Below are 60,071 nucleotides of genomic sequence, written 5' to 3'. Positions count from 1 at the left end.
AATTACAATATGTCAAATGTGATAAAACATAAGAATTATATAATATGAATAATATAGACTTTGGCAATTCATATTTCAACCGGTTTAAAATTCCAGCAAAACGAGACACTTTTTGGCAAACAGAATTAATATGTTCCTTCCAACTTATTTAAGTGCTAGTCAATGTGACACCAAGAAAATTTACAGAATCATAAAACATTAAAGAATCTGAATCTATTTTGACAGACAGATTGCCAATTTCCTGTTGCACACCTTTCCTTTTAAAACGGATACACTGTCTTGCTAATATTCAAAAATAATTCATTTGTTTTAAACCATCAAGATATCTGAGCCAAACTTCTATTCAAATTACAAGTCAACACATTGATATCTTTATGAGATGCAAGGACTGTAGAATCATCAGCGTATAAAATAAAACGACAATCAAAACAAATATTTACAATATCATTAATATACAATAAAAACAATAATGGCCCAAGAATTGAGCCCTGGGGTACTCCTGTGCTAATTATTTTTTGTGTGTTACGTACAAGAATTAAATACAGTGTATTGTTTCCTATCTAACAGATATGATTTAAACCAGTCAAAACAAACACCTCGTATTCCATAATAATATCATTTTTGCAACAAAATATAATGTGAAAGAGAATCAAAAGCTTTTGATAAATCCATAAAGACTGCAATGACCTCATTCCCCGAATTTAACTCATCCAGGATTCGATCATGAACTTCAATAACGGCAAGGTCCGTAGAATGATTGTGACGAAAACCATACTGGCTGTCATACAACACATTATGCTTAATTAAAAATAGATTTAATCTATCAAACACCAATCTCTCTAAAATTTTAGAAAAACAGGGTAAAATTGATATTGGGCGATAATTATTGCACAAACTTGGATCACCTTTTTTAAAAACTGGAACGGTCTTGGCAATTTTCATTTCAGATGGTATAATACCAGTACTGAGTGAGGAATTAAAAATATGATGTAAAGGTTGAACTATACGGTAATACAAGTCATGTTTGACAACAGTTGGGCTGATGTCATCATATCCACTGCTCTTCCCGTTCTTCAACAGTTTACCAGTTCTGATTATTTCTTCCTCTGTCACTGGCTTAAAAAATAAAGAATGAGACAGTTGTTCGTGCAGATATCCATATAAATCACCAATTCTTCCACTGTCAATCTCACTAACTTTAGATCCAGTTTGAATAGAAAAATCATTAAAACGTTCACAAATTACATCAGAATCTCTACAATGTTTACCATCAATGTGATACCTTCACTTTGCACATTATTTTTCTTACCGAGTATAGAATTTACAGGCCCGTAGCCAGGATTTTTCAAGGGGGGGGGGGGTGCGGTCACTAAAAAAACGGACCTTCGGTACCAATACCAATGATGACACACACACACACACACACACACACACATACAATTATATATATATATATATATATATATATATATATATATATATATTCTTTGGACGACCGAACTACAAAAGTTGTATAAGAATTTGCGCGCGAAGCGCGCCGCAAATTGTGAATTTTGACTGTTTTAATGACGTTTTAAAGTCTCGAGGAAATTTGTATTTTTGTCTGTTGCATGCAATCGCGTTACGGTATTTCATCTAGGAAATAGTAAAAACTCATTTTGCCAGGAAGTTGCAAAGTTTAATTGTGTTCGAGACTCTGCGCGCGTAGCGCGCCGCAAAATTGAGAATAGTGATTTTCCTGGTGTTGTTTTAACTTTTATTTTTTCTATTGTATACCCGCGTTAGCAGGCCTGAAGCCAGGATTTTTAAAGGAAGGGGGGATTGCGTTAATTAACAAAACGGTCCTTTGATACTGTCCCGGGAGGGGTAGCGACAATTAAAAGGTGGACACCATGCTCATACATGGACTTTCAAAATGGCCCCTAAACAAGTAATGATCATATGATTTTTTCGGGCCTTAAAAACAAGTATTCCTTAAATGTTTCCTGCACCCTAAAGAAGTACTTCATCATGATTGAACAATATACAATTTTCCCAAATTTCGGCCTTTTTGATACCCTTTGATTATATACGCTCGTACATCACACTTTCCATCTAATCCGTGAGAAAAAACGACCCCTATTACGCGTTTTCTTTAGCGAGTATGGTCACGGTGTCCACCTTTCAGTCGGAGTTTTCCATCCCATTGGATGCTGTTTGGAAGATGAAACATTCACTTTACTATACAGTATATCAGCTGTTGGTATGCGAGTTTGTCAAAAACGAAAATAAATAAGAAAATTTTTAAAACAAAATGAATTGTAAATGTGAACCATTTATATTTTGCCTCCTTGTGGTAGGATATTTCCAGCATTTCCGAACTTTCAAATAATCATTTTAGATTTAATAGTATCAAAGGTAGTAGATCCGATTCGCAAACATCTCCAATATCAGTCAAATGTCATATTAACCATCATGCTAAGAAGGTTTTCTTTTTGAAATTTGGAGGTCAGTGAAATTCAAAAATTAAACATCCGTTAGCCATTGGAAGAAGCTGAGTGCAAATTTAGACCTCAGGCTTAGTGCTCAGATGTTTTCCTATTTGATTTGATCTGTCTTACTGTGCACACTAAGATACATACTGGAATGGTTATTTCTTATTTATTAAATTATAGTAGCATATTTGGTTACTAGCTGTCTCTAGGCATTTTCGAATTTGGGCTGCAAAGAGATCCACTACCTTTAAGTTAGAAGAGAGATAAGTAAATGAATAATGATAAAATAAACAAACAAAAAAGAATGAGTTTCTTTTGTAATACTATCTGACAAACTTTTTACTTTACCATTTTACTTCATAGCTCAGCACTTTCCATTCTCTCTCATACCCTCTTACCCATTACATTTAAATGAAATACAACTAAAATGAGTTTGCGTGCCTGCATAATACTCTTTGGAAATTATAAGTGAGAATGTTCTTAGGTTTTGGCTCACTTTAAAATGAGAACCAATAGAACTGTCACAACATGAGAAAATGTATAAGTAATAATCAACACTACATTTCCGAATTTGGCCTGCAAAGAAATCCGCTACCTGTAAGTTAGAAAAGAGATTAGTAAATAATGATAAAATAAACAACAAAAAAGAATGAGTTTCTACCGCCGTATCCAGAACAGAGCCTGAAACGGTGCAGGCTCAAGAAATCGTTTGTACTAATACGTCTTGAAGTACTGTGTGATACTGTTGACTCAGACTTCTGCAAAGCTGTAAGTGAGAATTTTAACCCAATCCGGCTCATTACCTGTGTTTTTTATGAAAAATATGAATAAAGAATGTAGATTAAATAACGACGCGTCACAATGCGGTTTAACGATCTCACAATGTTATCATACATAGGGTTTTTCCCTGACTGTTTTTACTCCGGAGCTCTTGCAATATTCAGGCTTTTGTAATACTATCTGACAAACTTTTTACTTTACCATTTTACTTCATAGCTCAGCATTCTCTCTCATACCCTCTTACCCATTACATTTAAATGAAATACAACTAAATTGAGTTTGCGTGCCTGCATATTACTCTTTGGAAATTATAAGTGAGAATGTTCTTAGGTTTTGGCTCACTTCAAAATGAGAACCAATCGAACTGTCACAACATGAGAAAATGTATACCTAACTAATAATCAACAATATATTGAGACAGGCAAGTAATCATCCAAAATAGAAAATGATGATTACATAACAGGAGTTAGAGGGGAGCATTTGCAGGTCCTTTGAATGTGCACTTGTGCAGTGTGATCTTCGCTTAGTCTTTTTCTAGTCTTTAAGCATTGTTTGAAGTTCCAGTCTTCTGGGATGCTTTCTGGCGAGCAATTTCACCACCCTCTCGTTATCAACGTCAAAGTTGTAATGGATATGCATGAGTGCAATCGGGTTAAATCTACAGTTGAAATGATATAGTCTATGACCTTATCATTCCTTTACAACATTATTTCAGTTGATTACCTGTTTACAACACGTGTATATAAGCGCCCGATTGCAGACAGCAGGTGGCAAGGTGACCGTTGCAACTACTTACATTATTACCATCTCCGAAGGAAATGCACCAGTCCGACTACAGCCATCATCGAAAAATGAGAATGGATGGAATGTGGAATGTATTTGGTCGTTTTTGCTCCCAAACTTAACAGTTATGTTGTCAATAAGGCTGCTACGTATCTAGATAATGTCTCACATACAACTGTATCTGGATATTGCGCTGAAAATGATATTTGGCGAGAAACAAAAGCTTGAAATCACAGGAATTCACACTGCTGACAACGGCAGACAGTGAAGGTCAACGGCTCAAATTTTCGTTGGTAGTCTCGCCACGTGATAGTTCTGTATGGATTGTACACGTTCCCTATGACAGCAATTGTGAATGGGTAGTCTAGCCAAGGAGGGTACCTCCTTGGTCTAGCTTTACTGCAAATTTGCGTCAGGACTGCTCAACCAATGGACAAGATTCTTATGTCACAAAAATGGGCAGAACCTCTTCTTTCTGAAACCGTGCGCCCCAAGTTTGTGCGATCTTCCGTTCTCGAGATATCCCGTCTGGAAGAATTGCAAGACGGCAAAATATGCTCAAATTCGTCAAATTTGGACTGTTCGCCATAGACAATTCTACTCATAAGGTACTTTTCTGATCTAATTTGCGTCACTGCTACAAATGTTACAATAAAGATATATACACATAAATAATCCCTAAAGTGTCCACTTTCAGAATCCGGGCGCCCCAAGTTTGCTTCTTAAACAGTTCAAAAGTTATGGCAGATTTTGTGGAAAAATGCGTCGATTTTTGACCCGTTTTACGTGTTGTAGCGTTCGCGCGGAAGCGCGGCTTCGCAGATGACCGAAAGTTTTCAATATGAGTAATAGCTCGCACAAATTGATACATAATATTTGTGTTTGTGTGCATGGGGGCGATCCGATGGTTCATACAACAAAAGGGTTTCGTACAATTATTTTTAACATTGTTAAACGTACTCTTCCACATTTACGTAGCATATAATGTGTCTTTATATTTATTTGGATTGTTATCTTGAGAATTGCTAAAAACCGTTATTATGAAAAAGTGGACCTTTCAGAATTTTGGGGGGTGCGTACGCACCCGACGCACCCCCCCTGGCTACGGGCCTGATTTATATGAAAGCACATCTTTTTTAAATTATTTTTTACCGAGTCAAATTTACTAAAATAATAACTCTTTTTTGCTCTTCGCAAACAAGCTGTAACATGATTACGTACAATTTCTTGTATTTTTCATATCTATATTCTGACGGGCATTGAAGATATTCTCTATAAACTTTGTTTTTCTTATTGATGATCTTTACAATACGAGAAGTTACCCATGGTTTCCTACTTTTCTTACATTTCTTCACATGCTTAATAATTTTCGGCAAGTGTGTGTTATATAAACCTGTAAATATTGCCCAAAATACATTATATGCTGCATCAGGATTCTTCCTTATACACATCTCACCAATCTGTTGTTTTCAATCCTTCTATTAGCTCACCGATACTTGCCCTCGTTACATTCCTGTAACAAAAAGATACCTGCTCAACATTATCATCACAGACAGCTTCATTAGATAAATAGAATATAGGAAAATGATCTGATATTTCAGTCAATAAAATACCACACAGATTACACAGTATCCCACATCATTTGTATAGATAGTGCATGGCCGATAATGAATTCACCCTTGTGGGTTTGTCTATAGTTGAGCAAAACCCGGATGAAACAACTGTATTAACAGAATCAAATACCTGTGCATTGTCTTGTTTTTTCATCAAATCAATATTAGTATCTCCCATAAGGTACACTTTTTTACTCTTCCAATCCTCAGTGTTCAACAAGTTATCAAAGAAAGATGTAAATGCAGACACTGGTGATTTGGGCTGTCGATACACAACTCCTACAATTATATTATTACGGGATTTACGTTCGATTTCTACAATCAGATAATCAACACCTTCACATTCCTCATAATTATTCTTTAACGTAAAATTTAAGCTTTCATGTATAAACAAACCAACTCCACCACCACGGCCACTGGGTCTATCCACATGGACAAATTTGTAGCCATCAATCACAAATGGTAAAGTCAAAGATGAGTTTATCCATGTCTCTGATATTCCTATCACTGAGAACGAAAATTGGATACTTGAGATATAACTGTGAATTTGATCAAAATTTCGGGACAGACTCCTTGCATTAAAATGTAACATACTAAAATTGTCTGTTAACATTTATTGCTGCACTGTTACATCAAACTCGTTAGCCGGATAATAGTTGACTACACTTGAGTGAGTTTCTTCATTTTCAACAACATTTTCATTTTGTTCACTACAGAAATTGGAAGATGTAGTTGATTCTTCCTGAAAAACAGATGTTAAGGGAGAAACCCTCACATCATCATGCACAATTAAAGCGATTATCTCAACGATATCTAGCTATGTGCACTGTATTATATTCTTTGCTCCTTTTACGTCTCTATCAGATGTTACTGATCCACTTTTAGGAATATGATTTGGATAGTTAATCTTTAGTATTGGTTTTTCTTTTAATGCGATGACGTCATCACGATTATTTTGAAGGGCAAATTTTAAGCATAAGCTTGCTCTATTGATTTTATCGAAAATATGAGGAAGTTTTTAGTCGATTTCATAGTTTTGTCACGATCCAATTCCGCTGATTCCTTCGTGCGTGCATTCACATTTCATTGTCTCTTTCATAGGCTTTTCTCTAAATCCAAAATGTTAGACTAAAAATGATAATGAACTATCACACGCATACACGTATAGGGCCTATCATTACGCAGCAACAATAATGAATTGACAAACGAGCGGTGTATATATAAATTTCTGTACGACCAAGATGATGGTGATGCACAAATTTCTGATTTGAATTGGTGAGCGTGCTGCGTGTCTGATTAGAATCTTTCCGTCTTTTTTGTGACTTCCGAAAGTGTATTTGAAGAGCTCATTTGCAAAAAGGGCTAGATCCATTTTTGATGAAAATTGAGTTATTAGCATCACTGCACAGAATTCCATTCGAGTTTAAGTTACAGTGAAAATTTCAAATCCAGACAAACATTTGAACAGAAATTATAGCAAAATTAGATTTTGATTTTCCATACACTTGTGTACAAATTCTCACAAACAAACCAGTTTTTCTGTAAAGTACTAAAAGTGGATCTAGCCCCTTTTGCAAATAAGCTCCTCATTTGTAAGCCTCCTAATAAAAACAAGAAACAAACAAACACGATAATGGTATTATTTGTACTTCCTCATCATGAGCCTACAGTATAATCCTCATAATATACCACCCCTTCCGGCTTGTTTTCGAGGTCTCATGTAGGCCCATAAACCAATTATTGTAGTCATCATATCTACAGGAAAGGTGCAGCAACCCCTCTCTGACTGGTCCACACAACAGTAAAACTGTTTTGCAAGTTATGCAATACTCAAAGAAATGTAACGTTATGATCCCTCTCAAGCTGCAGTGCCAATGATCAATGAGGATAAAAGTTACGCAATAGATGCCTGTATCATCCTTGAACGAAGCTGAGAAGTTGGTTTTGCCCGTCGTTGAATAAAAACGAATCTTCTTCTTCTTCTAATTAAGTATGCCTCCTTCAATAGACCGAAGATTCTTGCAGACTGGTGCTATTTACATTATAATACAATCTATTTACAGATATTTACAAGCACATAGAAAATTTGACTAAAATAACTATCCACTGTGATCAACCGTTAGACGGTTTCGAAATGATCCCACAGATGACGCTGAAACAATTTCTGACGACAGGGAATTCCAGTTCCTTACAGTATTAAACATCTTGGGGAGAACGAAAGGCGATGCGATTCAGTTCTCGAATATGGTACCTGATAGGAGTGTGGTTGCGAGGCTCTCGCAACGGCGTAGCCAGGATTTCATCTTAGGGGGGGCGGTTAGTCTGCGAGGGAGCGAAGCGACCGAGCCCGAGCGAGCGGAGCGAGCGAGGGGGGGGGGGGGGGGAGGGTGTGGGAGGGGGGTGTCCCCCCTCCCACGGTAAGAACTTTTTGCATTTTGATGTTGTAAATGGTGCAATTTGATGCATGTTTTTGCGCGTTATATCGACGTGAAACAGTCCCACTTGTTTAAGGTAGCAGTTTATTTTGATGTAGATTATTATTGAACAATTTGCCTATAGAATGCTATCAGTTAAATACACTTCTTGTATTAACTCTTTTCACTGAATATCATGAACGCGACTGAACCCGAGAGAGCGGAGCAAGTGAAGGGGGAGGGGAGGGTGTGGGAGGGGGGTGTCCCCCCTCCCACGGTGAGAACCTTTTGCATTTTGATGTTGCAAATGGTGCAATTTGATGCATGTTTTTGCGTGTTTTAACGAGTTGAAACAGTCCCACTTGTTTAAGGTTGCAGTATATTTTGATGTAGATTATCATTGAATAATTTGCCTATAATATGGTATAATTTAAATACACTTCTTGTATTACTTCTTTTCACTGAATATCATGAACGCGACTGAAGCCGAGCGAGCGGAGCGAGCGAGGGGGGAGGGGAAGGTGTGGGAGGGGGTGTCCCCCTCCCACGGTGAGAACTTTTTGCATTTTGATGTTGCAAATGGTGCAATTAGATGCATGTTTTTGCGCGTTTTATCGACGTGAAACAGTCCCACTTGTTTAAGGTAGCATTATATTTTAGTGTAGATTATTATTGAACAATTTGCCTATAAAATGGTATACGTTAAATACACTTCTTGTATTAATTCTTTTCACTGAATATCATGAACGCGACTGAACCCGAGCGAGCGGAGCGAGTGAAGGGGGAGGGGAGGGTGTGGGAGGGGGGTGTCCCCCCTCCCACGGTGAGAACCTTTTGCATTTTGATGTTGCAAATGGTGCAATTTGATGCATGTTTTTGCGTGTTTTAACGAGTTGAAACAGTCCCACTTGTTTAAGGTTGCAGTATATTTTGATGTAGATTATCATTGAACAATTTGCCTATAATATGGTATAATTTAAATACACTTCTTGTATTACTTCTTTTCACTGAATAATCATGAACGCGACTGAACCCGAGCGAGCGTAGCGAGCGAGGGGGGAGGGGAGGGTGTGGGAGGGGGTGTCCCCCTCCCACGGTAAGAACTTTTTGCATTTCGATGTTGCAAATGGTGCAATTAGATGCATGTTTTTGCGCGTTTTATCGACGTGAAACAGTCCCACTTGTTTAAGGTAGCATTATATTTTAGTGTAGATTATTATTGAACAATTTGCCTATAAAATGGTATACGTTAAATACACTTCTTGTATTAATTCTTTTCACTGAATATCATGAACGCGACTGAACCCGAGCGAGTGGAGCGAGTGAAGGGGGAGGGGAGGGTGTGGGAGGGGGTGTACCCCCTCCCACGGTGAGAACTTTTTGCATTTTGATGTTGCAAATGGTGCAATTTGATGCATGTTTTTGCGTGTTTTAACGAGTTGAAACAGTCCCACTTGTTTAAGGTTGCAGTACATTTTGATGTAGATTATCATTGAACAATTTGCCTATAATATGGTATAATTTAAATACACTTCTTGTATTACTTCTTTTCACTGAATATCATGAACGCGACTGAACCCGAGCGAGCGTAGCGAGCGAGGGGGGAGGGGAGGGTGTGGGAGGGGGTGTCCCCCTCCCACGGTAAGAACTTTTTGCATTTTGATGTTGCAAATGGTGCAATTAGATGCATGTTTTTGCGCGTTTTATCGACGTGAAACAGTCCCACTTGTTTAAGGTAGCATTATATTTTAGTGTAGATTATTATTGAACAATTTGCCTATAAAATGGTATACGTTAAATACACTTCTTGTATTAATTCTTTTCACTGAATATCATGAACGCGACTGAACCCGAGCGAGTGGAGCGAGTGAAGGGGGAGGGGAGGGTGTGGGAGGGGGTGTACCCCCTCCCACGGTGAGAACTTTTTGCATTTTGATGTTGCAAATGGTGCAATTTGATGCATGTTTTTGCGTGTTTTAACGTGATGAAACAGTCCCACTTGTTGAAAGTTGCAGTATAATTTAGTGTATATTATCATTGAACAATAATTGCCTATAGAATGGTATCATTTAGCTAATCTTTTTGTATTAATATTCTTACACTGAATATCATGAATACCGTCTGTTCAGCAGTCAAACAGAAAAAGCATGCACACGAGGGTGTAGATAGGGGCATATCCCCTCCCACACGAAGGTGATTTTGCGTTTTCAGACCTGAAATTCAGCGATCTGTTGCAAATTTTTGGTGCAATACTTTTTCATCGAAGTGATAAAATCACGGAATTTAGCTCTTATTCCGAATGTGCACCATCTGTGTGTATGTATAAAGTCTAGTGAGGTATATAGAGGAAGGGGGATTCCTCCTCCCGCTCGCGGAGCTTTTGCGTTTTTAGAATTGAAATAAAGCGATCTGGGTATAGCCACAGTCTATACTTCTATGCATGGTGGAAGGGGGGGGGGGGGCGGGGGAGCAGGGAGAAGGCGTGGGCGAGTGTTAAAACTGATTGGGGGAGGGGGCTGAGGGAGGAAAGGGTCGATTAAAAGGGGAAATTCCCCTTATACATGACAGGAACCTTGAGTTTTCGGAATGTAAGTGATAAGTCTTGTGCACTCAGAATTATTCATAATTTTTTGTAAATCTAAAAAGTGTACTAAGCTAGGGAAAGGGGCACAGAGGGGGAGGGTTTGGGAGGGGGTATCCCCCTCCCAAGCACGAGAGATTTTCCATATTTTGAATTGAAATTCAACGATCTGGTGCACACTTTGAGTGAAATATTCAAAAAATATCTTATTTGATGAAAGGTTGCAAAGGAGACCCGCTTCATGTGCATGCATATACAGTATACACGCATTTTTTTTTTCCGCCTCCCAAATCCCCGGTCCAAATCTTAGGGGGGGGGGGGGTGATCGCCCCCATCGCCCCCCCCCCTGGCTACGCCAGTGGGCTCTCGTTAACTGAGTAGCCTGTTTGATAATAAATATATAGTCCTGTGCTGAAAGATGAGTAAGAATATTGTGTATTTTGTACATCATAATTAGCCTGTCATTTTCTCTGCGCTGTTCCAGAGTGGTCCATTCAAGTTTTTGTAGCATTTTGGTGATACTCGAGGTGTTATGGTAGCGATTTAAAGTGAATCGCGCAGCTCTTCTCTGGACCATTCCACTTGGTGGATTAGGTTCTTGGTAGATGGGTCCCAAACAGTGGAAGCATACTCAACAATTGGTCGAACCAACGTTTTACTAAGTTGTGGCTTTAACATCAGAATCGGAAACCCTTGATGAATTTCTTCACGTGTGAACATGCAAACAAAGGTTACTATGTTACAAATCGCTATCGCGAAAACTTACATCTTGGGACTGTAAACTCTGTAAATTAGCTTAAATTGTGGGGAAATTAGTCGTGGTGCATTTTTGCGGTCGTTTTGACGGAAAGAACGCGTGCACTGTGCATCATGTGCGCGACTAATGATAATGCTGCCATCACCGTCAAAGAGTATCACATTCATGACGTCATGTCGAAAATAAGGACATGAACAACACACTACTCACAGTCACACTGTGCGGGCAGGCAGTGGCACATCATACGGCCTGTACGGTGTAGTGTACACGGACGGCGACTTCGACTAGAGTTTTGCACTCCTACCGTTGACGAGTACAAGCAGTGCAGTGCAGTGCACTAACTAGCACTCAGCGTATAACGTAACCTACAACTAGCTGCTGATCCGATCCGTGCACTATAAACGAGACGTCCCGTTGTACGCGGTGTCTCTGTGTGTTTACACCCAATCTACCCAGCGCCCGATCCGTGATAGTGAGCTGTGTTTTTTATGTTTTAGTCGAAACTACTCGACTAGCAGCTGATACACTCAATATTTCAGTAAATTTCAGATGTTTTACTCTTCTATGTTTCATTCAAGTTGTGTGTTTGAGTGACGTGACCACGACCAGGCTCTCGGCAGCGGCAAAGCCAAAGAGGCTAGTTGTAGTAGTAGAATCTATTTCACTCATTAGCGTTTGTACCATATCACTAACAACAAACATATACTGAGTATATCACTGATCAGTTTCAGCACACTGTCACTACTTCTCGTCCTGATCCTGATCTGTCGTCGAACCAATTTCTCTGTTATTGAAGATTTATTGGAGAGACTTAAGTCTGACAGGAAAGAAATCATGTCTTTCTTTGGGAAGAAGAAGAAAGCACCGGCGCCAACGTCAAATGAGGCTCTCCAAAAATTGAGGTCTGTAGAAGAAATGCTTATGAAAAAGCAAGACTTCCTTGAAGGAAAGATAGACAATGAACTGAAATTAGCTAAGAAAAATGGAACGAAGAATAAAAGAGGTGAGATATATTTCTTATTCTGTTTGTGTGTGTGTGTGTGGGGGGGGGGGGGGGTGTAAGTACGTACTTGGTACTTGGTTGAGGTCCTCCTGAATACTCCTACTGCCTATTTACTGGAGTTTTGACTGGAGGCCGGAGGGTGGACGTTTAAACAATTATTCCATTTAATAACATCTCCTTAAATTTAGCAGAGTTAGTTTGTGTGATTACGGAAGAAGGAAGTTCATTCCATACTTTTAATTGTGCGGGGAAAAAATGAGTTTCTGTGGACTTCCAGTCTGGAGGATGGTACTTCAAACTGATGAGAATGTCCGCGTCTTCTTCTAATGAGCTTGGGTTTAGTGTGTGATAAATGATCAATATCCAATTGTTATCATATACGTACTTGATGCTACATCATTATTCATAGTACCGTAGTTATGGGTAAACTCGGCCTAGCGGGTAAAGTCGGCCGCCAGCGCGCACAGTACAATTTTATGTACTGTGCGCGCTGGAGGCCGACTTTACCCGCTAGGTCGAGTTTACCCATAACTACGGTACATGTTTGATGTTGTTAAAACTAAAAGTTAAAACTATTAGAAGCATGTCACATGTGCATTCAATATACCAGTAATTGAAGTTTGTTGGATAATTGTAATATTGTATTTGTACTTATTGTAGGAGGCACTTTCTTTCACTTGGTCCCCCCCCCCCCCCAAAAAAAAAAGGACTCAATTTCTAATAGGTAGAAATCATCCAAATCTACTGACAACTGCCAACAGTTTACTCTGTCATCAGTGACAAATTTGTTATCATCAAATATTGGTTACCTGGCTGAGGATTGTACTACATAGCCCGAACGCAAAGCATTTGGAAAGGAGCACCCCAGGGTTAAGGGTACATCTACCCTATGGCTACAAATGTACCACTAAAGTGTAGTGAATGAAGGCACAAATAAAATGTACTTTCATATCCATGAAGTCTGCTCAAATTCTGCATTACTGAATTGCACCAATGTCCCAAACTCAAAAGAAATAGATAATGGTCCAGAAGAAGAACCTACTCAACTCTTTTTTAAGTACTCACTTAAATTTGAACCAAATTGAATGTCGGGAAGCATTGATATCAATGTTGATTTGCATGTTGTTGTTGAAATTTGGTGCTCTCTTTTCAGCTTTTCGACATACCACTCTGCCTCCACAATCTGAAAGTAGCCATATCCATGAGCTATTAAACTTGGTATTTTACGTGAATATGAGGGTATATTAAATGTCTTGCAAGTGACGCTAAGAGTTCCCTACGTTTGTACCTTTCATTTGAGGTTTTTACATTGACATGTTATTTTTTCAGTTTTATTTGAAACAGAGTTCATATTACAAGTTTTCATGTAACACCATTAATTGGCTATTATTTTGACCGGTCTATTTACATTTCAGTGATGGTATTAAAAACAACATAAATTGCAGAACAGCATCTGGGGCTCCCCAGACTTCTTATTTGAAGTGTCGATAGCAACAACAGTGATTGCAGTACAGAACAATGAGGAATAGTATTGTAACATATGTAATTATGAAGCTATCATGTAAGAAAATTTAAATTTATATTTCAGAATATATTTGAGTGTCTTCAAGCTTTTGAATGCTTGCTCCTTTAAATATCCACAGCTGCTCTCCAGGCTCTGAAGAGGAAAAAGCGGTATGAGAAACAGCTTGCTCAGATCGATGGGACGCTCACGACGATAGAGACCCAGCGAGAGGCGTTGGAAAATGCCCACACCAATACTGAGGTTCTGTCTACCATGCAGTATGCCAGCAAAGCATTACAAGCAACCCATGCAAAAGTGTAAGTTATGCCTGCTGGTGGCCTGTTTATTTTGTTATTTTTTTTCTTCTGCCATGTTCACAATGATGCAATGCCAATCCATATTCAAGCTGACTTTTATGAATACTTATAGTTAAATCAAACAAGCAAAGTTTTCAGTAAAATCTTATGTATGAAATAAATTCTTTTTTTTTTATAATGTTTTCACCCACAACTACACCTATGCAAATATGTGCATCGAAGGGTATGCTCATTGGCAACAGTTGACACCAGTGGAGATTCTGTGGCTGTTTGTGTACTTACAGAGATCAATGATAAAGCTGTGCACAATTCGTTTATGGGAATTCTGGAATATAGCTGAGCTGGGTCAGCCTTCGTACTCCGTGGTATCCCCACACTACCGGGTCTTTAAACTGCTCAGGAGGCTTGAAGACAGATTGAAAATCAAAATGTGTGTGTATATGTGGCAGGACCGTGGAAAGAGTCTAGAAATGAAGAAGAGAATTTCGTATCAGGCTAAATCATGAGACTAGTTCTATCTTGTTGGTACACTGCAGTGATAGGATTGCATATTCATAAGATTAATGTGATGATAACATGAATATGCTAATTTGGATATTACTGATATTAATGTATGCATTGTATGGATATTGATGACTGTAATATACAGGGGTGTGGATGATGTTGATGAACTGATGGGCGACATTCAAGAGCAAATGGAGAGAGCCCAGGAAATCACGGACGCTATCTCCAATCCCATCGGCTTTGGAGCAGAGGATATTGATGAGGTAAGTTTGGAGTTGGGATGGCTGTTGATCATCTTTTACATGCTGTATACGCCAAATATTTCGCGAGGTTTTTATTTTCGCGAATTTCGCGAGTCAGCTGCTATTCGCGAAATTAAAAACGTGAAAATATTGACTCTAATGCCCACATGAGTGTGACGTACGTGTATACGTTTCTCCGTTCAGTACAGGACTCCAAGATCGCAAATTTAACCACTCGCAAAATTGTTGGGAAGTCCTGATTCGCAAAAATATAGACTCGTGAAATATATGGCGTATACAGTATCTGTTGCATGATATGAGTGGATATTAGAAGATGTGCAGTGGAAGAAACAATTTAAATCATTAGTATCAGACACTCGCAATAGCGCTTTGGCTTGGTAAACTACGATCGTTAAAGCTGGTATCTCATTGAGCGGCGAACGTTTGCGAACGTAGCAAATTTGAGATTCGCCAACTTTTCTGACTAATGTTTGCGAAAAATCAAAGTTCGCTTCTGCCATTAGCGACAGTTAGCGACTTGTAGCGATGTTTAGCGACAATTAGCAACACTTTAGCGACTGTTTGCGAAAGTGTTTGCGAACACATGTGGCGACTATTAGCGAATGTTAGCAAATATTAGCGACAATTTTGCAAATGTTAGCGATGGTTTTGCAAATATTAGCAACTGTTTGCAAATCCTTTGCGACAATTTTGCGAATGTTCTTGGACCTAGAAAAGTACTAGGCGATTGTGTATAGTAAGACCCATAAAACGACATAAAACCTTCCACTGAATTCAGATCGCTTGTGACAACCGTTCAAGATGGATTTCCAGGATATGGACATGAATTTCTGCCGAGAAGAGGCTCAAGGTGTTGCTATCCTTGAAGAGCTGCTTTGTCAGGCTGCTGCTACAGCTATTGTGCAGCATAAGAGAAATAAAATAAAGAAAAACAAGAAAGGAAGAAGAAAAGAAAGAGAGTCAGAGAGTGCTTGTTGCAGAGGACAGACTTTAGTCAATATGAAAAGCTTTTGAAGCAATTACAATCATGATGGAGATGTCAAGAGCTTCAAGAACTTTCTTAGAGTGGAACCTTGTCTGTTTCAGAAGCTTTTATATAGGAACCATGTGGTTACTTGTTCGCTAGCAGTGGCGAATCATATAAAAATGTTAGCGACACCGTATTACGACCGTTTGCGAATTCTTACGAGTGTTTTGCGAATGTTTGCGAATGTTTGCAACTGTTAGCGAAAATACAAATTCGCAAAGGTTCGCAAAGAAATTTTGAACATGTTCAAAATTTCTTTGCGACAAGAAAAACTGTTTGCGACAATAAAAACCGTTTGCGAACTTTCTTGCGAATGTTAACGAACCTTTTGCAACCGTTTACGAACCCTGGCGAATTCCCAAATTCGCTACGCTCGCAAACGTTCGCCGCTCAGTGAGATACCTCCTTAAGAGGCTGTTCTGATATAACTCTGACAGGACAACAAAATTGCTTTGTATTCAGATCCACATCTGTGATGATAATTATAATAGTACAGAGCATTATGATGCCCCTTACCTCTCTGTCTTAGTGCTCAAATTGCATGAGAAATTCGTCACACAGCATAAACAGAAAATAGAAAGCATGTCTCTGTATACAAAAGAAGATGACATGAGATTTGTCTACTCTTTGTTACATTTATAACTAGATAAATTACAGCAAATTGATATTTGAATACCGGTAAGGATGAAACAAAATGGCTATGTTCTGTGCGAGTGTATAAAAGAAATGAGAAGACGGAGGAATATCTCTCTGAGAATTTCTTCTGATGCATGGGGACAAAGTAACCAACAAGATGTACTGAGTTCTTTGCCTGCCCTGTGTGTGTGTCATTGGACTGGTCATTTTCACCAAAGTGCCCCACTGACCCAGAGGGCAGACCTGATAATGGGGCAAGTGTCTGGCTAAAATGATGACTGGATGGGAGACCTCAGCCTCAAAAAGGGAAGCACGCAGAGTGACGAGGCCAACCAGCTAATTTGAGTGATGGACCAATCATGTTTATGAACTTGTCTTCCACATGTAACTTTGCATCCCAGGATGAGCTGAATGCTGAGCTGGAGGAGCTAGAACAGGAGGAGTTTGACGAGAAGATGCTTGATGTGGACATTGAGCTGCCATCGGTACCCGACGCTGAGTTACCGGCACCAAAGAGTGAGTCCAAACATGCACCCACTGACTGCGTCTCGCATGAAACCTCTCTTGATGAAGCTTGACAAAATTGCCAAACATCATTTTCCTGTTTAATATTTATTTATTTTTTTTAATGGTCAGATTCTTCAGACTCTAAACCTTCAGTGAACTTGTGTAGATAGCTGTACACTTGTGCCAGCTTTAATTAACCCCTCTTTCAGACTACATACTTCTTGTATGGATATACAATGAATGGATATAGGAATTTTTTACGTGTCTAAATGCCTGTATATTGATATGACTCATGAATATTATTTTGTTGTATAAAAAAAATGATGGTTTGAGCTTTGTTCTGATATGTGATGTACCGTATATTCACAGGACGTATATATTTGTGTCTGAATGCTCATGTACCATATGTCGTATAAGTAGGTGTGGCTTATTTGCATCACATGCTAGGATTAGTTTGAACCACCAAATGAATCCAATGCAGTGTAAAAACACAAAATGCAAAGTTCATACTGCACAAGAGAGAGACTTATACATATTCATGTGCTTCTCATGAAACATGACAGTGTGTGAGAACTGATACTGCCGTACGATTATTGTATATCTTGACATGTCTGAATGGTCTCATGTAAATATGTCATATATTGTCGCTGGGGTGACAAGACCTCATATCTACAAAATGTCAAATGTTCAGGAGAGCCAAAAAACATGGCGGCCAAAGCACTATACTGAATGGGATAGCCTTTCCTTTGACGTGCTGTGATGGCTTAGATTTTGGGGTAAGACAGTTAGGATTTGGACAGGACATTGCTTTACCGATTATCTGACCATCATTCTAAGAAAGTCATTTTCACCAATATTAGAGATAAAAGGTCTTGTCACCCCAGCGACGATATCCGTATGTTGCATGGATGTATTTATGATAACTTGGTTTGTCTGAAAATGCTAGTAGTCTACTGCTCAATAGACTCATGGACGTTAAATTATTGTCATTGTGAATCAATGCTGTCTGTACAGAAAGAAAAAAAAAAATTATTAAACTGACTGTGTTGTCAAAATCTCATGTGTAGATTAAATTTCTTATCAGTTACAGTGGGCTGAATTAGCACTTTTAAATTATTGTTCCTTATGTAAATCATGTCTTTTCTTCTCTTCCCCCTCCCCCCAATCTTTCTGATCTCTTGCAGAAAAAGTTGCGCAAGATGAGGATGATGACATGAAGGAGCTTGCAATGTGGGCGTCGTAGAGAAGGACAAGACCCGCTTTTGATAAGATCATCATGTTTCTTTACTCACTTTTATTCCTCTGTGAAACTACTCCACCCCAAATCAGTAGATGTAGAACCAAAGTTTGCAGATAGAGTACATGTACATATGGCTATATCGTCAAAAAATGGCCATGTGTCTTTGACATGAAATATACAGATAGAGATATGGATAGCGAGAGAGTGAGAGATACAAAAATATGTTATGTACAGAACCTTGTATGCTATGTGTTTATCGTGTAATTAACTCGCAACTGATAGCTACTGAGAGAATTGCCTTAATTTGAAATTTGCACACAGTGCTAAGAAAGTGTGATGAGTGCAACAGCTACTGCATGGCAGGCTTCAGCTGTGAAGTTTGGACGGGACACATGTTAATGTAGATGGAGTACAAATTACTGTACCTAGAGCTATGGTCTCTGTGAACCAGTCCCAGCCACTCAAATTACTGTCTCTTCAGAACATGCTGTCTCATCACATGCTGATTTTTGTAGGCTTATCATTGATTTACGGAAACCACTCTGATGGAGGTTTACACTCAACAAAACATTTAATTATTTATTTTTTCCTTTTTAAGTTGCACTTTCCTGCATGTATTTATTATCATCTGACCAAATTCATATAATGATATTTAACAGTTACTGCTATTCAAAATAAGAGTAAAAATTGTCCTGGCTCTGATACATAAGAACAGAGTATAGCCACATTTGTGCTTTTCATTGAAGGTGATGACCCTCATTTGCCAAGCTTCAGTAGATTCTTTTATGGATATGATGAGATCTTTCCTGGAAATGGAAACAGCTCATAGCAGTTTCAAGTAAGTTTAGAGGTACATACATTATTTTACATACATGCAAATAATTTGACACCCAATTGTGGTGTAACAAAATTCATCAAATATTATAGAGCATTATTTATGCCAAACATACGACTCAGTGTAATTCTAGATGAGACACACATTATGGGAGGATATTCAAGGAGCAATAGAGCAATGTGAAAATTCAATGTCCATTTGAATCTACAGTGTTAGCTAAAGAGGATATTTAATGTTGCCATACTACTGGTATGTTTCATTGTAAATGCCAGCCCTTTACTACCTTCGAACTGACAAGCTTTTATTTGTGGAATTCATACCTACCTGAATTGAACTTCAGTACCAAAAGTATTGAACTTTCAATACTTCAATTTTAAAAGTATTGAACTTTCAAAACTTCAATTAAAAGTTCAAAGAATTGTTGGACAGTGTCCCATATTTTGGGAGCCACATCAATAATCTATAATTCCAATACACACTATGAGTACTCTCCATGTTGGGTATTGGCTTTGTTGTATCAACAATATATTATCATGAACTTTATTCTCTGTGCAGTAGCTGTATAAGGAATTTGTGGTGGTACTGGTAGATGATCATTTATTAGGAAACAAATATGTAAGCCTCAGATTTGTGTATTCTGGGCCAGGTAGGCCAACCAGTGCTGATGAAATGTCACTAATTTTTTTTTGCTAGTTCTAACCCTTTCACATGATGATACCCACATACAATATCAAGCAATTTTGCAGGGATAGAATAACAAATTTTGGAGGAAAGAATAACAAATTTTGCCATTTACTGAGTTATTTGCACCATTTCTGTCACTTTAATCCCAACAACAGTGACTTATGACATCGCTACTTCTCCTCCTTGCGGTGTGCAATCAGAAAAACAATATTAGTTTATTTGTGTGATTGGGCATTGAATTCCATTATGCTCTGCTCTTTCGCTTATTAAAAAAGTGCATATCTTGGGATACATGTAGATCCTTCTGTTTATGAGAATTACATAGAGGTTAACATCACCATGTACTAAAGTTGTAAATTTTAGGGTCTGCTTTTTATGTATGTCTGTTGACTGTGTACATTTGTACGTCGTAACGTTTCATGTAGTTAGAATTGAAAATGGATGTGGGATTTCTGTCCGTGATGAAAGACAAAAAGGTGATTTTAAATCAAAAAGTGCAACAGATGCTTAGGTACAAAGGTCGTCACATTATAACATAGTTTTTCACAACGTTAACTGTCGGCAACATCCTTAGTTTAACGTGAATTCAAGACAGACACCATTTTTGTTCCCCAGGGCATAGTGTATTTTAATGGCTTTTGACTTCATGGAGGCCTTTGTCCTGTAGTCAGTCATGCATAGGGAGGAACAGAGGTTGAATATCTGCTGCCACTGCCAATGCTGTCAAAGTACTGGTAGCTGAAGTTTCATGCTCTTGCATTGACCGAAAGATCGGTCGGTATCTTGTCGTTGGGGATACGTTCCGTGGAGACTATGTCTGGCTTCATGGAATCCCCTCCTACATTGTATGTCTTTGGAAGAGAGCTGTAAACGTCAAAAAATGATAAAAGACTCTTCTGGAAAGACAGATTTTTCTGTCTAGCTCTCGCATAACAATTACTCAATTGGCAAGAAAGAAAGAACGAGTGCAGGTAGAGAATGGCAGTCAAGGAAAATGTGCTCTTGTGAGGTTTTGTTTTTTGCATTCTGACAGGCAAAAAATATCTTATGACAGTAGTACACCATGTTTGCTAACAGAAGGAAGGTACAATAATCGATTAAGTTAAAGGGGAAATAGATTTGAGCATTGTAGTAGCATTTTGGCTAGAAAATTGGTGGCAGATGTGTATTATCATCATTATTGCCAAGGAACACCAGCGAAACCTTATCTTTTTCATCCTAGACCACCTATAAATCATGACTTGTTTGTTGTAAAGCAAGAATCACATTATTGTTGCGATATGTCACTGCTGTAGAAGATTGTATTACAATCAGTTTGGAAACTTCATCAATTCTCACATTGCACTGTCAGTTTCAGCAAAGTGGTTATGGAATGGTAACATGATTGCTACCAGTATCCCTTACTGCATGCTTCAAAAGAACATTGTCAATCCCCCATGAATAATTCTTATTTGGAAAAATGTTTTGCCTTGTTTGTGATCAATTCAAAGTGCGAGATACACTGTAGTTTGTTGAGGCTTTAATCAATGTAAGGTTGTGGACGTGGGCAAGTTTAGACTTTGGCTAAGTTTGACTCTTGTGTGTTTGTGTGGCAAAAAGTTTTGCAAGTCACTAGTTGGTCAGTTGGTCATATTCCAATGTTTAGTGATATACTGATGTGGCTCAAATGTCAAATTTTGGCTTGTAAGTGCTCCTGATATCTATCCCTCTCTCTCTCTCTCTCTCTTTCAAAAAAGAAATAGATCACTGGTGTAGTATAGAGTACCTTTATAGCACTTTATGTTTCCTCTGGAAATGAATGGTCAAAATGAATGAACTGGGATTGATGAATGAATCTTGAAAGTGGTAGACAAAACTAATCCCACATGGTGTTTTCAAGCTTCACATAAAAATCTGTTTACTTTCACAGCATATGTACATGCCCAGTGTCTTTATGAGAGGGGATGGGTAGTGTAGCTTTGTGGATTTACCTGTAATCTGATGTGCCTGTTAGTATTTCCTTACAAGCTCTGTGAAACATTCATCATTGAGGAACTGAACAAGTTGGTTCATCTACTAGTAATTGACAACTTTAGATAGTCTGAAAGATACTTGGATAAGTTTAACCTTGTGCATCGTTGTGGACAGAATGCTCTGATTCAGATATTGAAAAAAGCAGCAACCATACAGCCACTAGTTTTTGCGACTAGCACATTTTAGAGCAGCTACTATCAAGTAAGAATTTGTTGAGATTTATCTTTCAGTTACATTCTTCCAGTATTTATACTTGAATTGTTTACTTTCATTGTTTAGCTCTGTACAGTCCTAGGCCATTCAGATAGGTTAATACCTCTTTTTACATGCAGATATGATTTATTCCTTGTTAGCGAACATGGCATTGCACGTTGTGACAAGATTGTGAGGTTTGTCTGCAAAGTTAGGTGTGTAACTGAAAATGAAAGCCTGTGACTATAAAAGACACAAAAGGAGACACAGAATTAGATATAAAGAGAGAATAAAATCTTTTTCTGGTCTGATACGGCATAATTTTTCTTTTCTCTCACGTATAACTGTATCTTCTTTGTATGTATGGATATGTCACTGGTAATTATGTGATAATATGTAAATAAAGAATTTATAATGTGAAGCAAAATGTGCGTGTGGGTGTTCTACTATTTCTGTCATCTTTTAATGAGTGAAGTTAGTAGAATGTATATGTGCTTTACTTCTCAATTTTTGTCTCGCCCACCGGAGGTGAAGGCGAGACTAAGGGATCCAAATGGCGTCCGTCTGTCTTCCGTCTGTCGTCCGTCCGTCGTCCGTCGTCCGTCACAAATGTTAAAGTTTACCTGCAAGACTCTCTTATGATGCATAACTTGGCAACTGTTACAGCAATGGCAGCCACACTTGGGTGATAGAAGCACTAGGGGTATCTTCATGTTATGGTGTTGTCAGAGGTCATGTGATGAGGTCAAAGGTCATTTGAGGTCATATATTAAAGGGTATGTGCAAGACCCTCTTTTCTATGTTAAAGTTTACCTGCAAGGCTCTCTTTTGACAAATAACTTCACATAAGTTGCTTGGATTACAATCTAACTTGGGTCATAGATGCACTGGGGGTACCTTCATGTTATGGTGCCGTTCTGTATCTCACAGAAGGTCACAGGATAAGGTCAAAGGTCATTTGAGGTCATACGTTACAGTTTACTTGCAAGACTCTTATCACACATAACTCAGCACATGTTGCTACAATGGCAATCAAACTTGGGTGATGGTAGATGTCTCTTGGGAAGTTCAAGGTAACCACAAGGTCAAAGGTTACAGACAGGGTTCAACGAACTTTTAGGGCCCAATGTTAAGTTTTTAGGGTGCATTTCGTTTATGGCTCATAACTTTTGATCCCTTTGTCCGTTTGTGACCAAACTTGGATGGAACATGTCCCTTGGGGAGGTGAAGGTCGTCACAAGGTCAAAGGTCACAGACAGGGGTCAACAAACTTTAAGGGCACGTTTTGATTGTGGCTCATAACTTTTGATCCCTATGTCCGTTTGTGACCAAACTTGGACGGTAGATGTCCCTTGGGGAATTAAAGGTCATCACAAGGTAAAAGGTCACAGAAAGGGGTCAAATTTTTAGGGCCCAACGTTAAGTTTTTATGGCGCGTTTCGATTATGGCTCATTACTTTTGATCCCTTTGTCCGTTTGTGACCAAACTTGGATGGTAAATGTCCCTTAGGGTATTGAAGGTCACCACAAGGTCAAAGGTCATAAGCAGGTCAATTAACTTCTGGGAGTTATACAAAATATTAATTCCTTGTACGCGAATGGGCGAGACACAATTTGGCGATTGCCTTGTTTGCTTCTTTGATATCTATTCAAAGTACCACTGTACAACATACTACCAGTGATAGAGTACATACAATTACATTTTCAACTCAATTGCTCATACATCTGTGTACATTAAAGGACAAGTTCACCTTCATAGACATGTGGATTGAGTGAATGCAGCAATATTAGTAGAACACATCAATGAGAGTTTGAGGAAAATCGGACAATCTGTTCAAAAATTATGAATTTTTGAAGTTTCTGCTCAGTCACGGCTGGATGAGAAGACTACTATAGCTTGTGATGTCATGCGAGTACAACTATATAAAGAAAGTATAAAGAAAATTCAAGATATTCTCACTTTTCTCACATAATAAAAGAACACTCGACTTCTCTCTTTCAGAAGTCAGGGGGAATAATATTACCCCTAACATAAGTCAGTAACAAGTCGAAGAAATGTGCGCTTTATTCAAAAAGTCAAGTTTTGTGAAATTCTCTTTTTATTTTCCTTATATCGTTGTACGCATGTGACATCATACACTATAGTAGTCTTCTCCTCCAGCAGTAATTGCACAGATATTTAAAAAATTCATAACTTTTGTACGGATTGTCAGATTTTCCCCAAACTTTCACTGATGTGTTCTACTATTAAATTGTTGCCTTCACTCAATCCACATGTATATGAAGGTGAACTTGTCCTTTAAGAGTCAGCAATTATGTATGTGCTCTACAAATCTCCATGCTGTAATTTGTTTCCTCTTACACCACACCAAGTTAGTGTCTCTTGACCATGAAAGTTCCTAATCATAACAATGGTCTGAATTTCAAATGACCGTGCTATTGCCACCAACTGAAACAAAAGTTGAGATACAGTAATACTTCTCGTCTATAGCTCACAATGGCTGACTAGTCACTCAAATTTGAGCTGAAAAGGGAATGGTCTTTTCAATACAGTCCAAATATCAATTACTCTACAAATAGCATCCACTTTTTTTTCTCTCTCTCACACATACACACACGCACGCACACACGCACACACACACACACACACGCACGCACACACACACACACGCACACACACATACACACACACACACACACACAAATAAATACGGGCCAATGTCACAAAGCAAAAAACAGGACTTCCTGTTTGTTAAGGCGAGGTATGACCCAGCAATACTATGTGTGGCTCATAGTCCCGTTGTTTCCAGGAAATGATGTGTCAATTCTAAAAATGTGAAAGTCATTTGGAGTGCCTGCTGCAGGCTGAGAACAGTAAAGATCAGGGCATTCTTGAAAGAATTCGTTTTGACTTTATTCCCCTCTATCTACAATGAAATGTATAAATAAACATGTACATAAACAAATAGGAGAATGAATAAATAGATGAATATATAAATATATACATGTGTATATTCATGTATTTACAAATTCCCCTCTATCTAAAATATGTATAGATAAACATGTACATGAACAAATAGGTGAATGAACAAATAGATGAATATATAAATATTTACATGTATATATTCATGTATTTACATATTTATTCGGCACTGAATATATGTATACATGTATAATATAACTTGGCAATAATTTTGTTTGTTCTTTCCGATCGCTCAATCCAAGCAACTTAATCCAGTCTATCAAACTTCAAACAGTTTTAGCATCAATTTTTCTTTCTCTCTCTCTCTGGCACTTAGAGCATGACATTCAGTGAAATCAAGGTCATAATAGAAGCCAATGTCTTTGTGAGATTATCTTGTAACATTGCAACAGTTGATTATTTCAATTCAAACACATGTAACTTCATCTACTGCTATATTATGGGGAATTATTCTCAGATTCTGTCGTTCTTTGTGGATATTCCGAACCCATCTTTTCTGAGAGTCGGAGGTGATCGTTTGCTCCTGCGATAATTGCTCCAGTCTTATTTTCTCCAAGGACTTAGGGTTAGGGTAAGGGTTGTGATAGGGTTTAAGGTTTAGTTTGATGCGAGGATTAGGGTTAGGGTTATGTTTGTGGGTAGAACTATGTTAGGCTTTATTAAAAGTGTGGAAATATTTTATGGGAACAATTGTCATGGAACCGAGTTGAACACTGCCCTCTTTTCACACAGTCTTCATCAATGCATCCAACAATACAGTCATACGGACGATGAGGGTGGACTGTCTAGCTAATGATATATATTTTTATTGATGGGATAATTACTAATACTAGGCTTGCATCTTACACAGTGATACATATCACAGAAATACATGAACACTGTATTTAAATGGCGGTAAAATTTAGTGGTTATGTACAGAGAAGTGATAACCTGGGTCGCTGAAAGACAAAGTGTGACGACATCAGAAAACGGGGTGTGAAGTGAAACTGAACATAAGTTATCCTATGTAACATACCATTGGAACAACACCTAAATGAGGACCTCCTTATGTTAGAGATGCTGTCAGCAAACAGACACCCATCAATTGCATTGTAGTAATCCACCCTTAAAATGGATGCTTTGAGAGAAAGTATTGCTGTGCATTATTACTGGTCATTAAAAAAACAAAACATCCAAGAGTAACTTGAAATAACAACTGAGCTGATAGCTGCTCCCTTGCATAGTTACATGTACCTTGAACTGGTGACTACTGTATAACCAGATATGAAGAGTTTGTTCGCAAAAACCAGTAAGTCCATATTTGCCAAATGGAGATATTTGCGATTAAAGGTCAAGAAAAACAAAGAGAATAATAAGAAAATTTTGCTTCTTTTGACCATAACTTCAAAAATGTACCTTTATATGTAGTGACCAATATATCATTTAAAAGGTATTATTTTGTACTTTATGACAGTGACCGTACTTCAAAATCTTCAAAAATAGATTTATCGGTTTTTGCGAACAAACTCTTCATATTTTCGTGGCATGAATTTTTTTTTTTTGTGAGTTGGCACTGCAATTTAATGCGTATAGACAAGAACCTTCACATACATTTTAATTTCACAAATCTTGGCTCTCACAAAATTTAAATGCACACAAACCATTTCTGGTTTCATAGCAGTTACAAGTACCTTGACCCGGTGACTATCAGGGGATTCTTGTATTTTATAAACACTTATGCTATTAAAGATATGTGCATCTTGAGGAATTGAGGGGAAACCTTCAAGGTAGTTAGGATTTAGGAGGGATGAGGGCTCCTGGCACAAAAATAGAATGATATATGGTCCCATTGTTCTAACATTTACTACATGTATTATGCTGTACATAGTTTTTTGTTTTCCCCAAGGTATGCTTTCACATAAAATACTCGTACAACTGTAATAAGAAAGTGCTTTCATTTCTCTCTGCCAGCACAATTGGTACAGAGATAGAATCAAGCATTTCTTTGAATATTATATGTACATGGTATGAAAAAAAAAAACACAAACCCAAAACATGAGTACACATTGGACGCCTTATAGTAGAGGGCAATAGCTACCTTATATGCACTCGTGTACAATTTACAAGAATCTTCATGAATATCTAATGAATATACTGATGCCTCATGAATTGGGATTTCCATCACTTTTCTTTTGTTATATTGAAATTTTGTTACAACCAAACAAGCAACAATAAAAAGATATAGACCTGAAAATGTTAAGGTCTTGATTTTTACTTCATTGTAACCGGAATTTTGTTATAACAGTGTTCGTTATTATGGGAGTGCACTGTACCCATGATCAATATCATCATTATTTATCTTATCCTTTTTTTAATTTGGGACTTTGGAGAAGGATTTCAATTTTTTTATCAATATCACTAATACACCTGCACGAGGATGCACAAGAGTGGTAACTTTATGATGAGGGCGTACTGGTAACTGTGCAGTCACAGGCAAGCATCAGTGATTTCTTGGCTTTGATTGGCTGAGGAATAGTGTTGCTATGGTAGTTACAATCGATTACAGTGTTACCATCACCAGTAACTGTAAATTTGCCAGACTTTGCTGAAACTAGGCACCAGGCTCATTTTCCTATATCCAAATATCCATCTGAAAACAAAAAGCCAAACACTCAACAAAACAAAACAAAAACATAACTGGAATCTACTGAGCAAATGAAAGCAAAAATCACATCAGCTCGTCTTCACATTGATTTTCAGACATCTAAAGCAAACCATTTCATCGGTCAGGAAAAATGAAAGAAGAGGCCAAATGATTGTAAGAATTTGTCAGATGCATGCAGACCTCATTTTCATGGTAGTCAAAGAAAGGCATTCCTTTCAGATGATGATGGTGATGATGATGATGCAAGTGACAAGATATGATGTGGGATGAAGTGCACATACACCTATACATTGTAGTTCATCTTGAATAAACTGCATGCAACTAAACCATCCTGTATATTCTAATAGTGTATTCGATGTTAATCGAGCCCAAAAGACACTATCAAGTAAATGTCCCTAACCCCCCTCAAAAAAATAACAAAAATCCTGCAATATCAATAAAGCAAACACACACGTGCATTCATTGTAAGTCAATGATGGCATTCCAGAGACTTGCATGAATAAACAGGCAAAAGACATTGGAGTGGATGCTCCTTTTCTTCCCCTTTTGCTACAAAATTTAATGGGAGATAAAGATCAAAGTACTGTACCAATATCATACGACATTCTCATGACATTACTGGCTGGAATTGAACTCTGGAGTTGCTCGGCCGTACAGTTGCTGAGCCTATAATCTCATGTAAACCTTGTGGATGCTCAAACTCTGCCTCGGAAGAAGTCCGAACTGCATATTAGATGTTTGATTTATTTGCAAGTAAAACCTCATGAAACTTCATGTCAAATGTAAACATGTACTTACATACATCAGTGGCAAGTAATCAGGAAGAACCACTAGTCTGTATGCAATAAACCTAACCAGAGAACTAACTGAGGTACACAAATGATCTGTGTTCTTAATTCCTAACTGATTGGAGAACTGACTGTATTTCGGTGAACTACTTGTGTAAGAGATGCTCCAGCTCCTGCCATTTATCAACAGTAATTTGGATGGGAAAACTTTTTGCAAAACCCCCTCATGCTTCGTCCTTACCAAGAGCACATTTTGCTGCAAAAAACTTCACAGATTAATCATTTATACATGATTATTCATACAATCTTGGCATAAGGAAAATGTGGTTGGTTGTTTTTATAATACATGTGTATGAGATGAAGCTCAGGTTTGCCTATTACGTGATGAATACACTTCACTTGTTCTACGATGTTGCAGTAATTTTGGCATCACAACATTGATAAATCTGAAATGTAAATTGCACAAATTTTATAAACCGTAATTAAGTGCACTTTTGAAAGAAATAATTTCCACACCAGCCTTCTTGGAACTTACAATTCCTTATATTTTTTTAAATGCAAATGATGCAAAATTGTCTTCAAAACCTTTACTACTCTGCTTCATACAAACATCACTGGAAAAAAAAAACAATCAGTTTCTCAACATACGGACTAAAAAACCCATTGCATATTCACTAGGTAGTGATGAATATATCTAACACTCTGCAGCTCATAGGCAAAAATCATTTGGAACGAGATGACATTTACAGAGATTCAGTTGGTCTATGTTTCATTTATAGTCTTCTGACTTCTGATGCAGGTGCGAGTGAATACGGTTTACTGCCTAAAAGACAATTGAGGTCTTTGGGTCAGGGTTATCAACATGAAAAACATAAATCACCATGCAATCACCGTCAATATTCTGTGAACAACATTGTCACACTGCATTCTCTACTCGTCATGATTCCTAGTTAACAAATCAGATGGTGACGTGATTGTTTGATGAAAGTGAAGATGAAAAAGAAAGACATAACAAACTTTCTGAGCATGAAACACTCAAAACTTGACAGTCATGAAGAATCATTGGAAAGTTTGAGTGAAAAGTTTACCTCATATAGGCATAATGGCTAGTAGTCACTGGCGAAAAAAAAAAGCCTTAAGTTTACAGTAGTCATATAAAATTACAAAATAGAAATTGAAATTGATATATAGAAATGTTTTGTCACAATTACCATACAGGATATAAAAATTGGTATTATTTAGCAGAAATATATAAGTTTGTAGTCGCAACCATGGTACTTTATCATTGGTAAACAAGAAAAGCTGTCAACACTTTCATATGTGTAATAAACAAATGATTTTAAATTTGCCAATTTTTTGGACATTGCAATTGCTAACCACAAACAGACTGGCTTTGATCTACAATAGTTCTGTAGATTAGTAACATGTATAAGAGTTAATCTGAGATGTCATTTCATCACCTCTTGTGACTATATGTGTCATCCTGAATACGTAACTACAGTGGTGGATCCCGGGAGGACTGCACCGGGTGTGTGCACCCTCCCCCTTTATTTTTTTGTAAAAACAAAAGAAAAAGAAAGAAAAACTAGAAATGTCGCTATGGCGACTGGTATGCCTCCGCCATAATGCATGGTTTCTCCTAATAGGTCTATAGCATGTGTAGACAATGTGTGATTACATGTTCACAAAATTGGCAAAATATTAAAATGACAAGTTTGTCACAAATGTGTTGAATGTTCACCTTCCTTGACCTAGATTTAATTGGATGAATAGGAGAGCATGTATTTGAAGATTTAAGAACTTTAACTTGACATTGATCCATTCATAAGTTTATGCACTGAGGAATTTTCAAGGTATGGAGAAAAAGTGCAATTTCTGTATTGAATAGTAAATTGTTCCCATTTTCATCTGGCCTTTGACCCTAAAATTCATATCAAGATAATCACTGTCAGGCAAAACATGCATAAATATGTAGTAAGTTTCAAGATAACTTGAACCATTTCGTAGATATGGAGGAAACAGTTACCGGTAGTTCAGCACTTTCACTTGATCTTTGACCTTTTGACCTTTGAGGCAAGAAGAAAAAAAAGAAAAAAAATTAACAGAGAATCTCTATTGGGTTATACATGCATACACCAAGTGTATGATAATCCTGCTGGCATTGCATAAATATGAGTGAAATAGTAAAATTTTGAAGCGTTGCCCTTGACCTTTGACCCTATGAACCCTAAATTCTCTAGATAATCACTGCCAGTCAGTACATGTATATATACTATGTTCCATGAAGATATCTTGAACAATTTCTAAGGTAAAGAGAAAAAAGTGCAATTTTAATATTTTTACTTGACCTTTTGACCTCTGACCTTTGACCTCATGACCCCAAACTTTCACCAGAGAATTTTAATTGGGTGATACATGTGTACACTAAGTTTCAAGAAAATGTCTTTAGACAATGCATAGATATGGAGGAAATAGTGAAATTTTACGTATCTGACCTTGACCTTTTGACCTTTAACCTTGAGCATGTGCACCCAAAAGTTGATAGGCACAACTTCACCCCCTCATACACATACATGCCAAGTTTCATTAGGATACCTCAAAAGGTTTTTTAGTTACACTTGCCACAAAATTCATTACAGACGGACGGAAGGACGGACGGACCACCCGAAAACATAATGCCTCCCGCACCACTTCGTGGCAGAGGCATAAAAATGGGGAGGGGTGCGTGCGCCCCCTTTAATTTTGTAAAGGCACCCCCTCTTTACAGAATTCCTGGATCCGCCCCTGAACGACAATGCACTAGTATTCTTGAAAGAATGGATGCAGTTAATACCGTTTTTATTAGGAATAAAAATAAGTGAATTTTAAGATATAACAAACTGCCCTATAACATTTAGTTACTCAACATCCTAAACACGATCATTATAATTTTATGGCAAATACAGGACACAATGACTGCTAATTAGAATTATACTCATCAGAGTGGGCCAGCCGTGCAAAACTCTGTAGTTCCATCAAACATGCTGCAATATGATGACAGAGTCCTATTAAAATGAATGGTGACTAGGTCATATTCAAATTCATAAGAAACTGGGTCCTGGCTGGCGCCAGCCGATACATGTACTCACAATGACTTTGTTCTCTGTTGCTATTATGTGACCAATAACTAAGAGCATGATAACTACAACAATACTTTCAGCATATAATACAATATATATATTTACAGAGGTATATAAGCATATTTTGACAGACAGAAATAGATGTGTCCCAGGCATATCAAGTCTAGAGTATACACATACACCAGAATTATATATACAGTATTGATGCATCCATATAAATGCTATACTTTAGGAGGCCACAGGCAATAAAGTGTCATACATGATCATGCATGATGGAAATTGAGTGTGCTTGCATGCATGATTTCTTGCTTTTAAAATGCAAAAACAAAAACAAAAACAAAAACAAAACAAAACAAAAAAACATTGACAAGACCAGTCATACACACTTAATTATGAACTATGATCATGATTAGAGACATAAACTAACAAACGATGCTATCCTGTATTGTGCCTATTCCAGCACTGAAATCAAATTTGCATACGGTATAAAAGGGCTGAGAAAGACGGCTACATCATAAAGAATGCAAAAGAAAAGAAAAGAAAAAAGTACTGCTAATCTACATTATAAAGTCTTTGGAATCTACTTTGTCATGGTGAACACGAGAGTGAGAAATTGCTCGTAGTTGATGGTGATCCAGCCGTTTCTGTTTGTGTCGTAGCGTTGAAATGAATTGGTTAAACCCTGGGAGAGGAAAATCAGACAAAAATTGACATATAGCATGGGGACAGATCTCATGGATACTTTGGTTCAGTTCAATCCTACAACTGAGATTATACATGTAGTATCACTAGATATTTTTCTCTAGATTTTACCCCCTAACGAAAAAAAAAAAAACATATGTAACTAAATTTTGCTCAGTGTAACTCAAGGTATGTTGTGAGTACATCCCCAAGACACTGAAAGGCTTTGACTTGAAACTTCACATAATACCATGACAAATCTGCTTTTGACAATGCTATAAAGTTTCAGGACTTGTTTTTTTTTTTTTTTTAATACTTGCCCCATTCCCCTATATCGAACAATCATTTTGCAACTCCCATTTCACTGCATTTCTAAACTACTATTCTCTTCTGGGCACAACACAGTTCTTTGTGAAATCTACACTCTGCACAGAATGAAATTTCATGACTTGGGGAGTTTCAAAAGGAGAGAAATTACTTCTGCTATGGCAGAATGCCGCTATATCCATTGATGCAAGGCCAACACATCATTTAGGCAACGATGCTACCCACATTAAAAATTCTCTTACGTTTGAACACAACTAACCTGGATGACGCAACAGCATTGGATGAAGTCATCAAAGGCAATGGCACCTTTCCCGCCGCGGTCAAACTTGCGCAGCAGGACATCATAAAGCCTGTCGGACAGCCTGTAGCCTACATAGACGACAGAATCAAAAGGTGTGCCATCACTGACATGTTCGATTCAAGCATCAGTCGTAGTTGTCAAAAATGTTTTGGAGAGTTCTCGACACTAGATGCATACTTTTATTGTTCTGTGACTGCAAACAAGTTTCCAAATGGTTCGATCCATTGCTGCGGTATACAACAGTTCACCAAAATTATAATATCCAAACAATCAAAAAATTGAAAGACAGGCTTACCCAAATAAATGTGCAGATTGAATCACAGCAGCAATGAAAGCAGATTTCATCTGTAAAACTTTGAGAAAAATTGGACGATCCATTCAAAAGTTATGAATTTTTTAAAGTTTCAGTGTCACTATCACTGGATGAGGAGACTACAACAGTTTGTGACATCACTGTAGAATGATGTAAAGAAAATTAAAATTCCATAATTGTTTTTCTTTTAAATAAAAGTACACATGTATACATACACAGTACTGAACAATATGTCATGCAGTATGGCTTATATCTCAAATAACACCAAACAAACAAACAAACAGTGCATCATATAAAACAGTAACAAAGCTTCTTTGAAGTTCACTGCATTCTGCCTTATATCCATGGGGTCTATCAAAATGTACAGCCTTTCATAAACCACAAGAATGTGCTTCTCCAAATGGAGGATCTTGGCAAATGGCACATGGAAATGTTCACCACATTTGTGATTAGAAACCAATCACAAAACTTCATATGAGCACATGTTTCCTTCATAAAAGCTTCTTCTCCTACATTTGTATAGGCAAGTAGTAAGTGAACACCCCTTCATTGGTGGCATTTCTCATGACAGTTCATACAAAATTTTTCAGAAGGTAACTATGAGCTGGATCAATATGCTTTTGGTATACCATATGCCACATATGAATGTGCCCCTTTCTGATGGAAATAACAGAATGAGTGCAGGCCTCTAGGCGGAGTCATACCAAATGTTGTGAGTGCTAGTTTTAGTTCATTTTTGTCAATCGATCCTGAGTTATCCCTGTCGTAGCTCCTGAAGGTGGACTGCCAGTCTGTCACATATTTCCACAGCGCTCCAAACTCCTGGAAGGTGATGGTGCCAGAGTTGTCGCGGTCAAACATGGTGATCATGAGTCGTACTGTCTCTGGATTGAATGGGGTCCATGTTCCTGCGTGATAATATGATAATCCTATCATTAACTTTGAGAATAAAGAGGAATCCCTTTTTTGTTTCTTGTAGTTGATAAGTTGAAACTGTAGACAAGAGATGAATTTGGGTTCAAGCAACACATAAGAGATGAATTCTGGATTTTTTGCAATACTGTTTGGAAAGTATCACCTATTCAAACTTCTGGTGACTAATGCTTCCTGAAATGATTTCATGTAGAAGTAACTGGAAATTCCAAAACCACCATTACAGCTGCAACTCAAATGGTTCTAGTAGGTATGCACACTGTGTGTTGTCCAAACCACATCAAAATTAAGGTGATCATGAGTCATACTGTCTCTGGATTGAATGGGGTCAGTGTTCCCGCGTGATAATATGATAATCCTATCGTTGACTTTAAGAATAAAGAGGAATCCCTTTCTTTTTGTTGTTTCTTGCAGTTGATAAGTTGAAACTGTAGACAAGAGATGAATTTGGGTTCAAGCAATACATACAAATTGTAAGAGATGAATTCTGTTATTCTTTGCAATACTGTTTGGAAGGTATTACCTATTCAAACTTCTGGTGACTAATGCTTTCTGAAATTATTTCATGTAGAAGTAACTGGAAATTCCAAAACCACCAATACAGCTGCAACTCAATGGTTCTAGTAGGAATGCACACTGTGCGCTGTCCAAACCACATCATAATTACAAATAGGAGGTTCTGACACTGATCAGTTGTATGACAGTGCATCTGTTACTTACCATTTGACAGGGCTTGCTGCAGCTCAGTTGATGAAATGTGGCCACTTTTGTCTTTATCAACCCTGAACAGACAGAATATAGACAAACTGGTATCACTGAGTGTTTCTGTTTTCTTCTATTAATCCAATCATGGCACACACTACTACAGGGGTATTTTCTGATTAAAGTTAGCCATCTCATATTGTTTGCTCTATGAACTGCATTTCTCAAGCAAATTTCTCATTTCATCTTGCCATAAATCATTTGTATATTTGTACATTGTTTTTAGCTGCGAATTCCTTGACACATAAATGATAAATTCATATATGTCACATATCATTTTAGATGGCAAACTTCAGGTTAAGATTGCACAGACAATGTGCATTATGATCACATAGTAAGAGTTAGTTGTTTGAGCAACATATACATGTAAGTTGTCATCGACATCTGTGCTTTTACAAAATAATAACCAACTGGTTAAAATTTACATACATCTAATACATACATGACTGGAAAAGCATTTCCTGTGATTTTGGAGGGATTTAGGCATAGCGCCTGTGGACTTCAACTGTTCGAGATATTTACATGACAGTACAGTACAGAAGTGCAGGGTTTATAATATACAGCCACGTAAATTATTTGTGAAAAAAAAAAAAGATGCTGTTGTTGTATGATGCTATCCAATGCAATGATGAATAAATCACACTTTCCCATGACTCGGTGGAGTGCTGACCACTGACATTAGTGACAGTACCCACACCAGCGACTCCAACAAACACGTATACAGTGAGTCTACTACTCATCGACCACCTATTTTTAGATTGACCGCCCTCGCCCAATGGCTTTTTCGTGTGCAAAATAAAAAATATGAGCCGGACGGGGTGCAATACGCTGGAACATTTGAACAAGAACACAAATCAAGAAAAATTAGGGGGATACAGGTAAATAACCTGAGGAAACAGGGGGGAAAAGAAAATTGAAGAAAATCCTCATTAGTCATACACGTAATTTTAATACTGTTGAAACATCGATCTATTTGCCCATTCACTGGATTTGTATGCTTTTCAATGGGAAAACGGGAGGTCGATTAAAATGATGAGCTGGTGCTGGTGCTGGTGCAACGGTGTATAGTGAAAATGTCACTTGTGTTTGTTGCCGAGAACTCCACACGTACGGTACGAGTCTACAATCTGAGCCTGGTCACTGGGATATGAATCTGCGGTATTTTCTGCCTCGAGTGGAATGAAAGAAAAGGTGAAACTGAAGATACAACACAAGGTATTTAGACTTCTAATCAAAAAGTGGTCGATAAGTAGTGGGCCCAACTATACCGAGTCGGTTAACAGCGCCCCGCCTGGCCCCGCGCCGGGGTTATAGTGACAGGATTTGATTCCCACTGCATTGTGCATGATCTGATGATTCAAAATAAAGAGCATCACGCATCGTGCACATACTTGACCTTGTTATAGATCTAGGCCTAAACTTACAGTCACCAGCGTACCGGTACCACTAACCTACCACTAGTCACCACCAACCACATACCATTACTCAATTTGATTAGTTCTAGGCCTTAATTGTTTATTTTGATATCACACATACACCACAACAACCTATCCCAGTCCAGCTGTGTTGTAGCTGCTTACTTCGTCAAGACTCAAGACGACTTGTTCATTGCTATGTTGTTATCACTATCAAATCAGTGAGTAAACCACCACACTGGCGACAATGCTCGCACCACAGCGAACTCAACACATGGGACTGCGACTAGTTACAAGTTCACTGTTTCACGCTTATCACGCCCAACTCCGGCTCCGCTAATTGGCTGACTGTAACACACTCAGTTTGATGGTCACAAACCACAGTCACAGAGAATTAAGCTAGAACAATATTCCTTACCTTTGAAAAATACCCCAAAGGAAATTCTGGTCCGGAGCAGCCATAACTTTCCTGTCACGTCACTTTCCGTTTCGTAGAGACGTCACGCAAATTGAAGTGCAGCTTGTTCGTGTGGTTTGCATTTGGGTGGGCTGGCCGTGAGTAGTAATGCATGCGCGCGCCACTGCTGATTCTTTTCACTGAAGAGTTCTGTGATCCTACCTGCCGGCGAGCTTGCATGCTGCGCTCGCTGGCGGCGCTGCGAGCGGCGCCGGGCGTTGACGCACGGTGCCGGTGACGACGCGTCGTCCGTCTAGCTCGTCATTATGCCATGAAACCCATTCATTCCCAAAGGTATCTTTTTTCTCTTTTCAAAGCGATGTTATTTTTTCAACAACTTTCACATTTGCACCTTTTCGTAGGCTATCATATTTTTAGGGAAATGATTTGAGAGGAAACGTATTACACCTTGTACTAATCTAGTCCTTTTATTTCTGAGGCTGGTCCGTTCTTAATATTTTGTTTAGCTTTGTTTTTGTTTTATTTTTTTGTTTTTTGTTTTAATTCGGCCCATCCTATAATACTGTAGGCTCCTACTTGGAAAATGTCATCATAACCAATAACCATGAGTGACGTAATTATTTCTCAAATAGTAGGCTATATAACGGAAAGTCAAACGGGCCAGCATTCTGAAATAGTTGCAAATAATTATGATAGGCCTATGATGTTCTTCAATTAAATGTTTTTGTTTGTTTGTTTGCTTTTGCTTTTTGAAGGAGCCACATGTCACAAAAGCTTTGACTTGTTTGATACATCATCAGGAAGGCTATTCCATAGAGTATGGGGCATGTCGTTTACCAGAGTCAATGATGGGCCCTACTATACTAAGGAATAAAAGAACTCATTGGCTGCAATAATGACTCTTGGCTGTATGACTCATGGATCCTTAAGTCGAACTCGTTGGTCGTATATATATATGATTCGTGAATGGCAAATTGATTTTCCTGGGATTACCCTAGTTTGCAGGCACAAACCCTTGTTGGTCGTAAAGGAGTCTGCGCCAAGACTACTATATGCACCACTTCAGCACTGTCCCATAGGCCCTGTGTTGTAGCTTCTCCCAAAAAGGCTGCAGTGCAGTGGTGCATGTATTAGTCTTGGCATATGCAGACTCCTAATACGACCAACAAGGGTTTGTGCCTGCAAACTAGGATTACCCAGTGATGGGTATATCCGTAGGCGATGCTGAGTAAAAGTATGTGGAAAAGAATATTATAGGTTTCAAGTGAAGATTGACCGAGGATGGTGTTCTGTACTTATTGGCGGTCATTTCAAATAATAATAATAATAAGGTCTTATTTACCCAGGGTAGCCTCTTCAGTGTTGCCACTGCTCTACCAGAGGGCCCTGCTATCATTATTACCCTAGCGTTGCCAGGTACCCATTTATACACCTGGGTCGAGAGGGACATTGTGGGTAAAAACATCTTGTCCAAGGACGTTTATTAAGCACTGAGCGGGATTCGATCTCGCGGTCCTCCTTTCGGGAGTCGTGAGTCTTATCCACTATGCCACAGCGCCCCACAAAAGTCATCTTTTTCTATTCTGTATAATAAAACTATCAGTCATATTTTTGTTTCCATAAGTGTCAGATTCTCAGCTCTTATAGAAAGGATGTAATTATGATATCAACCTTGTCAATACACGTGAAAACATTATTTCTTAAAGAAACCTATACACTTTGTTGTGATATCTTCGCACAGATTTCCATGGTCGCGGCCATTTGGAAATATTTATCATTTTGACTGATTTTATCGACGAATTCGTTCGACTGAAATGTATAAGCCTTAGAATTTTCATACACATTTCAGTATAAGGTGGATTACACAAATTTGTTGCTTTTCACCTTTGAATTGGTTCCATCTCTCGAATCACTTGCACTATACTAGCTATAGAGCATACTTTTTTTTTACCGCTAATGAAGAAAAAAAAAATGTATTAAATTTCAGATTTGGGCGGGCATTTTTTTTTTGTTCTCATGTTCTCAAGATTCTTCACATCAGGATGCAAAAGTTGATTCATATTTGAATCCAGCACCCTGGAAGTAGAGTAAAACCATGTATTTTTCTTTTTCGGCTTTTCATCATAATTATGGAAATGCACACCGATGGATTTTAGATTTTGGCTACAAATTTTGGCAATCCTTTTGGCCACCATTTTGAATATCTCAAAATCCCAAAGGATGTGTAAGAGTTGCATCATCAAGATTTAGATTCAGCACCCTTGAAATAGAGTAACCATCAACAAATTTCGCGCGGAGGATAAAACGTGGCTAGGCTCAAAATCTAATTTGGTACGGGCAGCATACAAGTACTGTTGTGTCAATTCTTGACAGACAGTCCAAATGGTATGTACGCTCTCTGTTGCCCATGGCTGACTATACGTCTTGAGTGACGTCATGCATTTGCCAAATAGATAGTACTTGATGGATAATGAGATTGTCGGCTCGAATGTTGGTTGGGAGGATGAGAGGAACTCTTCCTCTTTCCACTGATACATTATTATGCTGAAAATGTCATGCATGACAGAGCACATGAACAATTACTTTAAAGACAACAATGACAAATAAAGTTGGTGTGTTATCGTGAAGGAACAATGTCTCACCATGGAGCTATTATACTAACGCTGTTAGTAGCTCCATGGTCTCACTGAATGGATGAAATCTATCTTTTTTTTACAGACTGAGATCCTTACTGCCCTACTTTGGCAAAATGAAGCAAGTGACAAAAGTGGCATTTCTCGTAAAAGAGCAAAAATGTGTCTGTCATTTACACTGACGTCAATGGACTATATGTCTTATCTAATATATCTCTTAGTAGGATACTTAGTGTTTCTGCATGAAATTTGTCCTGGAAGAAGAGCTCATTTTGTGAATTATGAAAACATCAATAACTCAAATTTGGATGGTATGTCACTTGCTTCCTTTTGCCAAAGTATCGCAGCTTATAGTTGCCTAAGATGGTTATATGATTTAATTATACATAAAATGTATATATTATGCAACATGAGATCATTGCGAAAAAAAAAGGTTATTGTGTTGACTGCGCTGTGCGCATGCTCACAGCTTGAATCCAATTCCAAGGGGCGGGCTCAGATCAACTTGACGCTATTATATCGACAAGCCGTGCAACCTTTCTGCGTGTTATGCATGTTCTTTAAATTTTCGTGTACAAAGGTAACGCAGAGATATGTTAATGAGATAAATGATAATGATCTGTAAATGATAATTATCAATGTCATGGCTGTGTTACATTGTCTGTCTGTCACGTGATTCATAATCTATGAACATATAATTTTGATGATAACAATGACAAGATGTTACCAATACTACAATATTGGTCATTGACAAGTGACCAAAGTGGCTACTCGAGTCTCGCTGGTTACAGTGATGATATTGTCTCTGCGATGTCTCTGCGATGTCTCCGCGACGTCCCCGCGAAGTCTCCGCTACGTCTCCTCGACGTCTCCTTATAATGTCGACATAGGATTTTTATACAGCAAATGCCGGGTCACACCGGGCATTCGCTGTAGACTCAACATGTTTGATTTTTTTTCGTAGATTTTTTGTTTCAGTCTCCAGCTGGTCTCGCAGACATCTCCGCAATCTTGCTGACCCATGACGACCCAACGGTGACGATGTGAAGACGCGACGGAGACGTTAGATGCCAGTCCTCGAGTGAGAATACTTGATTTGGCCTACATGAGGCGCTCTTGGGAAGCTGATTATCATCGATGCAAAAATTGAATTTGAAATTTATGGGATTTATGGAATTGTTGATAACGGAAATGATTTTAAGTTGAAAAAGATAGATGAGCAAGCAAGATGTTGAGTGGTTTGAATAACCTCTCTGTTGATAGAGCAAGTGCGTTATGCTTGGAAAATATTCCCCCATAACTCTTTTTGAAGTCAATTGCTGAATAATATCTTAAAACCGCTGACATAATTATATATCAGTCAATATGTTGTCCAACTCTACGGATACTATATTTACATAAATGTCTTGCTTATCGAGTGAGCACTAATCATGCAGGCTTTAGGCCAAACAATAATTTCACCATTGAAAATTGTTTTAATTACCACCAAGACTGGCTTGATGGAAAAAGGTAACTTGGTTGGGATGGTAACCTTGGATTTAAAGTTTAAGGCATTTGATATCATGGTAGACCATGGTACAATGTATCCTCAAGAAACTGCGTTTAAATATGGTATATATTAATGGTAGGTGATGCTGTTGAATGGTTCCGACTTCCGAAGCTATCTTATTGATCGCACACAATGCACTGTCCTCAACAATTTAACAGTTCACAAACAACCATGCACACATGGAATACTACAGGCCGGGTCAAAATCTGGACCCTTTACTTTTTGTTCTTTACAAAACGATTTACCTTTATCTGTAATGAATTGCAAGGTTCCAATACACGCAGATGATACCTGCCTGCACTACTCGTGTGGCGATGTGCATGGATTGAAGATTGTTTTAAATGAAGAATAGTAAGAATACATATAGATGGTTAAACAGAAATAAACCCGCTGAAATGTTACAAAATATGAATTTCTTTTAATTGGGTCAAGTAATAAGTAACTCATTTCAATTGAGACACCATGTATTAAAATCAAGGACACTCGTGTGTTCAAATTGTAAGTATCTTGGTGTACATGATGTTAATGATCAACATCTATATAGAGTGGTCAAATCAATTTGATTCATTGCATATAATTATTATAGAAAAATTACACACCCTGTTTTATTTTTGTTAAAGAGAATCCGACCTTATATAATAGCAAGTGGCATAATTTTTATTAAAACTATTATTCAGAGTAGGATTGGCTACTGTAGTATGTAGGGGCGTTGGTGAAATGCAGGAAAAACACGTATTGATAAAATTCAGAAATTACTCAATAGAGCACTTACAGTTGCTATGGACATAAAGTGGAGATTTTCAAGTGAAGAATTATTTGATTTTAGTACAAATTTAAAATTGGAGATAGACAAATTTGTTGAAAAAGTGATAAACAGTTGTTGCATGTATACGTATAGATTTATAAATAGGACCATGCCTTTGTAATTCATTTTCATTTAAGCAGTCTACTGCTTACATACGGAGAAAAGGAACATTTAAATTAGACGTGGTGTATATCGCGGTATAAATACCAAATTATGGAACAATCTCTCAGATGACGTAAAGCAAAGTGTATCCCTCTCTATTATCTAAAAATAAGATAAATCATAATATAGCAATCGTTTGCATTGAACTGTAACATTGTATGTCAGTCACTTTTCTTTCGGTATCTGAAGTCCTATTGCGTATTGATTGCAATATGCATGATTTCGAATGTTTTGCTTTTGTGTGTTTGTTTTCTTTTCGTTTCCTATATACTATTTATGTAGGCCTATAAAATGTTGCTTTAAAACTATAGACGGACTCACAGAGGAACAGCCATGGACTTTGAAGTGGGTGACCGGTGGTGAAATAAAATAAACTCAAACTCAAACTCAAACTCCTACTCTACTAGATAGGCCTATAGTGCATCACTGATGTTTTAATATGAGATTCAATATTGGGCAGAGTAATATTAATGCCCGAAAGATGATTGGAATGCACTGTGCATGTCGCAAACTCGGGTGAAAGATGACTTCCGATGTTGATCAATACGAGTGTTGTTATTTCAAATAGCCGGTGTAAGATAAAGATATAAATGATTATCAATAAATGAACTGCAATCGTTCAGTATAATTTGTATCCGCCTACAATCTTCATTCGTATTAGTAAACATACTGGCATGATTCACATGAAAAGTTTGATTCTTTGGCTTCATTAATATGATATGAGTCACAATGCTGTAATGTTCATCTCTTGTGTAGGCCTATAATGATTCTTAAATTTCACACAGTATATATAGGCTAATTTCCACCGTTGTCTTGTAAAGTTTTTGTAGGGCCTATTCCTTTATTGATCCATGCGATTGATGTCCATGTAAGTGCTTTGTTTTGAATATTTCTGTATGACAGGCCCTGCCCTACAACATCGTTCTGGAAAAGTGAAAGAAGAGCAGCAGGCCTCCCGGTCCACTGAAGTATAAAAAAAGTCCAGGGGGGGGGGGGGATCATGTACTCATCATGGGCGGTGGCTCTGCATCTCGTGACATGACAGCACGCACAATCGGAAAACGGCAGCATTGCCCTGTTGCAGACCGCTCATCAAGGTACGAGCATGGAGCTACTAACAGAGACTTAGTAGCTCCATGGTACGAGTACACACCACCACCGTGCGGCCGCACCCACAACCCTCCTCTTGGAATTGCACACATATCCTCCGGCCGCCTGCGCCTGCACTCGACCGCTTGTGATTTAGTGTGGTGTCATGGCTCTGCTGGCTTAAAAAAGATAGGATTTGTTGATTGCGAGAAATACTGTTTGGATGGTGCGAACACAGACGTGCTCCCGTCGTTGATAAAGTATCGTTTCAGTCCAGTCCACCATGGGCAAACTACAAATTTTTGAGGTGTTATTTGCAGGGAACAACTCAGTTTTTAGACCTGGAGACCCCGTACATGGGGAGGTGAGGATTGTCGTCTCGGAGGAAAAGGGTGACATACGAGGTGAGTTTATACTACTTACTAGTACTAGATTCTACTGCCGCCCAGTACTGGCAGTAGAATAGAAGCGTGCCCAGTGTTAATTTTTGTTGACAGGGGCAAACGAGATAACATTCACAGCTCTTGATGATACTGGCTTACTGCTATCCTCACACAGATCGTAGTACAATGTATTAACCAAAAAGATGCGAGAAACGGTAATACTAGATACGTGTAAATTAAGTGATAGTCAGGTGATTGATGGTGATGGTGGTGGTGCATGGTGGCAGCAGTTACAAGGCGTGTGACTATGGTGACTCTTGTATCTCTTCCCACCTAGACAGATTGAGAAAGATCCGTCTGTCTGGAGGAGTCTTTTATTTTTTTGACGTTAGGGGATCGATCCGTGGAGCCAGTAGTCTCCGCAGAACATATCTTTCGGTCAACCCACCCCCTATCTAACCTCGGGGCGCTCCTTGTTCGGGCTGGTCGCAGTTACCCACCTTCCTGATCTGACTGACAACCCTAAATACATTTCACTCAGTGGCGGATCCAGAGGGGGGCGCAACTGGCGCACGCCCCCCCCCCTTTATTTTTCGTAAAAAACAAAAGAAATAAAAAGAAAAAAATGAAATGAAACCCGGAAGTGGCACCAGAAATTTTAGTCACGCCCCCCCCCCCTTTACAGAATTCCTCGGATCCGCCCCTGACACTTTACGAGCAAGAGAGGTTTTAAGTGGGAGTCTGACTCCCTGGTCATTTGACAGAAAGATTGGTCTGTATCTGTCCGTCGCGGGGAATGTTCCGCGGAGACTGCGTCTGGCTTCACAGATCCCCTCTGTCTACGGAGGACAGCGTTAATGGCAAAATATAAAAGAGTCCTCCGGACAGACGGATCTTTCTGTTTACCTGGTCATATGAGAGCTGAAGAGCCGTGCAATGTGAGGGCATGGAATGAAAGTGACACTTCTCACATGAAACAATAGGTACTGGTACTTGTACCTCCGACATCGTAGTGATTGTCTGAAGTACAATATACACGTTGCATATACATTCTATGTTGTGCACACACCAGTAACTGGTTTCTGCAGGACAAAAGGCAAATGAAAGTGATGTTTTGTTGAAGATTGGTAAAGAGTGAAGTTAGTTTGAATATTGGATTGTAGATCGTGATTATTTTGTAATGCTCAGTTGTTGATTGTATAGTACAGTCCAAACCTGTCTATAGATATACAGTAGCGTCCACCCAAGGAAAACGACAAAAGTGGCTGCCGTAGACGAGTGGCCACTTAAAGACGGGCTTTTCACAAAGTAAGAGCTGTGTTTGTCAATTAAGTTTGTTTGATTGTGACTAAATGAACTAGGATTTGGTAGAATTCACACAACGAATGTAAAAGCTAGCTAACATATTCAAGGCTCAGCTAAATTTTGTGTGGCCGCTACAATGTATTATGCAAATTAAACATTCACCTCGGGATACAAAATGATGAGTGGCCACTGGCAGCGTTTAGAGTCTGTAGTGTACAGCAATTTTGTGTGGGGGATCTTCAGTGGCCCCTTTACATAAGCAGGTGGCCACTATAGACAGGTGGCGGCTAAGACAGGTTTGACTGTAAATGTCCAGCAAAGTTTTCAATATGTTATGAGTACGTGCTTGTGATAAGTTGGGAGTGTCGAGTGAGTCCTGCCTCATCAATGTAAAATCAGTTTTGTATAGATCTGGAATTGTGAATCCTTAAGTCGCAGTATGCAAATCATTTTTTAGAATAGCGAATCCTTGAGCTAATGGAATTAGAACAACAGGAGAAAAACAATTACCAGTAAACAAAGATGATTTGTATTTTTAGCCTAGTAAGGCAGAAATGGATTTAGCTTTTTGCTGGGGGGGTTGACCCAATGAGGATGCGGATCTATACAGCAAAGTCTGAGCTATGCAGCAAGTGGGGGAGAGTCTTTCTTCTTCCTGTTCAGTGCAGTCCACCTTTGGTGTAATGTTCACGAATACTGTTGGCAGGCATGGCAGTCTGAGAGGAGGTGTCCCCCCTTTTGGCAATTTGTGTTTTCTTTTTTGTTTTTCCTTTTGTTTTTGCTATTTTGAACCCCCATAAATGAATTGTAAGTGTCTGAGATTGAGTTTGAGACAGAGTGCTAGGAACATACCGGCCTACTGTGTTAGTCTGGACACATTGCGTTTGTCTATAGATGCACATCACATTTTCACTTGGCAGCCCAAGGCAAAGGGGGAGGGAGGAGTTAAACCCCCTAACCCCCCCCGATTCACCACTGTAAGAATGCTATCAAATTTGGTCAGAGGGGAGAAAGAGAAGATGAAAGCTGCCTTGCTCTGTTTATGTACATATTCAATCATACATTGTAGCCTGGTTAGGCCAGGGACCCTCTCCATGGCATACTCAGCACTTGGCGTATCCAGAGGGGGCGCACCAGGGCGCGCCCCCTCTTTATTCGTTGTTAAAACAAAAGAAATAAAAAGAAAAACTGACATGAAACCCCTGAATAGCACCAGAAATATTGTTTGCACCCCCCCCCCCCCCCCCTTTACGGAATTCCTGGATCCGCCCCCTGATACTGGTACAAGAAAGGCAATCACATGAGACATGCCATGGAATTGGAAAGGGAAAGAAAGGACAAGGTAAATGTAGGGTATCTGGCCAATATGAAACACACTTTACTTGTATGTGCCACCACCTTAGCTTAGTTGCTATATCATATTTGTTAACAATTTCTTTGTTTACTCATACTACCCCTTCTGCATACACATTCCATTCATCATGACCCCTAGTAACATTTTTTGCTATTCAAATTTTTATAATGAAAGTGAACAGATTTACTTGGTTGAACGAGCTGTACTAATTTTGTCGTGTGAATAGTTTTTACCACTTTCAGTGCTAGTCTTACAAGTGTAATAGGTTGACCTTTGACCTTGATTATTTCTTTGTTTTGTCTGTCATCTCCAGGAATTCAGATCAAGTTTGTCGGAAAGTCGTACACGCACTGGACAGAAGAAGAAGGGTCTGGTGATGACCGCAGAACTGTGACATACCGATGGAAGATTCCATTCTTCAAGCAGGAAGTTACACTTCGTGGAGCAGGTAACAGCTTGAATGGAATTCTTCTTGACGGCTGCTTTTGATTGCTAGTTACCCTCTGCTTGTTCACTGTAGAATACTGGAAATATCTATGGTCTGGTGTGATTGATTTGCTCATTGGAAACAACCATTCTCATGATTTTCTTGAGTCCTTTGTGTTCCTAAGTCGTTGATGCAACAGGTTGCAGAAATTGGAAAGAGATGCAGTCTATATGAGAGCCTAAGATCTGGCAGAACTGAATGCTGATGAAATTCGTACTCCTTGTGTCATACAGGTAAGGACAACAGCCAGGCCAATCGCATTACCCTCCCTACCGGAGAGCACCGCTTCCCTTTTCAGTTCCAGGTCCCATTTCAGTCCTTGCCGCCCCCATTTGAGGGGAGATATGGGTACGTGAGGTACTACGTGAAGGCAGTGATTGACCGGCCATGGAAGTTTGACCATCACACCAAGAGGTTCTTTAGCATCATGACGGTCAAAGATCTGAACTTTGTCCCAAATATCCTGGTAAGTAAAACATATTATCCCATTTTCATCTGAAAGCATGACTGCTTTGTCATTAAATAATGATGATTTCTTATAATCTATCTATTATGATGAATGTTTTCCATGTCATCTATTCCGATGTAAATTACTGTAAATATGCCTGTGCTGTCAAACCAGAAACATTTGCAGCATGAAACTTTCGCAAAATGGCCAAGTGCTGGCATTCAGTGCATTGTGTAGACTAAACCTCTTGCATGCATTTTACTTTTATGAATCCTGGCTCCTTACAAAATTCGAGATAGTTACATGCACCCAAAACTTTCTTATTTCACAGTATTTTGTAGGATGAATTAGAGCAAACTGCATCACTGTATACACAGCAGTGATTGAGAATGAAATATCTATAGAAATGGTCATGGATATATAGAGTGCCAAAGTGTGATGTAATAGCTGTTCATCGCAATGGAAACTGGTTCTTAACAACCTCACCTTGCCCCTAAGGCTGCGTTCACATAGAAGTATACTATTCGGGTATTCGGGCTCGTTTTTCAAGGGCACTCGAATAGCTTGAATCGAACGATAGGATTTCCTCACACCGGTTCACATAGGAGGGCACTATTCGAAAGTACCGAATAGCTGCAAAAAGTATAGCAAAGTGGGAATCGAGCTTGTTCGATTTTCTTGCAGCGTATACCGTCTCTCGTTTATGAAATAATGACACTTTTGGTCTGGATTTGCCCTTTAGCAAAAATAAGCATGTAGACTGACATTTTGATGCTGTTTAGAAATTGTTAATAAGATTTGCTGGGATGTAGGAGGAAGAAATCCTCACTGCATGGGATGGTGAGTTGACGGTGCGGGTGATGGTGTATTCGGTGCCCGAATAGCGAATAGCGAACACCGAATACCCGAATACCGAATACTTCTATGTGAACGCAGCCTAATGAGCCAGTTTGCAGTTCCATGTTGCAAGTGAGCAGACAAAAGGTCATTCATAACAGGCATGTACCGACAGGCATGTTGATTTTTAAGTTCACTTGGACAAGCATCTGTGATGTTATGATTATTCATTTAATCCTCATAAATGCTGCTTGCTTGCACATCCACCTCACAGCAAAAGTGGTATTTGGCAGTATTTATAGAAAGAGACTGGTATGATTAATACATTCAATGCAAAATACCAAAATGGATGCTTTCCCAAGTACAGTGTTAATTGACGGCTCATTCTGGTCATCTGGCCTACGTAAGTTCATTCTTTGTTTGAACAGGATTGATGAATCCCATAAATTTTTTATGCATTATGTCGCTCTGAAAACAAGTGAAGTGCCCCTAGTCAACTGAGAAAACAGAAAGGTCATTCATACCAATGTGCCCATGAGCTAACTCCGAACTGGCTTTATACTGGTATCTATGAATACTATTTGTTACTAACCATGCTTGGCCCTGGTTCCATTCCAAGCTGGAACAAAATATTCTGACATCATTATTTTGATACTCTACAAGGGAATGATACAAGAAGGAATTGAGTATATGAATATAAGAACGACCCAAGTCCATGGAGGAATATTTCGAGTAAACTAAAAAAAACTTCATATCTTTTTATTTGTCCAGTAATATTCTATTCAACTGTGATGGGAAGGCAACATTGTATATACAAATTAGAACATATATTATTATGACAATTAACATTTACATTAATTGTGGAGAGGCCATTTTGTGTGGTGGACTTGGGTCGTTCTTTGATTCATATGGACTTGGGTCGTTCTGTGATTCATATACATGATATTCTGCTATAGAGATGGGAGAAGGATGAGAGAGGGCGCTATTATATGAATGTAAGAATGACCCAAGTCCTTCATTCTTATATTGATATAAGATTTAACTCATTCATTTCAGGCACTTCCGGGGGTAATTAAGATTTATCATTTACACACAAGATGAGTCCATGCATAAGCTACAATTTCCCATTAAAAACTGAATTTGGCCAAAAATTTGGGTCGTTCAAAAATTTGGACTTTAAAGGACAAGTTCACCTTCATAAACATAAGGATTGAGAGAATGTAGCAATATTAGTAGAACACATCATTGAAAGTTTGAGGAAAATCAGACAATCCGTTCAAAAGTTATGAATTGTTGAAGTTTTTTTGCAGTACCCGCTGGATGAGAAGACTACTGTGTATGAATAACTTAGATGTCACATGCGTACAACAATATAAGGAAAATATAAAGAGAATTTCTTCCATCTTTTGATTCCCCTACCTCGTTATAAATGTTATGGGTAATATTATTCTCAATCAATTGTATCGAAAAAAGTGAAAATATGTTGAATTTTCTTTTACATTTTCTTTATACTGTTGTACGCATATGACTCACAAGCTGTAGTAGTCTCCTCATCCAGCGGTTCCAACACAAAAATTTAAAAAATCCATAACTTTTGCATCGATTGTCCAATTTTCCTCAAACTTTCACTGATGTGTTCTACTAATATTGTTGCATTTTCTCAATCCTTATGTTTATGAAGGTGAACTTGTCCTTTAAATGTCAGATACTTCCCTTCCTGTTGAATATTGTGCCCAGGAGTGCAAATAAAACTGATACTGGCATGCTGTACTGTTGCAGGAGATGAAACTCATTTGAGTATCATGGCAATAAATTTTGTTGACTCACAACTCAGTATATGTGCATCCGTGCTACAATGTAAATTTGAAAAGCCTAATCTTCAATAGTTGTGTATAACAATAGTTTCCTTTTATAAAAAAATTTTTTAAAGTGTGATACATGTAGATTTTCTTTTTTGTGTGTATTCAGCTGTGGTACAGGTCTGGCCAAAGTGCCACTTTCATACAGGCATGCTTCTGAACTGCATGTTGCACTGAGTGCCATGTGTCAATTTTTCAGATGTAAATCAGCTCCCCATTTGCATAAAATCAGTGATAACCTGACCAATAAGCCAGTTCGGAGTTAGATCATGGGCACATTGGTACGAACATGGAGGTAGAACCACCTTGGTACGAATGACCTCTTATTGTTCTCAGGCAATTAGAGGCACTTCACTCATTTTCAGAGCGATATAATGCATAAGTTTTACGGAACAATTTATGGTATTCATCAATATCCTGTTCAAACAAATAACAGGACTGATAATCAATCATTACATCACGCATGCTTATCCCAGTGAATTAAAAACCAACATGCCTATTGGCTTTTCAGCTGATTAAACCCGGAAGTGGTCCACTTTTTCTAATTCTGAATCTTTTCAGAATTCTGTCGGTCTTTTCATGCCACCATTAGCTTTCCACTCTTCTTTGTTGCCCAAAGAACATTGGCTTCATGACCATCATTTGTCATGATCATTGTACCTGGTGTGCCCCCTCTTTATTTTTGGCTAAAACAAAAGAAATAAAAAGAAAAAATGGGGGGGGGGGGGTGCATGCGCCTCTCTTTAATTTTGCAAAGGCGCCTCCCCTTTATGGAATTCCTGGATCTGCCCCTGGTATATTCAGGCAGCAGGTTACCACTGGGTATTCACTTTAAAATACAGTAAGTACTGTTACAATCCTGTTACAACTACTTCATGGACCTTGTCTGTAGACTGATGAAGGTCAAAATGAGTGGGAGTTATTTGTTGTTTATTTTTTGTATATCATGTTACGGTGACCGTGTATTAGTTAAGTACATACTGCAGGCTCTTAAAGCAGGTACTCCACTATCATGAGAATTGCTGGTATAGCTGTGTGTGTGTGTGTGTGTGTGTATGAAAGGGGGGGGGGGGGTTGCACATAACCGCATGTTAATGATAATTAATGCATAACCTGTAACCTTGAAATTTTCTGATGATGATACTCAGTGCAATGGTGTACTAAATGTATACACTGTAATACATTATACATGTAGTTCAATCAGCATACAATTTTCAGTGCTCACAACATGAGCATCGCTTGCAAGCATACAATTACTGTCATGCATGCAGGTAGAGCATATCCTAGAGAAATCCTTTTTTTTTTTTTTTTTTACATTTCATCATCCTCTCATGAAAAGAAAGAAAGAAAGAAAGTACAGTAGCATGTTACACAGTATGCATTGACAGAATCAAAGAATTGGATCATTGTCATTCATTAACTGCAAGTCAAAACATTACCAGTATTAAATAGGGGAGAATAGGAAACACAGTGCATAAAGAATACCCAAAGCTATGTAGAACATCTCCAGATAATTTCAGTGTGTGTGTGTGTGTGTGTGTGTGTGTGTGTTTAAGTAACTCAAGGGCCATTATATGTATGTCATTATCTGTTGATATTCAACTATCTGTAGACAAATTAATTTACTTGGATTTGAACATAGGTTTATAGAAATCCATCGCGTCCGTCGCACTTGTTTCAGATGTGAAAATTTCCCTTGAACTTTTAGCATTTTACTATTTTCATTCACGTATTCATGTTAATTTTTAAAAAAAAAAAGTGTTAATAAAGATACCTGCTTTGTGCGAATGACTGCTGTGTTTTAACCTTCGTGTTCAGTGAGCATAAAAGATGGTTTTAATGATAATATAAAGTTTTGGTACCTCAAAAGTTTCCCTGAGTTTCCTTGTCTTAGTTTGTGTTTCAGGTTAAAGTACCTTTCATATAACTAACACTAATAATGGTTTCATACAATACGTGTATATTGATTGTCGCGGTACCGCGTTGAGTCAAACTAACGACTCGTTCGAATTTTTCAGAGCCCGCTCTGCGCTGGTACAAAACCATTACAGTATTGCATGATTACTAAGACATGAGAGCACTTTGGGGCGAGTAAGTCTCACAGTGTTAGTTATATGAAAGGTACTTTAACCTGAAACACAAACTAAGACAAGGAAACTCAGGGAAACCTTTGAGGTACCGGTACCAAAAGTTTATTATCTTTAAGTAGCTGAACATTAAAAGTTTGTTAACCTTGACATACAGATATACTGCAGTGTATTTTACCAGGGATTTGGCCATGCACGCATGATGTGAAAATCATTGTGGCTCTGACAGTCCATATGTTTCCCAAAGATGAAGGAAAAAGGAAGGAAGTTAGTCACTGTGTCCTATTTCATAAAAAGTCGCTCTGATAGCAGCTGTTGATGGAATGGCAGTTTTCATGCAAATGACAAGAATCCTACTTCCTGTTTGGCTGTTTCTACAAGAAGTTGTTACTCTTGCAAGACTTACCACAGAGACTCCAACTCTCCCGTTTTCGACGGGAGATCTCCCGCCGAAAAGCCTATTTTTGCAAAATCTCCCGTTCTCCCGCTTGAGATTTGATTTCTCCCGCCCTGGCTCTGTGTCTCCCGGTGGAAAGGATTTCTTACTTATTGCTATCGTATGTTGAAGAAATAAGCCTTAGATAGCACCAGAGAACATCTAGAACCCTAGGAAATTAGGTGTGATACCTGTTTATGAGTGGTTTATATTTCATGAAGCAAAAGCCTTCTTGAAAAAAAATCCTTTACTGTCAATATACTTTTAAACAGAGTGGCAGGGAAAGGAAGAGAGAGAGAGAGAGAGAGAGAGAGAGAGAGAGGAGGATACTATATCACTTTTATACTTTTAAGTCTCATTGGATGGAATGAATTGGCAATGTGGCGTGTCTTTTTAATTTCTGCAGGGCCTTCCCTTCTGAACCTGTGGGTTATAAACAGAGTACATGCTACCAATGTGCATATATATCGCACTACATTCTGCTTGTGACTCAGTAGCACTACTCAGTTTTATGGCCTTACATAGAGTGTACGTTATGGAACTGCACTCTGCGCAGGTGTCAAAAGCATTACATTACTATTTCATACCCTTTTTGTGCCAAATAAGCCTAGCTTACAGTGGAATAACTTTTATCAACCTCGCTCTCATTTATGAAGATGTAAATTCTGCAGGCAGTGCTCATGTTTATCTCAAGTTAAATAAACATAGGCAGTGCAGTCTAATCAAAGTGACATTGTTTTGGTGTCTGCAGTGATCAAAGAATTATATTATATTGGATGGCTATGAATGGGATACCAGGGAATATTGCATGAGTTAGGGCCAATATTGCACGAATCGAAGATGAGTGCAATATTGACCCTATCGAGTGCAATATTCCCTGGTTTTCCATGAATCAAGGCCATCCAATATAATTATTATCATCTCTACAATCAAGCAGAGCAAGCATAAACTGCACAAAATTACCCAGCTTCTACTCGTCTTTGAAGTTGACTCTGCAGTCCCATCCCAGTGCTGAAAAGGGGAAGCCCCTAAAACTGCGTATGAAACAAACAACTAGCAAGATGTTTGCGCGCTTGTGAAAAATGTAACAAAATGACGCGCACTAGTAGCAAGCGTTTGCGCATTCAGCAAGCGCTCACGCAATAAACGAGACAGAATTGAATATCGTGTGATCTTGAACGGCAAGTAACAACGGTAGCCTATGGGGAATTAATACGTTGGTCTATGCGATTCGTTCAATAAGCTCTGATATTGAACGGTAAAAATTGAGCGGACTACAATACGCGTTTTTAATGCGCCGCTAAAACGTCCTATATAGATGATAATTAATCATATTGGAGTATCATTAGCTGATAAGACAAGTAGTGTATGGAGGTGTCATTAGGGTGCATTGTGTGCCAATACGGAAACTTAAAGGAGACTTCCGGATGATTTTCAGACTTTTACATTTGAACAACTATAAATTAGTAATACTGAGTACAGAGTTTCAGAATTTATAGTGATTGGGATGAGGAATAAGAGTGTTTTCAAAATTTATAACAAATTGCAATGAACAAGGATGATGACATGGCAGCCTCACCATAAGAATGCATGAGTTGGGTCTCAAGGCAGCAGAACAAAAGAAGAAGGCATGCATAGATTATACACAGATGGACTTGTTAAGCAAGTGGTGTTGTAATGGAATTACATTGCTACATTTATGACATATATGTGAGGCTCCTATGTCATCAACTCTGTCCAGTGTAATTTGTTTAAGATTTTTTAGAGTATTGGTTTCTCTGCTCAAGGACCACAACAAATTCCACAAATCTATATGTGGAACTGTTGAATTATGTACTACATGATGTAAAATTATGAAAAATTGTCTGGAATCCCCTCTAAGCTTCTCTGTGATCTGTCCAACTTCACAAAAGTTTGCAATAGTCTATTGAATTGAAATAAGCATTTCTAGAAATTTCACACTTGCTTTGCCTCACTGCTATTTAATCAACAAATAAGCAATTTTAGATGAATTAAGGTTATCAGTTCTTCTTGTCTACTCTTGTATTCCTCACAGCACAGCCCTGTTCAAACTGCCTCCAAGACAGTTTGCTGCCTCTGCTGTGAATCTGGACCAATCTCAATGTCAGCCAGGATCGACAAGTGTGGGTATGCACCTGGCGAATACATCTTTTACACCGTCAACCTCAATAATGAGAGCTCAAGGGACATCTGCAGCATCAAGATTCGACTCTCTCAGGTATCCGCTTTGTAACCATAATACCTACCTAGCTTTCACACGTACAGAGAGTGCTTTAATTGAAACACGATTGTAATGACGCATCACTAGAATTGTATTTTAAATTAAGCATTCTTGCAAAGGGAATGCAAACTGGAATCGTGGAGGGTGATTTGAATCGTAATTCCATTGTTTCAAATGACGGTCCAGAGGTGTTTTTCACAGTTCGCTAGAATTGCATGTAAGCAGCAAAACTACTGTGTGAACGTAATTGAACTCCAATCATGTTTTTTTGGGGCGGAGTTACAAAGACCTTCCAACTATTCCGCAGAAAGATCACACTCCTCAAATGCTTGCACTGCAGTCAAAAGTGCATGCTACTTACGGCTCAAGAGCAATTAATGGGAACTTGGAAAGAAGCCAAACCTCCCCTCCTCTGGCATTCAGAACCACAGAATCCGTGAGGCTTTCCTTGGTCGTATGAAGGAACAATGATTCAAATTATAATTGCAATCGTGTTTGTAATTCAGCATTCAAATTAAGCATGCGTGATGCATGTAAAAGCAAGGCTAGTTGTCGTAATTCCATAACTGTTTGCCTCAGTCATTCTCACTCAAAAATTCATTCCAAGCACCCTTGCTCAGCCATACAGTGGTTCCAAAGATTTTGATGTACTATACACCATCCGTTCAATTGTTCACCACCCAAGAGGCAACTTTTGAATTTCACAAAACTCATCTGTGTGAATATTTGTGTTGTTGTTTTTGTAACGTGCACAGAATACATCTTAACACTGAAATGAAAACAAAATAAACACATTTTTAGGTAGCCCAAAGATACTCGGTAGGTAAAGTGTAGAACTCTGCAAAGAGAACCAGATAATGTTAGTGATTTATAGATCCTGTGTTGGCATCACTGAAGAAAGTCTACATTTTAGCAAGTAATTTTTCAACTTAGGATAATTTTGTAGAGAATGATGAAGTATAAGCACATTGGTATGCCACTATCTCCAACTTTGAATCAGGGCAATGATGGTATTTTAATGAAGTACCCTTCTTGGCTCACTATTTTTCTCCTTCAACATGACTCTTGTATTTTGCCATCATGATGTGCAGAAAACAACATTCTATGCGAAGCACGGATCCCGCACCCATCACAAGAAATCCTCTGTCAATGTTGCTGAGGTGAAGCATGATGGTTGTGGAGCCATGGACACGGTCAACTTGGAAGGACGTCACATGGTCATTCCTCCCATCCCCCCAGTCTCCTTTGAAAACTGCCCAAACATCCAGATGGAGTACAAAGTCAAGGTGAGCTGTTACATCAGGAAGGATTGATAACCCGTTGAGGACGAATCCCAAGTATAATGGGGCAGGTGTCTATAGGAAATGCCTGTTGTAGCAAAATCAGTCCGTTCTCAACGAGTTAATGCTAAAACATGGTTCTTAGAAGGGCTCAAAATCCATATTTTACCATGTGGAATTTGTTTGCAATACATCAAAAGGGTCTACCAAGAAACTTGCCCAGCTGATGCAATTTGCCAGGATGAGTTGCTTTGGAGTAATTTGAGAACAAAAGTGTAAAATTATCTATATCGTAGTACATGACTTTCTTAAAGTGCGGGTTATGATATATTGGCCTTATTTAAAGTCAAATTTGAGTCCTAATCATTGGATTTAGAATGCTGAAATGTTCACTTACAAAATGTGTTGGATTTTTTTCTTTAGATTCTAAACAAATGACATTTGCACAAGGTCCATGACATGTTTTGTGTAGATGCTGATGTCGTGGTTATCTATCTGTGTATAACATTTATCTGAAAAATATGTGTAGATGAGGACTTCTTAACCAAACTCTTAATGTGAATGATCTCTAAGAAGTTGGCCGAGGTGAATAGAAAAATCCACACTAGTACAGAAACCGTTTTTCACAATGTGTCAAATTTCCAATTAAACCTCCCTTTTTTTTCCGATGGAGGTGTGAGTATACAGCTAGGGAGATAAGCAATGAATGAAGTCAGAAGATACCATTTTTCATTTATCAAATTCTGTGCACAGTAAAATCAATAACTTTGTTCTCCAGAATCCTGCAATTTTGTGTGATTAATGTTTCATGAATGGAAAGTCATGTCTTCTTTATCATCCAGTTATCCAGTTCAGTATTGTTCCCATAGTGATATATATATATTACTCTTCTTTCATAACTTTCATATTTTCAAGATTGAGGCTGATGTGTCTGGCACTCCAGTTGACTTGGACTTTGATTATCCAGTCACAATTGGCACGGTTCCAGCTTTCCAGCAAACCTTGCGTGACCCATCCCAAGCTCCCATGCAGCCTGGGGTTCCTGGGGGTTACCCTCCACCCCAAGGGCCCCCCATGGGTGCTGCTGGCTATCCGCCTCCAGGCCAACCCCAGCCAGGGTATCCACCTCCAGGCCAACCTCAGCCTGGCTACCCTGCACCAGGTCAGCCCCAACCAGGGTACCCTCCACCAGGTCAGCCCCAACCAGGGTACCCTCCACCAGGCCAGCCCCAACCAGGGTACCCTCCACCAGGTCAGCCCCAACCAGGGTACCCACCAGCTGGACAGCCTCAAGATGCAGGGTACCCTCCACCTGGGCAACCACAACCAGGGTACCCACCGGCAGGAGAACCTCAGCCTGGCTACCCTCAGCCTGATCCTGCTGCAGCAGGTGGATATTCCTCTGTTAAGTGCTTATGGGTGTTTGTGTGCATCATGATGATGGTGATGATTGTGATGATTAAGGTGGAGAGGATGATAGTGATAATGATAAACATTAGTGACATTATTTGTAATAGTAATGGTAGTAGTAGTAGTAGTAGTAGTAGTAGTAGTAGTAGTAGTTGTCAAAGTAGTAGTAGGGTTAACAGTGTCATCATTTCATTCAGCAAGAATGGGACTATACATAATCGAAAGAAATTTTTAACCAAAGTACATAATCTTTTATTCTTGATATCTTACTTAAATAAACATGTTGAGAAACAAAGCAAAAAGTATTTTCTTTGGTGTTTTGGATATTGAAAGAGGTTACAGGAGTGTTTTTTTCCTGCATACTTTCACCCCACAGGCCCTCTTCCTCCACCACCGACCTATGAACTGGCAGTGGGAGGCGCCCAGGAGATTGCTGGTAAGAAAGGTGCCTTTGGCACCACAATGTATGCACCGCAGTACCCTTACTATGACCCAAACACCTTGTATGCAGCAATGGGAATGCCAAGTGCTGGGCCCCCAGTCCAGGATGGACCACCGGGAGAAACGGCACCATTGGTCACCCAACCACAGAGCTCGGTTCAGCCACCCTATAACCCCTATCAGGCCAGTGATGGTCAACCGGGAGAAGAGGAAAAGAAGGAAGAGAATGGAGAGGCTGAAGACAAGGCAGCACTTACATCCATCTGAGACTCGCGTTTTCTCAAAACATGCTGAATTATTCTTTTAACTCTTTCTTTGTATGTATTGTGCTTTTAAGATTAAAATATGACTTGTGCCTGTTTGTATATTTTTTAGCCAAATTTAAGGTTTCACTAAGAAAACCTCTCAGTTCTTCAGTACTGTATACCTTGATTTATGTTATGCCATCAGGACTTTTTGTGAATGCTTGGAATATCCAAAGACTTAAATGGCAAATCACCATTGCAGCAACCAAAAATCTTCGTACTTGAACTGATGTAGCTTTAACTATGGTTATTTAGTTATTGGCAGTAACTAGTTCAGTGTCTTAAAGCAAAGATGTTTCTTTAAAAACCTCAAAATGTGGGAGACGAAATGTAAACTCAAGGACAACAGACATGATCAGAATATTTCTTTTGCGTAAATTACTACTTTGAGTTTCAATGTCTAGATTCTGAAATCTTGCCACAATGCTTTTTATATTTTGTATTTTGTTTGTAACATTTTTGAAGTGATTTATGTTGTGACAGGATAAGCTGTCATTTCCTTGGACAACTCAGCATTAATAAGTTTTAAAAGATAAAGATACATATTGTATACAACATGTAGGATTGGTTGCTTAGCAAATTATTTGACACTCAGCTCCCCTTTGTATGTTAATGATGGCAATACAGCATCAGGTCCAAAGCTACCAGACAGATAATGGGGGATCTATCCACTGAAGTTACACTTCTTGCTTCATAGCAACAAAGTGAAATTCAAGATTCTACCTCCAACTGTGAAAGTTGATGGTAGTTGTGTTATTCATAGTTTGTATGCCCTGTATGAAAATATGTTCCAGTCTTCTAACTAGAAGTGACATACTGACTTCTTATGGTACAAGAGCTGATTTTTTTTTTTTAATAATTATTATTATTATGTATCTATTTTTTTTTTTTTTTTTTTTTTGGGGGGGGATCTTAGTGTGTGCTTCTATTCACTGAAATCCTCTCCCCTTCTACTTTTATTCATGTTATTAATCCTTGTATGTATATAAATACTTTGTAATATTTGTTTTTGTGGTTTTTTTAATGTATCCTTGTATATCCTAAAATGGTTGCAATGTTGTTGGGTGTAATGGCTCCTTCAGTGTAAGCACAACTCTCCTATAGAGCCATCCCATTATCATTTTACCAGCGAGCATATAGGAGCTGGGGAGAAATTATACTCCAGATCTCTTTTAAAGCCCAGAGTCTTGTCTACTATACACAGTGCTCCTATTCAGTCCATGGCATTATCATACTAACATTGTTATCAGTACAACCTTTGCCTTGTTGGGAATTCATAATAATCCTAATAATGAGGATTTCAAAGAAAAATATGTGTTTTGTGTCTGATTTGTTTTTACTCTATTCAAATACACTTTTCAGTGAATCTGAAGCATTTCCTCATATTAATGATTAGAATATGAATTATCTCCTAATATATCAAAGTTTCATAGTCATTACTTTTTGTGTTTTGAATGAATTTTGGTGAGGTATACATATTACAATGTGATAGAATTAGATGATTTTTTTTGATGAGAACTAGATACACTGAAATCTTGCCTACATTTCCTAGTGAACAGTGTATAGCGGACAACTAAACTTGCAGATTTCCGTAGTGGCAATTTGAAAAAACACTGAAATGATCATGTCAGAGTTGATGGCAGTTATGAACTGTGGTAGTGTATTACATGTATTCATGTATCTCATACTTGCATATGGCATTTAAAATCCCTTCTCAGACTTTCAAACATTAGCCTGCCAGTACTGTTTTGTATATCTCAATATCCTTGCCCAGTTATCAAAATGTGCTTACCCTATATTGAATGTGACTGACAAACTATATTGCTTTCCATTGTATCATGTCTGTGTGTTGACTGTGAAAAGAATGACAATCATTGCATGTTTATACTGAGCTGCGAAATAACAAAAGCTATGTAGCATTAATAGTGGAATATTGACATGGAGCCGAACACATGAAGTGTAGGTAAAGACTTGCCATAAAGGAGAATGTTATTTCTCCTTTTGGGAGCAGCATAAAGGCATGATCTGTGTGAATATGGTTATAATATATAAAGATTATCCTATTGTAGACAAAGAGGCTGTGCTGATGGTTGTTTCAAGTCAGTCATTACTTCAGTCATGATAATTGTATTCACAGTACTCAGCAGC

General features: G+C 38.4%; 3 protein-coding genes across 3 annotated transcripts; 2 read left to right on the top strand and 1 right to left on the bottom strand.

Moving 5' to 3' along the window:
* The first annotated feature begins 12,119 nt into the window (after positions 1 to 12,119).
* LOC139736524 (charged multivesicular body protein 4b-like) lies at positions 12,120 to 18,710 on the top strand. Its single transcript, XM_071647277.1, has 5 exons — positions 12,120 to 12,405; positions 14,049 to 14,226; positions 14,876 to 14,993; positions 17,058 to 17,172; positions 18,348 to 18,710. Exons 1-5 carry the CDS (start codon positions 12,237 to 12,239, stop codon positions 18,404 to 18,406), a joined length of 639 nt encoding a protein of 212 aa, XP_071503378.1. The 5' UTR covers positions 12,120 to 12,236; the 3' UTR covers positions 18,407 to 18,710.
* A 13,493-nt stretch (positions 18,711 to 32,203) lies between these two features.
* Positions 32,204 to 36,917, bottom strand: LOC139736513 (programmed cell death protein 6-like). Its single transcript, XM_071647266.1, has 5 exons — positions 36,812 to 36,917; positions 34,937 to 34,998; positions 33,988 to 34,191; positions 32,929 to 33,038; positions 32,204 to 32,343 (listed from the first exon to the last, which is right to left on the bottom strand). The coding sequence occupies exons 1-5, from the start codon at positions 36,853 to 36,855 to the stop codon at positions 32,242 to 32,244; spliced, it is 522 nt and encodes a 173-aa protein (XP_071503367.1). The 5' UTR covers positions 36,856 to 36,917; the 3' UTR covers positions 32,204 to 32,241.
* A 6,281-nt stretch (positions 36,918 to 43,198) lies between these two features.
* LOC139736502 (arrestin domain-containing protein 3-like) lies at positions 43,199 to 59,277 on the top strand. The gene is made up of 7 exons (XM_071647255.1): positions 43,199 to 43,453; positions 46,405 to 46,539; positions 46,812 to 47,044; positions 54,302 to 54,484; positions 55,579 to 55,773; positions 56,683 to 57,157; positions 57,554 to 59,277. Exons 1-7 carry the CDS (start codon positions 43,333 to 43,335, stop codon positions 57,883 to 57,885), a joined length of 1,674 nt encoding a protein of 557 aa, XP_071503356.1. The 5' UTR covers positions 43,199 to 43,332; the 3' UTR covers positions 57,886 to 59,277.
* Positions 59,278 to 60,071: the final 794 nt, after the last annotated feature.

Source organism: Diadema antillarum, unplaced genomic scaffold (assembly GCF_040938485.1).
Source record: "Diadema antillarum isolate AM-2024a unplaced genomic scaffold, OU_Dant_1.0 scf00000028, whole genome shotgun sequence".
Classification (NCBI taxonomy): Eukaryota; Metazoa; Echinodermata; class Echinoidea; order Diadematoida; family Diadematidae; genus Diadema; species Diadema antillarum.
The sequence above is the reverse complement of the archived record's forward strand: the minus strand, read 5'-3'. Positions and strand labels throughout refer to the sequence as shown.

Coding starts and splice junctions, on each gene's coding strand:
- LOC139736502 (XM_071647255.1), top strand. CDS start 43,333: ATGGGCAAACTACAAATTTTTGAGGTGTTATTTGCAGGGAACAACTCA. Junction 54,485..55,578: donor TCAAGATTCGACTCTCTCAG/GTATCCGCTTTG, acceptor CATGATGTGCAG/AAAACAACATTCTATGCGAA. Junction 55,774..56,682: donor AGATGGAGTACAAAGTCAAG/GTGAGCTGTTAC, acceptor CATATTTTCAAG/ATTGAGGCTGATGTGTCTGG.
- LOC139736513 (XM_071647266.1), bottom strand. CDS start 36,855: ATGGCTGCTCCGGACCAGAATTTCCTTTGGGGTATTTTTCAAAG. Junction 34,999..36,811: donor CTTTGGGGTATTTTTCAAAG/GTAAGGAATATT, acceptor CTGTCTGTTCAG/GGTTGATAAAGACAAAAGTG. Junction 34,192..34,936: donor GCAGCAAGCCCTGTCAAATG/GTAAGTAACAGA, acceptor ATTATCACGCAG/GAACATGGACCCCATTCAAT.
- LOC139736524 (XM_071647277.1), top strand. CDS start 12,237: ATGTCTTTCTTTGGGAAGAAGAAGAAAGCACCGGCGCCAACGTCAAAT. Junction 14,994..17,057: donor GAGCAGAGGATATTGATGAG/GTAAGTTTGGAG, acceptor TTTGCATCCCAG/GATGAGCTGAATGCTGAGCT. Junction 17,173..18,347: donor TGAGTTACCGGCACCAAAGA/GTGAGTCCAAAC, acceptor GATCTCTTGCAG/AAAAAGTTGCGCAAGATGAG.